Raw genomic sequence first — 72,089 nt, forward strand, 5'->3', positions numbered from 1 at the left:
TGTTGAATTATCAGCTTTTCAGTTATAAACACATAAAAACATATGTGAACTTGTTAGCCCCTGTTGGTTTGCTATGTCAATTTCTAAATATGATGTAGCGTTTTCCTAGCGTTTCTTTCCATGTTTCCATCTGCCAGGTCTCATATGATCCTGCTAATTAGAATCATCAAGTTGTCATGCAAATTTGGTATCATTATATTGAGGGAACTCCCAATTAGTTAAAATATTTATACCACATTTATCTCCAATTTAAAATGACTATTATAGTGTTGAGTTCGCCCATATTTAGTCAACATAAGGCTCAAACACAGCAAGAAGGGCTTTGTGTTACAAGATAGCAAATTTCAATCACAATTCTCATCAGTATACAGAACGTCACCTCATAAAAACAACCAGGTGTTCTGCTTTGTTTCTCTTTATTAGACATGGTATATATACGAGGAGGGAAAAGGAAGACAGTGCTGATAGAGTCTGTTTTATTTATCAAATTGAAGTTGAGGCTCTATGTGAAACACACAAGTTCCAAGTTGTTCATTGTGACATATGAGATAAAAGATAATACATTTGAGCTGCTCTTTTATCAGTGGCTGCAGCCTGAAAAAAAAATTACCATGTACATTAGTGTACATACAAGAGTAATTAAACATTGCAAATTGTATGAGGCATGCAGTGTATGGTCTTGTATGGTCATTGAAACATTACAAATTAGACATGGTTGGATACCTTGATACTGATATCTTCTGCAACATAGAACAAGTTTGCAAAAATTCTAATCATAATAATGCATTGGTTATTGAATCTTCCCAATTGTAACAATCAGTCCTCCTCTCAAGGTCTCTGCTACACCCAAAATCCACCTGCCTACACTAAACCTCAAGTGAAATGTGTTACATTTCTTGCCTGTACACCAGTACCTCAGAGCAACTGTCCAGGTTCTGTGTTGCCATATGGTGGGGTATATAGGGTATAGTTATTTCACTGTTATTTAGTTTTTCAGCCTCGAATGTCTGACATGACTCACCACTAATCAGTGTCATCAGTACCACCTGCACACTGGGGTAGAAATACCTAAGATGTAACATGGCTTGTCTACAATGAAGAAATCATCTATAATGAAACATCTGTCTCTGCAGTGACCCACAGAGAGCGACCGAAAGTAATTAATCAATCAATCAATCTTTATTTATATAGTGCCAAATCACAACAAAATCATCTCAAGGCACTTTACACATAGAGCAGGTTCTAACCCGTACTCTTCAGGTTTTAATTTTAAAGAGACCCAACATTCCCACATGAGCAGCACTTGGCAACAGTGGCAAGAAAAAACTCCCTTTTAACAGGAAGAAACCTAAGGGAGATGGGTGGCCATCTGTCTCGAACGGTTGGGGTAGAAGGGTTAGCTAACCCTCATCCAACTCTTTCCCTGCAGATGTTAACCAACCCTCAGCTCAGACAGTTACCTAAGTACTTGAGTCTACTACCTGGATAGAACAACCACTGGTCTTCCTTGAAAATCAGCAAAGTTAAACAAAGGAAATTGTATAGTATAGTTTTGGATGATGGATATGAACCTCCCAACAAGAGAGCTACAACTGAATGGAGAGCAAGAAAACTTACCAATGAGAGCAGCAGCAGGCAACTCTGCTCATCCATACCTTCACGCATAATGGATTCACACTCTCTGAAAACTCCCATCCAGTAGCTACTCTCACACTGCCATCTTGTGAACTTCCTCACCCTCTCCAGCTCTTGGGGGCAGATAATACACACACACCTCCAGAATGTTGAGAGACTGTGGCAGCTAGATCTCCATTGCAAATGTAGTCATCACAGGGACACAACAAGATCAGGAGGCTGTTTCCCATATAGTCACAAAGACCTACCAGGAAGTCATGATGACATGACTGTGCAGCACAGAGACAAAAGGTCAAATCCATAAAAGGATTGCATGGCTTTTGCAGCTGCTAAACCTGTGCAAATGAAACAAAAAATAGGTTCTAACCATAGTCTGTATAGAAGAAGTGGACGTAACATCCATGACGTCACAAATTGGTTTGTGGACTGCTGCTCGGAAGCCAATAGTTTCAAATCTGGGCAGCGCCATCTTGAAAATTTCAGGTGCATGCTGGGAAAAATAAAAACACGATTCTACTTATATGGGCATGAGGCGAGGCCATGGGCGGAGCAGGGAGGTTGTGAGGGCTGGAACTTGAGGACATTGTACAATCAACCTGTCAATCACGACGTAGCCACGCCCTAATGCATACCCTGCTTTATCGTCAAATATAAAATCAGGGAGGCCAAAATTTCACAAATGAACATCATACTGCATTGAAGAAGGCTTTAAACTAGCGATTCAGACCATAAACACATTTTGAAAACGTTTACTGAGGTTACAAATCAAGTGAGAAGTTGGTCTCTCCATTGACTTGTATAGAGACGGAAGTCCTTTTGACACCAAAACGGTCGCTCCCTGGTGGCCTTTTGCTAGAATGCAGTTCTAAGTTACCTCCGCGTTGGCTTCATTTCAGAGGACCGGAACTCCCCGCCTGGTTCTAACTAACAAAGTACCAACAGAGGGTGAGATGTGAGTACAAACTGTGATGCCAAGAAAACAGCGTCTTAGTGCACCTGAAAACAATGGCACTTTGGTGAGTACAACTCTGATAAAATGCACATTAACAGAATGAGAAAGAGAAAGAGATGGCGTTTGTTAAAAGTTTGTTTGCATAACTTAGCTAATGTTATCCAAGCAAGATTTATTGTCGATGAGGCAATGATTATGATCTGACTGACAAAGAGACAATAAACAAGAGACTGACAGTACATTTAACAGTTTGGCAGGCAAGTCACTAGATGTATCAATCAATCAATCAATCAATCAATCTTTATTCGTATAGTGCCAAATCACAACAAAAAGAAAGCACAGACAACTCCGGGGAAGAAGTTATTGAATGCATTAATAGTAGATGAATGTCAATGGATATAGATGGATGGATAGAGAGAGAGAGAGAGAGAGAGGGGGAGAGAGAGAGAGAGAGAGAGAGAGAGAGAGAGAGAGAGAGAGAGAGAGAGAGAGAGAGAGAGAGAGAGAGAGAGAGAGAGAGAGGAGGAGAGAGGAGCTCAGTGCATCGTGGGAGGCCCCCGGCAGTCTATGCCTATAGCAGCATAAGCTAAGAGCTCTAACTATAAGCTTTATCAAAAAGGAAAGTTTTAAGCCTACTCTTAAATGTAGAGAGAGTGTCTGTCCCTCTGACCAAATCTGGAAGATGGTTCCACAGGAGAAGCCTGATAACTGAAGGCTCTGCCTCCCATTCCACTTTTAGAGATACTAGGAACCACAAGTAAGCCTGCATGCTGGGAGCGAAGAGTTCTGGTAGGTACATACGGTTCTATAAGCTCTTTAAGATATGATGGAGCCTGATCATTAAGAGCTTTGAAAGTGAGGAGAAGGATTTTAAATTCTATTCTAAATTTTACAGGAAGCCAATACAGCGAAGCCAATCACTTTATCCAAAATAATTTTAAGAAAGTCCATAGGGTGTCTGCCAGAGTAGTTGTTTGGCCCAACGGAGATTGGGGCTGGAGATGGGTGTAGGATTGGTGCTGAGTTCATTTTCACATATCAGCACCCACATTCATCAAATTAAAAAAACAAAGACTCATCTATAAAATATTAAGTGTTCTATCAACAATGAGTCAGATGAAGGACACTACTATGAATAAACTGAATGTGTCTCTGTTTTGAGGAGGTTTTGAAGAAGATTTTGGATGTTGGCTCTGCGGCTGAAATGCACATGAAAGCTTGTGTGTTTGTTTATGTTAATGTCCTGTTTTTAACGTGGCATCACTGTGGTAAAACTGGCAAAACTGCTGTAAATTGGGATCTTTGCTGCTGATTTTGTGGCTTATCCAATAGGTGAGTCACACGTTGCCTATGGGATGGAGGAGCTGCTCCAGCTGGCTCAGCGAGCACTTGATTGGCCATGGAGTTGACATCTGACTTCCCGCTGGAATGCCTACAGGCAATCAATTGACCCAGGCTGCCCACATGCACAAGGAGGTGGGGTGTAGGAGGTGGAGTCCAGTGTCACATTCGGGTGAAAGGAACAAAATCTCTTCTTCCAACAATAATATTATCCAATGTAAGATCTCTGAGAAATACGTATGGAGACCGTTGCCTTACATTTTTTTCCAAGATGGCTGAACCCCTCAATCTACATTGACACTCTTGCTCTACCTGGTTTTGGGACTCCGACAGGCCAAGGCAGAAACCCACAGGCCATAGGGATTACGACATAAACAGCAAATGGTGCAAACACTTTCACTGAGGCCCACATATTTGCCACAGGACTTTGGTCAGATTTTTGTGACCCTGGTTAACATACCCCCAGACGTTAAAGACAGTGTAAAGTGAATTCAGACATTTTCTTCTAAACACATTAGATAGGTTATAAATGTATTTCTAAAAAAGATGTAAAAAGCATTTCAACCATTTAGATTTGAATTGTGGATCTAGGCTTCACAAACTGTGTTTCAACATTTCTGTGTTCAGGATTTAGTGGGCGGGTCTGAATCACTGCCACGTTACCCGCCCCTGCTGTGTAGAGGTATAAATACTACTACAGTCTACAGTAAGCTGAATTAGCCGCCGAGCTACCAGCTGAGCTACCAGCCAAGTTAACCACCGAGCCGCAGAGCTAGCAGCTGAGCTAGCTGCCGAACTAGCAGCCGAGCTAAGAGCTGAGTTAAAGCTCTCAGACATAGTGTCCATGTTTCGGGTAGAGGTGGTGACTTTGATTGACATGTGACACTTGGTAGGGGGCGGGGTTTCAGCGAACTCGACGGGCACTCCCACAGCATTTGGTAGCAGAGAAAAAGTTTTACACAACTTTGAAGCCTAATTTCATATATTTGACAATTTTTTTAATCATTCAAATTTGGCAGGGTGGTTAACAACACACTTTTCTGTGGTATGTCAAACTCAGAACACATATTTATTTTTACTTTACACAGACTTTAACTATAAAGTGGCCACAGAGACCAACACGTCCCGGATATGTAAGTTATCTCCCCAGATGCACCAAAGATAATATTGGATGATTTCAATGGCTCCTATTTAGTACTGCCTCACTATTATCAATACGTCAAATGTTACACTGGAGAATCAAAATGTATTGATCTGTGCTATGGCAATACTAAGACCAGTTACAAGGCAAGGAAACCACGGATGAGAGTATTTGACCATGACACTGTGTTTGTACTACCATCCTACAGACAAAAATCAAAACTAAAAAACCCAAACTAAGATCAGTGGAAGTGTGTAATGAGGACAGTGTATTGACCTTACAAGGTTGCTTCAAATGTAGTCTGAGACTGGGAGGTGTTTGAATGCCCAGATATAGACGAATATACTTAAATAGTCACATCCGATATCCTATATTAACTTCTGTGTCAATAACGAGATCCCCACCAAACAAACAAAAACATATGCAAATACTAAACATTAGGTCACAGCTAGTACAAAAAATAATTGATTAATTGAAAAAGAACACAAATTTAAAATAGATGGCAGACACACAGGAAAATTAATATAGATGCAAATAAATCAAGCAAAGAAAATAAATATAAAGTAGAGCTGCTACCCAAGGGCAATAAAGCAAGGGAGGCATAGCACAGAATAAATACAATAGTTGGCCTTACCTCACAACGGACCAGCTCTGTACAAACTGTAGAGCTTTCCAATAACTTCAATTGCTTTTTTGCACGTTATGAGACTAATAGATCATCCCAATATGTTTCCCTGGGGGACTGAAGACATCTATACACGTAACATTGGAGGAAGGGTGGTGAACCTCTCATAGATAGATGGGAATATGTTACAGAAGTGTTGTGAACAGTTAAGCCCCATATTCACTAAACTCTTTCAAGCATCACTGGACTCACAGATAATTCAGAGGTCAGGTAAAATGTCAAAAATAATCCCACAACCAAAACAGACAAATCCCTTTGAATTCAATGATTTCAGACTGATATCCTTAACTTCAATGGTCATGAAATGTTTTGAGTGAATTATTTTATCACACTTAAAGCCTGAAAAGACTGGTCACATGGACCCTTTACAATTTGCACATGGAACAAATTGGGGTGTGGAGGAGGCAACTAAGACACTTTTGAACCAAGTATACAAACACCTAGAGCTGGATGTACAATTTCCTTACTGAGAGGCAACAGTACAGTATGTCATTGTCCATGGAGGACAACCATCTGTGATCAGCACTCAGACTGGAGTACCACAAGGTTGCATCCTCTCACTCTTGCTCTTAACACTGTATACCAATGACTGTGTTAGTAACCAGAATAATTGTACAGTGATAGCATTTGTTGGTGAGATTAACTGGTGCTCAGAAAATTCATAGATTTTAAACACAAAGAAAATGATCATTGATTTAAAAAGAAACTCTTCTGTTCCTTCTGTAATTATGAACAAGACAATTATTGAAATTGTACAGTATAGTATTAGTACCTGGGCATTATTATTTATAACAAGCTGACATGGAATGCAAGGTCTGCAAAAGCTTAACAGCATTTCTAACTTAGAAGTTTTAATGTTGACAGGTCTATAATGGCACTGTTTTACATGACCTGCATTCAGACTATATTGACCTTTTGTATTCAGTGTTGAGGGCGCACTGTCTGTACAAAACAAAGACATACTGAACATGGTTGTTAAATTTGGTGGAAAGATAAGTGGGGAACCAGTAGTATCAATAATGTAACAGCTCTTAGCAGACCCATAGCCCTATTGGTCCAAATATGCACTTTTACCCTCAGGCTGAAGGTATAGCATGTCCAGGATGCGGAATAAAAGAGGAATCAAAGTCTTTGTCCAATGCAATATTAGTAGCTGTTTAAAAAGCTTTGATCACATGACACTTCATTGAATTTGCACTTCATGTTTTTTTAAATTTTTGAAATATTTTTTATCTAGTATTTTCAATGTAAAGGAAAAACAGATTGACAACAGGCTGTCAAGGGAAAAACAAACAAACAAAAAAACAAAAAACAAACAGTCAAAAGCATAGGGGCTCCTCAGTTGATAATATTATTATATATAATGTCCATTGTCCTTAATTGTTAATGTGTAGCCTCCTCAATTGTTTTGATGAAGGTAGTCCATTTCTCCCATTTCCTGGGAAAGGTCGGTCCTCTAGTTCTGAGAGAAAAAGTCATCTTTTCCATTAAACATATTTCCTTCACTCTGTCCATCCACTGGTTAAGGCTTGGAGACTCAGTTTTATACCAGCACTTTGTTATAGCTTTTTTACAAGCCACCAACAGTATTTTACATAGATACCAGTCTTTTTTAATAATCACGTTCTCGCTTAAGACACAAAAATAGAGGATCATCACATTGCTAGGAATTCTGTATCCCAGAATCTTTCCCACAGTCATACATACATCACCCCAAAAGGTTTGAATTTTTGGGCATAACCAAAAGATATGGGAGTGGTCTGCGTTCATGTTACCGCACTGCCTCCAGCACTGTTCTTGTGATTGAGAGAATTAGCTTTTTATAAGAGGTGTTCCGAAAAACCTAATCAAATTTTTCCAGACAAATATTCTCCACTTTTTGGAACTTGTAGATGAATGCTGTGCACTCCACATGGAACACCAATCCTCCATAGTCCAAGACTATGTCTCTCCGCTGGCCTGGGAATTCCCCGGGATCCCCTGGGAAGAGCTAGACGAAGTGGCTGGGGAGAGGGAAGTCTGGGCTTCTCTACTCAGGCTGCTGCCCCCTCGACCCGACCCCGGATAAAGCGGAAGAAGACGGTATGGTACGGTACAGTCAGGATATCTATCACTGTATTGCCCTCTCCAGACAATGTTCAGGTATCGGAAGACATCTTTGTTTGCTAGTCCGAATTCCTTTTGTAACTCCCTGAAACTTTTAAAGAGCCCCTTATGGGTTAGTGTGCACACTGCTGTAATGCCCCTGTCCCACCATCATCTGAATCCAGCATCACTGATTCCTGGTTTAAATCTAGGATCAGAGCAGGCCAAATTAACAATTTGATGTCTCCCTCCATATTGTATTCTTTTACCATCTTGTTCCAGATAACCAGTGTTTGTTTAATCATTTCATTTTTGCTTTGTTGAGCCAATTTATTTCTATGTCCCCTAGTGTTGCCTGGATTTGGAAAGTTTCCATCTTGGCCTCTATGTCTTTCCATCTTGCCTGATATAGAGGGCAGCATGTACAAACCAGGAATTTTACTTGAGCTGCGTAAAAGTATTGTTTCAGATTAGGCAAGGACAACCCTCCCTCTTCTTTTTGTAGTTGAAGTGTCCTATACCTCACTCTCGGTCTCTTTCCAGCCCAGATAAATCTAGATATAAGTTTGTCCCAGTGTCTGAATTGTGTTTCTGGAATCATCTGTGGAATGGATTGAAAAAGGTATAACAGCCTTGGTAACACATTCATTTGTATTACCTCAATTTGTGTCTCAAAGTCCATGTTAAAGGTTGACCACCGCCCAATATCCGTCTTAATATTATTATTAATGTTATTATAATTTGTTTCAAATGTTTTAGTGAGATCTTTTGTCAGTTCCACACCTAGATATTTAATTACTTTAGAATTCCACTTGATTTTATATTTTTCTCTAATTTCTCAGCCTGGGGAATAATTCAGTGTAAGAATGTGTTTTTGCTATGTTTAATTTATAGCCAGAGTATTTACTATAGTCTTCTAATATCGACATCAGATTAGGAAAGGTCCTATCTGGGTCTTGGAGAGCCACAATGACATCGTCAGCGAAGAGCCCTATGAGATGCTCCTGCTTTTCTATATGGATTCCTTTTAAGTTGTTACTTTGCCTGATCATTTGTGCCAGCGGTTCAATAAATATAGCAAACAAGGTAGGGCTGAGACAACATCCTTGATGAGTTACTCACTGTAAGATAAATCAGTTAGGTGTCCATTAATTTTTATCCTCGCTGTAGGTTCTTGGTAGAGGCCCTGGATACATTGTATTAACTGTTCTTGGATCCCTAGTTTCCCCAAGACCTGGTACAGAAATCTCCAATTGACACAGTCAAAGGCCTTTTCTGCATTGAGGCTCACTAGTACTGCTCTCAGGCCCTGTCTTTGGATCTGATCTATTATGTGAAGGATATGTCTAATGTTATCCTGAGTCTGCCTGCCTGTTCTAAAACCTGATTGATCTTCATCTATCAAGTCAGACATAACATTTTCGAATCTTTTGGAAATTATTGAAGTAAAGATCTTATAGTCAACGTTTAGAATTGAAATGGGTCTATAGGATTTTGGTGAACTGAAATTATGGCCTCTTTCCATGAGGGGGGCAATTTGCCTTCTGTCAGAGTCAGATTGAAAGAATTCAGGAGTACTGGGATTAATTCCTCCCGAAATGTTTGTCACTAACTGGTGTTTCGTTTGATTTTAATCTACTAATTGCAGCATCTAGTTCCTCTTTAGTGATGCTGGAAATTAGTTTTCTATTTTGCACCTCGCCAATAGTTGGTAAGTCCAATGAGTCAAGGAATTCTTTCATTTCACACTATCCTTTTGCCGTGGGTTGGGTTTTCATAGTAATCTTTAAAAACCCTTTCTATTTCTTCAGGTTCAAATAGTAGTTGTTTCGTTAGGGCGTCTCTAATCTTATATATTGTGTGAGAGGTTTGGTGGACCTTAAGTCTTCTTGCCAAATATTTAGTTGCTTTAGCCTGATTCATAGTATGTTTGTTTAGTGAATCTTAGTTTTTTCTCAACCTATTGGCTTAGGATGACATCTATCTGCCGTCTCACATTGATTATTTGTTGTAAAGCTGGTTCATCTTTATTATTTTTATGTTGCTGTTCCAGTGTTATTAATTGTTTAACCAAATTCGTATAATCTTCCTCTGTAGTCTTTTCTGAGTAAGCTGCCCTCACTATTAACCTCCCTCTCATTACAGCTTTAACCGTGTCCCCATAGTATGGTAGAATCCATTGAGCTGTCCCTGTTCTACGGTGGCCCTGAAGGGCAAACGACACCAACAAAAAGGAAAACACAACGACATTAACAAAAACACAACGACAAAAAGAAAAACACAATGACATTAACAAAAACACAACGACAAAAAGAAAAACACAACGACATTAACAAAAACACAACGACATTAACAAAAACACAACGACAAAAAGGAAAACACAACGACAAAAAGGAAAACACAACGACATTAACAAAAACACAACGACATTAACAAAAACACAACGACAAGAAGGAAAACACAACGACATTAACAAAAACACAACGACATTAACAAAAACACAACGACAAGAAGAAAAAGAAAAACACGACATTAACAAAAACACAACGACAAGAAGAAAAAGAAAAACACGACATTAACAAAAACACAACGACAAAAAGGAAAACACAACGACATTAACAAAAACACAACGACAAAAAGAAAAACACAATGACATTAACAAAAACACAACGACAAAAAGGAAAACACAACGACAAAAAGGAAAACACAACGACATTAACAAAAACACAACGACATTAACAAAAACACAACGACAAGAAGGAAAACACAACGACATTAACAAAAACACAACGACATTAACAAAAACACAACGACAAGAAGAAAAAGAAAAACACGACATTAACAAAAACACAACGACAAGAAGAAAAAGAAAAACACGACATTAACAAAAACACAACGACAAAAAGGAAAACACAACGACATTAACAAAAACACAACGACATTAACAAAAACACAACGACATTAACAAAAACACAACGACATTAACAAAAACACAACGACATTAACAAAAACACAACGACATTAACAAAAACACAACGACATTAACAAAAACACAACGACAAAAAGAAAAACACAACGACATTAACAAAAACACAACGACATTAACAAAAACACAACGACATTAACAAAAACACAATGACATTAACAAAAACACAACGACATTAACAAAAACACAACGACATTAACAAAAACACAACGACATTAACAAAAACACAACGACAAAAAGAAAAACACAACGACATTAACAAAAACACAACGACATTAACAAAAACACAACGACATTAACAAAAACACAACGACATTAACAAAAACACAACGACATTAACAAAAACACAACGACATTAACAAAAACACAACAACATTAACAAAAACACAACGACATTAACAAAAACACAACAACATTAACAAAAACACAACGACATTAACAAAAACACAACGACATTAACAAAAACACAACGACATTAACAAAAACACAACGACATTAACAAAAACACAACGACAAGAAGAAAAACACAACGACATTAACTCCTAACGGAAAGGGTAGGTACCTGCTATGACAAGGATAATTGCTGATTGGACAAAAGCACGTCCGTCTTTTTAACAGGTGGGAAAGGCTGCTTTACGCCATACCAGGTAATCAATTTCATATTTGGTCATATTGCTTTCCTCACTCCACTACCCACTATCCATTCAGTCTAAACTTCTTCATATCAACAAGTGATGTGATGAATGATTTGATAACTGAGTATGCCAATATGTGTGGATATCCTATATGCCACACGTTACTCCGCTCGACTTCAAATTGTTTTATTTTACACACTGTTGCTCCAACATGATTTACAACACACGGACTGATGGACATAAACGTGTCTAAAACATCAAATGCGTGATTTTCCTAGACCATCTTTACCAGACGTGATCTTTGATCATCGTGAAATGTTTTTCAGAGGTGCAACAAGCTGGACCTGTAAGGTGTTAGAGTGTTATCATTGCAATAACAGTGGTCACAAGTTAATTTGGCCGTGGTGTGTTGACAGTCGTGGCTATGCAAACGTGATTTTTAATTCAACAGTAATTATATCACTTTATGACAAATACTTGTTGTATAGCTACGTGGCCTAATGGTAAATCATTAGGCTGGGAATTTTTTGCAGTTGGTTCAAATCCCGTGTCGGGTGACTTTTTATTTATTTATTTTTATTTGAACATGTATACAGAATATGGTGTCCAGTATTTCGGATCCCACAATTGTACTTCACAACATGAGGCATCATGCTTGGATTAAGCAGGTGGAGATCATCAGATATATATATATGGACGTGCATTCACTAAACTACCTGGTATGGCGTAAAGCAGCCTTTCCCACCTGTTAAAAAGACGGACGTGCTTTTGTCCAATCAGCAATTATCCTTGTCATAGCAGGTACCTACCCTTTCCGTTAGGAGTTAATGTCGTTGTGTTTTTCTTCTTGTCGTTGTGTTTTTCTTCTTGTCGTTGTGTTTTTCTTTTTGTCGTTGTGTTTTTGTTAATGTCGTTGTGTTTTTGTTAATGTCGTTGTGTTTTCCTTTTTGTCGTTGTGTTTTCCTTCTTGTCGTTGTGTTTTCCTTTTTGTCGTTGTGTTTTCCTTTTTGTCGTTGTGTTTTTGTTAATGTCGTTGTGTTTTCCTTTTTGTTGGTGTCGTTTGCCCTTCAGGGCCACCGTACTGTTCTCCTCTATGCAGCGTTCAATCTCTTTCTTAACCTCCTCCTGTATTATCCGGTTATTCAGCATACCCACATTTAATCTCCATAGTGTATTTTTATTTCTCCTATTTAGATGGATATTGAGGTAAGTAATACTGTGATCGGACAGATCGGTTACCCCTATTTCACATTTCTCTATTCTATATCTGTCTATTGTTCAAAAATAGTCTATTCTGGAGTAAACTGAGTGTAGAGCAGAATAATGTGTGTAGTCCCTCTCTAATGGATGGAGTTCTCTCCAAACATCAAACATCCCCAATTCAGTTAGAGATGTGCTGACAAGTTTAGACAGATAAGACTTACTTCTTTTGTTGTTGGTTGTGTCCAATTTAGCATTCAAAATCATGTTGAAGTCCCCTGCACATATTAGAATTCCTTCATTTTCCAGGGCTATGATCTCAAACAGCAATTTCAAAAATGTTCGATCAGAATTAGGAGGCACATAGACATTGACTAAAGTAACTACATTATTATCAATTTTCCCTTTTACTATGACATATCTCCCTTCTTTGTCGTTTATTTCTTTAATGACTTCAAAAAAGGCATTTTTAAATCCAAATTTCTTCAGCTTATTATGTTCTTGCTGAGGTAGATGCGTTTCCTGTAAATATATCACTTGAATTTTTTCTTTTCTCATTTTTGCCATTACTTTTCCTCTTTTAATTGAATTAAAACATTAGAGGATCTTTCCATCCTCCAACAATCTGATCTTAATAAAAAAATCTTTGGTACTCTTGCAGCTTTTCCTTGGCTCGTACCGCTGCTGATGTGTAGCTCCTCCGGGGTACCTCCTTGCGCTGCCACTCCATCACTGTGCGGAGCCGTGACTCCAGCCTGCCCATCGCCGTCGTCGCCTGTGTCTTCTCTGCAAGTCCGCGTCTCTCCAATTCCTCCTTCACCACCTCTGCGCTGTCGTAGGTTCGAGTCCCCGTCTCCCAATGGATCCTCATCCTGGTGAATGGCGTCTGAAACCGGACGCCTTTCTCCTTCAAGATTCTTTTAGCAGCGTTGTACTCCTTTCTCTTTTGAACAACCCCTGTCGCGTAGTCATGATCGAATGACAGGACTTTATTTCCCAGTTGTATTTTCTTTCTCCATACCTCTCTCAGGACTCTCTCTTTGGTAGTGAATTGCAGAAAGTTCACGATAATGGGTCTCAGCTGGGCTCCGGTTGCAGGCTTCGGTGCAAGTGACCGATGCGCTCTTTGAATTTGGAAGTTGAAATCCTTCGGGAGGTGAAGTTCACGCCTGAGCAGGTCTTGAATAAACTTGGCAGACTCACCCTCTTCCCCCTATGTAACTCCGTAGATACAGAGGTTATTTCTCCTCGATCTGGACTCCAAATCGGTTAACTTATCCTGAAGAGCTTTTTGTTCTCTCAGTGAGATAATAAGAGTGTTGTTAGCCTCCTGTACCCAATGTTCCAGTTTTTCAATCCGCGACTCAGCCTCATTGATCTTGCCGCTCTGTAGCTGCTGATCAGTGGCAACTTTAGCTAGTTGTTGGTTTATATTTTGTTTGAAATCATCAAAGTCTTTTTTCACATCGCTCCTCAGTGTTTCTCCAAATGCGCGAAGGGCATCTTTTATTTCTGTTTTCAAATCCTGTATCTCCCTGCTGATAGTTTCTAGATCCGAGCCCGTTTCCGTCTCACTTTCATCGGGGTGTTTGGTTTCAACCCATCTCCTTCCATTTCATGGTTAGCGAGCTGCTCCTCCATTTCATCTGTCGCCGTGTCTTTAGTCTGAGTGAGTCAAGTTTTTACCCTTGACTATCGAGAGCTCTGATGCCACACAGCCTACCACTCCATGTCCAAACCGGAAGTCCCCTGGATATCGCACTTCATGTTTTTATTGATGGTCCTTTATTTGTTTTCACTGATGATTTTTGTCATGTATGGCTGTTGACGCTTTGATATTTTTTCTCCTTATGCAAAGAAAATTCCCCTAGGGGCAATAAATAAATTCATTCATTTATATGCTAAGCACCTCACGCTAATGTAAGCCCACTGACTGAGACTCCATAGAGTGAATCAAACCTTTATTCCTTTAAGCGCTGGTAACATTCTCTCCTAACACAGTACCACAATTTGTATTCATGGATTTTTTTTTCCTTTAGGACTGGATTTTTATTTTGACATGTGGCGTAACCAAGCTATCCTATTATTATTAAGGTTAAATCTAAGGATTCATGCAGTGTGATGAACATTATTTCTGATTTCAAGAATAAGCGTAGACACTCTTATGGAACTTTACAAATCTTCAGGTAGGCCAACCTAAATGTGTGTGTTAGTAAATGTAAATGTAAATGTACTTTATTTATACAGCCCTTTATAACAGTCCTTTCGGTGTACCAAAGTGCTTTACAGCAGGTAATAAATAAAGAGAGGAATTGTAAAAACAATTAAAAACAATAGAATAACAGTGAAAGCAATAAAATACAACAAAATCGATAGATGTTAGTGATGCTCATTCATACAACATTATGCAACCAAATAAAACTTTAAAAGGTTCTCTTCAAACTCATCTCTGTACACTAATTATTAAACCTATCTATGTTGAATTTAAGACATTTTGTGAACATTTATGTTATGTGTCCCACATGTCTGACTGCAAATCAGCAACTACAAACCAACGGTTTAATTGTAATCATTGCATTTGTAGAAGTCAGGTAAAAAAATTGACTTCTTGTTTTGTCTGCAAGACTCATTAAGGTAACTTTCAGTCTGGACTGTAGTCAGAAAAGAAGATAGTTGCTTTGATGTAACTTCTAGATATAATACACCTAAAAACTGAAAAAAAGAATGCAATCTAATTTCCCTCTGCAGTGTTCTCAACAGGAGAAAAATCTAGCAGAAAAGGCTCCTGAGGACACTAGCTATACAGGCAGGACCCTGAAGGTCGTGGTGGTAACGATCTATTCATAGCCCCAGTTCACAAAGAACTCAGCACAAATCCCCTACAATTAATCCCCTGCAGCTCCTGACAGAGCACATCAAGTCTTGTGCTGTCCTTGATGTTAGCAGTGATGATAACCCTTCTAATGTGAATAGCAGTGAGCTTAATTCTTCAATTAAGCTTTTGTTAGCATATTACATAGTATCAAACATCAGAATAAATTAAGAAATAGTACGTTTGAAAAAAACAGTTGCTCTTGTTTACTGTACCTACGGAGCAATGTCCTGTCTGCTCTGTCTAAGTTTTTTTATCTCATTCCACCATTCAGAACTTCTGTAACAGCTACAGATGGTAGGTGCTGCTCAGGTTTAGAAATGGTGTAGTAAAGATAAGGAGGGTAAACTGTCAACTCTCACGCAACCAGAGTGAGAATCACGCAAATTACCATTTTTACACGCACTCACACCATCACGCTGTCAAAAAATTATACTGAACTATCTTTTTAAAATCATTAGTTTGGTTGGACCCCTGTACTTATACCATGTCTGTAATCAGTACATGAGTCTATCCACTCTGCGTTTTTTTCATTATTAGATCTGTTCCGCCTGTTTATTGAGAGAAAACCCAAATCAATGAAACTAATGCTACGTTAGTAATAGTGAAAAGATGAGGAGGTGGTTAGTTTTCATTTGCTTGTTACTGTAGAGAGGACTGGACTGTTTCTGGTTGTTACTGTAGAGAGGCCTGGACTGTTTCTGGACTGTTTCTGGTTGGACTGGTGTGTTTCTGGTTGTTACTGTAGAGAGGACTGGTCTGTTTCTGGTTGTTACTGTAGACAGGACTGGTGTGTTTTTGCTTGTTACTGTAGAGAGGACTGGTCTGTTTCTGGTTGTTACTGTAGAGAGGACTGGTCTGTTGCTGGTTGTTACTGTAGAGAGGACTGGTCTGTTTCTGGCTGTTACTGTAGAGAGGACTGGTCTGTTGCTGGTTGTTACTGTAGAGAGGACTGGTCTGTTGCTGGTTGTTACTGTAGAGAGGACTGGTCTGTTTCTGGTTGTTACTGTAGAGAGGACTGGTCTGTTTCTGGTTGTTACTGTAGAGAGGACTGGTCTGTTTCTGGTTGTTACTGTAGAGAGGACTAGTCTGTTTCTGGTTGTTACTGTAGAGAGGACTGGTCTGTTGCTGGTTGTTACTGTTGTGAGGACTAGTCTGTTGCTGGTTGTTACTGTAGAGAGGACTGGTGTGTTTCTGGTTGTTACTGTAGAGAGGACTGGTCTGTTTCTGGTTGTTACTGTAGAGAGGACTGGTCTGTTTCTGGTTGTTACTGTAGAGAGGACTAGTCTGTTTCTGGTTGTTACTGTAGAGAGGACTGGTCTGTTTCTGGTTGTTACTGTAGAGAGGACTGGTGTGTTTCTGGTTGTTACTGTAGAGAGGACTGGTCTGTTTCTGGTTGTTACTGTAGAGAGGACTGGTCTGTTTCTGGTTGTTACTGTAGAGAGGACTGGTCTGTTGCTGGTTGTTACTGTAGAGAGGACTGGTCTGTTTCTGGTTGTTACTGTAGAGAGGACTGGTCTGTTTCTGGTTGTTACTGTAGAGAGGACTGGTGTGTTTCTGGTTGTTACTGTAGAGAGGACTGGTCTGTTTCTGGTTGTTACTGTAGAGAGGACTGGTCTGTTTCTGGTTGTTACTGTAGAGAGGACTGGTCTGTTTCTGGTTGTTACTGTAGAGAGGACTGGTCTGTTTCTGGTTGTTACTGTAGAGAGGACTGGTGTGTTTTTGCTTGTTACTGTAGAGAGGACTGGTGTGTTTCTGGTTGTTACTGTACACTGAAAAAAATTAAACATTGGCTCAAATTTAAAAAATTGAGGTAATCGATCACACCTAATATTGTAGTTTCATACAATATAAATAATTCATTTGATTTGACCTGAAATATTTAACTTCATGTAAACCCGTTTCTGAAGGTTGAACCAAAGCAATTATTTCAGATTTTACTAAATTAAAATTAATACATTGGTTTTATTACTGAATGTAAATAATATACTTGGTTCAACCTGAATATTTTAAATTCATTTAAACAACTTTTGAGTATGGGAGCAAACTATTTTTTTTTAAGTTGTCTCAAATAAAAATTTAAAGTCATCATAATTTAATATTTATAGACCTGAATTTTAAAAAATAACAATTTTAATACCTTTTGATTTACACTCAGAAGCCATTCCTTTTCAACACAAAATTTTATTGTTGAATTAAGATTTTTTTTCAACATCTCAACCATAACGGTTACAAACAGCATTCGGGCATTTTTTTTCCCCACTGAACATTTTTTTCTCACTGAACAGTGACCATTCCATCAAGGAATAATTCCTTGAAATAAAAAGTGTAATAAACAAATCAGTGCTCTCCAGGTTTTCATCACAATGCCCACTAGTTCAAACTAAACATGGTGAAGCAGCTTTTAGCTGTTATGCTGCACACAACTGGAACAAACTACCAGCAGAACTGAAATCAGCCCCAACAGTGAACATTTTTAAATCCAGGTTAAAAACATTTCTCTTCTCCTGTGCTTATGATTGAGCTCTTCTAAAGCACTTTACATTTTAATCTTTCATTTGCACACTTTCATTTGCACTCTATGTCCTTTTAATGATTTTAAAGCTAATTTATTATTTTATGCTGCAATCATTTTATTTATGTCTTTCAATTTTTCTGTACTTTGTTTTTATTATGGGGGGGGTGGGGTGGGGGTTAATTGTATGTTTTAAGTTTCTCAAATGACATGTTTTTCTGTTTTATGTAAAGCACATTGAATTGCCATTGTGTATGAAATGCGCTATATAAATAAAACTGCCTTGCCTTGCCTTGCCTAGTGCCTGTGAAAACTTAGGCAGATTCTTTTGTCAATAATGCAGCAGAAATGCAGTTATGCTAGTGTAAGTTTCAAACAACAACCTCAGATAAAAAAGGTACAAAGTCTTGGTTGTAGAAATGCCATTAAATCAGGCCAGACAGTGGAACTCAACTGTGCCTACTCTTGGCTGTAAAGCTGGGTATTCAGCCTATGAATTTTTGGGGACATCTTTTTCCCACCAAGCTCCATCAGGACTTTTTGCACAAACTCAAGGGTGTACTGCAGATTTTTTGGATATTTTATGTTGAGAGTGTAGGTGAGCCCGAAGAACATAGCAACAGCCGTTGCTATTGTGGGCACCTCTCTGAGGACCTCTGCTCCGTCAATGACGATTTTAATGTCCTCGTTTCCACTGATGATTGCCATGGCTGCTTCGTTTTCCTGCATATCCTGCACACACAAAAAAATCAACAAATGAGGACAATTAGAAAGAGCATTTCCTGAAGACAATGCATGTCAATGCTGAACACCATTGTTGAAGCAATGCTGAATCAACTGAAGATACTGCTGAAGCAATGCTGATAAGGCTGACGCAACAGCTGAAAAGTAGAACTTGTAAGCTACAGTAAAGGATGAATGGTGAAGAATAGGGAGTTGAAATGTTAAAAATGCATGTTTAAGTGTAATAGTTGAGTAGTTTGAATAATTGTTTCCAGTGTATAACAGTGGATTTAGATTCTTCAATCATATTTGCTGGAACTGTCACTATATTTTGATTAATTAAATGGGCAATTTAGGACAAAATCTGACTCCTCTGGCTCCACCTACATCCAATCACAGTTCTCCACCTTCACCCTCTTCCTTCAATCAGTCTTAAGATGTCATACGTTGTCATACGTTCTCTCTCTCTACCCTCATCCAGTACACAACATTTCTCGACCCACCTCCATCCCTTCACCCCCCCAATCAAGATATAGACCATCTCTATCTTCAACCAGAGGTTTCCATATCAGGAGGCATCATCCCTACCACCACCAGTGTCTAGGCCCGGCGGATATTTTCTCAGAAAGAAGCTTCACATCTTTTGTTTTCTAAGCTGATCTACTCCCCAGGGTCTAAGCACCAAAGTTTATTTGTGCACAATAAATGTCTATCTGCCTCACAACCTGTCTTATTTATTCTTATATACAGTGCTATGTTGCATCTTAAAACAAAAGTTGGTATATAGGTATTGTCTGTGTTGTGTGTGTGAGAGATTCCCTTACCTGGCATTCTTTAATGAGGTGATCACCCAGGTAGATCATCAAAGATTTGAAGATGCACTCTCTTCTAATTGTGATGTCCACAGTCTGAGGAAGAATAGGTATTATTAAAAGCACATACACCCCAACTATTCAACTATGGATCCCACTGAGAACCAACTCATACATAGATACCTCATCTAAAACTAGGGATGTAAAAAAAATCGATTTTGCATCAATGTATCGATCCAACAGCCGACGATACGATGTATCGACACGTCCGCAAGAGTATCGATTCATATTTAAAATAAATAAATAAAAATATCTGGTCTATTTTATCCATTTGCTCCTGGACGTAATTCAGACTCCCGTCCCGTGCTGCGGGTGGCGCTAAACCTATTTTGTCCTCCTACCTCGCTTCCTTTAGGCTACCCTCTTTCCGCATGCACACACACACGCAAACAGTAGGCAAAACAGTCATGGCTGACATAGCAGAGGAAAAAGAAGAGGTAGGCAAAACAGACGTGGCGAAGGAAAAAGATGACATACACACCCCTCACGGTTCCAAGTCGTTTGTGTGGAAGTATTTCGGGTTCCGTAAAGATGGAGGAAAACTGATTAAGGATATGGCTATATGCAGAAAATGTCGTTGGGAAGCGCGCTACTGTGGCAACACATCCAATCTGATATCCTCGGCGAAGAAAAAGCACAACCCTCTACAACATTGACGACACTTTTCCCTCAGAAGTTTTCAAACAGCTCTAAGAGGGCGAAGAATATATCCAAGGCAATCGCGTTCTTCATATGTAGAGACATACGCCCCTATTGCGTGGTGGAGAACGAAGGCTTCCGTTACCTGCTCGACACTCTGGAGCCGAGGTATTGCATTCCCTCGCGACAGCACTTCAGCGAATCAGTGATTCCAAAGTTGTATGCCAAAGTTCGTGATGGTGTCATTCAAGAGTTGCAGAAGGCACAGCGCGTAGCTGTAACATGTGACGGATGGACCTCCTGCACTACAGAGTCATTCATCACAGTAACATGCCACTTCATTGACCACGAATGGGAGATGCACAATTACGTGTTACAGACGCGTGTGCTGGCGGAGACACATTCAGGAGTTAACCTCGGACACGTCCTGCGAGCTGCGTGTGAAGAGTGGGGTCTGAGTGACAAAGCGCCAGCCCTCATCACGGATAATGCATCCAATATGAAGAGGGCTGGGGAAGAGGCCGGGATGTCACCCCACATCATGTGCTTCGCGCACACACTCAATCTGTCCACTCAAGATGGCCTCAAAATTGCAGCCACGGACAGGCTGTTGGGTCGAGTTAGGAGAATTGTGAGTTTTTTCCATCGCAGCGCAGTTGCCACAGCAGTATACAAGGAAAAACAAAAACTGCTTGACCTCCCGTGCCACAAGCTTAAATCGGACGTGAAGACAAGGTGGAACAGTTCATTCGAGATGTTAGAGCGATTCCTGGAACAACAGCCTGCAGTGACGGCAACACTCCTGGACAAGAAGCTGAGGAAAGGCGCAAGCGACATTCACACTCTCACGGAAAGTGACCTAACCGCAGCAGAGCAAATGGTTAGCTTGTTGGCCCCACTGAAAGCTGCCACCACGCTCATGTGCGAAGAAAAGCAACCCACAGTATCAATCATCGCACCCCTCAGAACGAAATTGCTGACGCATTTCGAATGTGCACCGGACGACACTCCCTTGATCAGAGACATGAAACGAGCCATGGCCGAGGATCTCCAAGAACGGTACGAAGACGAGGAACCATTCTTACACCGTGCAGCTGCGTTGGACCCGAGGTTTAAAAAGCTCCCGTTCCTGATGAAAAAAGAAACCAAACCTTTGAATGCATTGCGGAGGAAGCAGTACAACTGAAGGAACAGAGGGTAGGTTGTTTCTCATCATATACTTTAAAAAAATATAAAGCATAACGTTTGTTTATTTATTTATTTATCTATCATTAGTTGGTGTTATTAGTTGTAGTCGTTAGTGCTGTTATGGTAGGCCTAATACTTTGACCGGTTGGGTGTCGATCTGATGTAACTTAGTAGTAAGTTGGTGTTCATGAGTGTATGTGTCTGTGACAGTTACAGAATGAAGCAGAGGCCCAGGCCCAGAAAACACCTCCTCGTGCCCAGACGTGTGATGATGAATGGGAAACTGAGACTGAAGGTAGCCTACTGTTCATACATTCTACACTTAAGCTTATTCAGATACATCATAAAGATCCTACTTTAACCTACTCATATTACATATACACATAAATATTATACAGATATTACATTATACATGTACATTTTATATATTTTACACTACACAAACAAACACATACACACACACTTATGGGCGGGCTGTGGGCAGGAGGTAGAGCGGTCGTCCTCCAATTGGAAGATTGGTGGTTCGATTCCCGGCTCCTCCAGTCCACATGTCGATGTGTCCTTGGGCAAGACACTTAACCCCAAATTGCTCCCGTTGCTGTGCCAACGGTGTGTGAATGTGAATGAATGGTTAGATCCTCCTGATGAGCAGGTTGGCGCCCTGCGTGGTAGCCCCTGCCATCAGTGTATGAATGTGTGTGAAAGGGTGAATGACGTGTCATGTAAAGCGCTTTGAGTGGTCGCACAGACTAGAAAGGCGCTATATAAGTACAGTCCATTTACCATTTACCATGTATGTAGGCCTATATTATATACTAAAACTACTATGACTAAAGCCTACTGCCATATTATACTTTGACTATAACTATACTCCTTCTGTTGTCTTATTTTTGTTGAATTTAGAAGCACCCCCAGCTTCCAAGAAAACAAAAGTATTGGATGACTTGTTTGGTGACTCCTTCAGCACTGAGGACCTAAGTGTCAGGAAGAAAACATCCAAGGAGCTAGTCAATGATGAAATTAGGAAGTACAGAGACATTGCATCTCTGAGCCTGGGTGGTAAGGTGCTAGAATGGTGGAAAGCTCACCAGGCTGAGTTTCCTCTCTTGGCCGACCTGGCCAAGACCTACTTGTGCATACCTGGTACAAGTGTACCATCAGAACGTGTCTTTAGTACAGCAGGGGACATTGTGCGTTCAGAACGTAGTCTTTTATCCTCTGAGCATGTGGACCAGCTGATTTTTCTAAAGAAAAATCTGTCCATAAGCACAATTGAAATTATTGAACTGTAACAATGCTGTAGTTTAATGGTTCAGTTTTACTGTTCTCTTTTCCACACCCCTTCTGTATAGAACAGAGGCATTATTGTGAATTAAGTAAATGCCTACTTTTTTGATGCTAGTGCACATTTTGACTGATTTTGCTGGCCCTGTGGAGTATGGCCTATGTTTTTGTTTCTTTTTGTTGCTAGTGCACTTTGAATATTGTCATTTTATATTGAATGGCGTACAGGCCTATTTTTTGTTACCATTTGCTGCTAGTGCACTTTTGCACTCATTGCACTGATTCTGTTGAGTATTATTTTATACTGAATGTGGTATAGGCCTATTTTTTGTTACCATTTTCTGCTAGTGCACTTTTGCACTCAATGCACTGATTCTGTTGAGTATTATTTTATAGTGAATGTTGTATAGGCCTGTTTTTGTTACTTAACACGTTGTACTTTGTACAGTACTTTTTGATGCAAGGCCTTTCAGAAACTAAAACAGACATTATTATTTTTCAGTGAATGAGGTTGTCATAGCATAGGCCTAGGTGAAGTACAACTTTGCTGTTTCTCAAATAAAATGTATAACGGTATTACAGCTTTCATTGATTTATTTCAAATTTGAAACATTGTCTAGCCTGTAAGATAAAAAAAATAGAAATCGAATCGAATCGAATCGCTGGGTCAGGAAATCGATACTGAATCGAATCGCCAAGATGGGTGTGATTTACACCCCTATCTAAAACCTGCAAAGTTGCCTTGGTCTGCTCTTTCACACGTCCTCCCTTGCTCCTGATGACCTCCAGCAGTTTCGACGCGTGCTTGTCCAACTGCGCTAAGAACTTTGTCTCCAAGGGAACTGTTGTCACCCGCATGAACTCAGCATTAATCTGGAGAAACAAAAACAGAGCATGCAGAAAGGAAAGTGTATTAAATACATTCTCTTCTGTAAAGACCTATGTTTTGAAGGTTCAAAAATCATATTTCATGAATGTCTAATTAATGGCATTAATAAATATATTAAGTACCTCTCCTCTCAAAAATAGGTCTAAGGTGCTTTATATCTAAAAACATACCTCTTCCATCTGAAAAAGTGCTGGCCATCTTTCCAACATGTCTTCAATGCTCGGCTGCTTATGCACTATTTCTTGTCTACGGTATCCAAACGTCTTCGCCATCTTTTCTTTTATTGTTTGACGGTTGTTTTTTTTCTGTAGTTCAGTCAAAAGAGAAACCCTCTCTTGTTCCAGGCTTCCTGTAGTCTCGCCACTTGGCAAAGATGGAAAATGATTGGCCTCAGCTCGTCTAGGTCTCTTGACATTCTTTGCTGGGTAGGAGTCCCCTTGAGACTTGGATTTCAAATAATTCACTGTGACCTCAGCAGATGTACCGTGTGTCTTAAGTTGGGTCCTGTAGTTGGCCATTTTCATCTTCATCCTGCGCTTCCAACCATAACTCTCATTGTAAGACCCTGGTTCTTTCAGGCAGGGGTGCTTCTTTGTCAGTGCTTCAGCAACATCACTGAAGTCAGAATCTTCAGGGTATGGTGTGTATGCATAGATACTTTCAGCTACTTTCTCCAGTATGTCTGACAGCATTTTTGAGCTAGGTGTCAGTCTAGTTTGGCTTCTCAAGTACTCTGCATTCCCCCTCTGCAGTTGACATTCTGTGTCATAGGAGAAGCGTGGGATTGGGAACTGTCGTGGCCACTGTTGGGTCCTTAGTGAGTCTGAGGAAGGGCTGCTAAGCAGTATTGTGTCGTCTGTATGTGCAGACACTGAGGAGCCATCACTGTCCAGTCCAACCAAAGGGATGCTACTCCCTGGGGGATCAAGTGCGTACAAGACAACAGTTGAATCAGGGTCTAACTGGATTACTTTGAGAACTGCAAGATCCTTAATTACAGTTGTACAGTAGCACCGCTTTCAAAAGATTCTTCAACAGCAGAACTACCAACAGGTCCATCAACTATTCCTGGCTTAAAATCATGAATTGTGTGGGGGTTATGTCTTCGCCACTTGTGAGTATTAAAAGCACCGTAAATATTTGTTTTATATGAACAATCATTAAAAACGCATTCAACAGATTCACGATTTCTTAAGTGTGTCCCAATGTGTTTAAAATAATCAGTCTCTGTAGAAAGTTGATTGTTCTTGCAGATGTGGCACTTGAATGCTGAAAAGCTATCTTCCTGTGGGGATTTTTGAGTAGGATGGCATTTGCTTAGATGAGTCAGCAGAGCTTTCCATGTTTTGCAAGTGCATGGGCAATTCTCATAAGTACAGGGGTAAGCACGGCCCCGCCCATAATGATGATGATCAAGTTTATAATGTTTCAGAAGTTCTGATCTTCTTGAATATGAATTCTCACAGTCTTTACATTTCCACATACATGGACAACTGAGGAAAAATAAAAAGGCAGAGGAGAGGACGGTTTTAGGAGAGTGATCTAATTATCACAAATGCCCTCATGATATTGAACTTACCACTACAATAAGACGAGGGACTTCCAAATTGGTGGTTGCACAGCAGAACACAGTGGATCTGGTGGCTGCTCTCCTTAAATTAAAAGAGAAAAAAACATTTTAATGTTGGATATTCTCAATGTCCCATGAACATGAATCTAATACAGTTTAAAATTGACAAAACATTATTATGCCTTCTGTTCTTTTTAAATCGGATTTACTATGCCTATGAAATAAAATATCTGACAAAACATAACTTATGTTGCTTCATTACTACACAGTTCAGTTTAGCTTTACCAAAAAGAGAAAATACAGCACAGTAAGCAATAACACACAAACACAGCACAATAGCACAGCAAGCACCACAGTACCAGTAATATTTATTCCACTCGCCATAAGTCAAACACAAGAACATTTGCTCAAAAATAAAATAGCTTATCTGCCGTGGGTCTGTCTGCGTTAACGTTATGTCTGACTCCAGCTCTCAGTAAAAGTCATACTGTGAGAGAGCGCCGTTCACGGGTTCACAACTGCGTTTATCAAGCGGAAATACAGTAACGTTAGGCTACGTTCAGTTCATGTTCGCCCAAAATATGAGCGAGGTCATGAACGGTATCGGTCATTGAACGCGTACGGGCACAACACAAGTCACACACCTGGCATGGAGAGAACACTTTTTTGCTAGCCCTCAACAGTGGTTGCACTGGACATTTTGAATGATAGTGACCCGAAAATCATGCCACAGTCTAATTTTAAGTTACCCGTTTGTCGTTTTTGAATTATTATTATATTCAACATTTAATTTTAGTTCCTGTTTAATTAATATTCACCGCAAAATATACACAGCAGTTCTTGCTGAGCTCATGAGACCGAGCTCAAGCTTCGCTAATTGCCCACAAAAGCACAAACTCACACAAAAGTAAGACAGACTCTTTGTCTGGGGGCTAAAGTTTACGCCCGGTTATCTTTAAAAATCGTAATGACTTACCTTAACGTTACCACAATGCCGTAGGACCTGATATGTTTCTCTTCGGCACGACGTCTTCTGCGATGGAGGACTGAGGCGGAAGTACAATTGCCGCCAGAACTTTTAAAGATTGCGCATGCGCGAATCGCTCAGTCTAATAAAAATGCTTTGATTAAAATTTAAAAAATCAGTTTGGTGCCTCGCTGTCAGTTTACATTATAGTAAAGTAAAAAAAATAGATTCAACCATAAACATAAATAAGAAAGTTTAGTTTAATTGAGCAAAGTAATTTTTTTTATTCATTGGAATGAAAACAAACACATTAAATGAAAAACAGCTTTGTTTCACTTTTTTCAGTGGAGAGAGGACTGGTGTGTTTTTGCTTGTTACTGTTGTGAGGACTGGTCTGTTTCTGGTTGTTACTGTAGAGAGGACTAGTCTGTTTCTGGTTGTTACTGTAGAGAGGACTAGTCTGTTTCTGGTTGTTACTGTAGAGAGGACTAGTCTGTTTCTGGCTGTTACTGTAGAGAGGACTGGTCTGTTTCTGGTTGTTACTGTAGAGAGGACTGGTGTGTTTCTGGTTGTTACTGTAGAGAGGACTGGTCTGTTTCTGGTTGTTACTGTAGAGAGGACTGGTCTGTTTCTGGTTGTTACTGTAGAGAGGACTGGTCTGTTTCTGGTTGTTACTGTAGAGAGGACTGGTCTGTTTCTGGTTGTTACTGTAGAGAGGACTGGTCTGTTTCTGGTTGTTACTGTAGAGAGGACTGGTCTGTTTCTGGTTGTTACTGTAGAGAGGACTGGTCTGTTTCTGGTTGTTACTGTAGAGAGGACTGGTCTGTTTCTGGTTGTTACTGTAGAGAGGACTGGTCTGTTTCTGGTTGTTACTGTAGAGAGGACTGGTCTGTTTCTGGTTGTTACTGTAGAGAGGACTGGTCTGTTGCTGGTTGTTACTGTAGAGAGGACTGGTCTGTTGCTGGTTGTTACTGTAGAGAGGACTGGTCTGTTTCTGGTTGTTACTGTAGAGAGGACTGGTCTGTTGCTGGTTGTTACTGTAGAGAGGACTGGTCTGTTGCTGGTTGTTACTGTAGAGAGGACTGGTCTGTTTCTGGTTGTTACTGTAGAGAGGACTGGTCTGTTTCTGGTTGTTACTGTAGAGAGGACTGGTCTGTTGCTGGTTGTTACTGTAGAGAGGACTGGTCTGTTGCTGGTTGTTACTGTAGAGAGGACTGGTCTGTTGCTGGTTGTTACTGTAGAGAGGACTGGTCTGTTGCTGGTTGATACTGTAGAGAGGACTGGTCTGTTTCTGGTTGATACTGTAGAGAGGACTGGTCTGTTTCTTACGGTGGCCCTGAAGGGCAAACGACACCAACAAAAAGGAAAACACAACGACATTAACAAAAACACAACGACAAAAACGAAAACACAACGACAAAAAGGAAAACACAACGACATTAACAAAAACACAACGACATTAACAAAAACACAACGACATTAACAAAAACACAACGACATTAACAAAAACACAACGACAAGAAGAAAAACACAACGACATTAACTCCTAACGGAAAGGGTAGGTACCTGCTATAACAAGGATAATTGCTGATTGGACAAAAGCACGTCCGTCTTTTTAACAGGTGGGAAAGGCTGCTGAGTGAGATTCATACACAATCACAGGAGCTACCACACAGTGTGTCAACCTGCTTATCAGATGGAAACTAATACTCACACATTGTTGGTGCAGTCTTCCAGTTAGTGGATGACCTGCTCTACCTCTGAGCCACAGCTATTATTAATAATAACAGGTCATTTACAGAGTCCTTCTGGGGTAACATGGTAGAAAAACGGTATAAATTAATTTGCATGAATTGGGAAATTTTGTGAACATTTGCAATTTGTGTATTATATGTGGTCGCTGAAGGGTTAATACACTGGACTCCCATTTAAACCGTATTACATTAAAGAAGCCAACATAACCTCTGATACTTTGACTTTGATAATTATTTAATGGCAGATTTAACATGTGGCCACTGCAGTCCATCCAAGGTCCATTCAATGAAGACCAGAAGAGAGGACATAAACTGTGCGTACAGATTGTGAATCTGAGGGCACAATTTACAAATCCACTCACACAGATTTATACATTGCTTAAATGAAGCTAATGCTGCCGTGCTACTCGTGTAAATGCACACAGCCTCTTTCTCAGTTTGAAGACGCACTTTTCATTTCAGTTACTGCAGCCAGCTGTGACACACAGCCAGCTGTGGACAAGAAACAGAACATCAGTACTGATGTTTCTGTGAAATCCCAGATACATTCAGTGACCCTTGATCAACATATAGTCTGCATGAGAACAGAAATAGCTATATTTTTTTCAGTAGATTATATTGTAGTAAAAGAAACCATGCATGAAGGCTGGTGTGTGATTGAGCTCTGCGTGTGCGTATCTTTGCTAATTAAAGGCAGATATTAGCAAGCCCAATCCATTCTTTTTTCCATACAAAGCAGAAATCCAGAACTTGGAGACATCTGGGCCTGGAGGAGGAGGAGGCAAAAGAAACCTGGAGCAAAAACAAGTGTGTTACCGCTGATTGATTTCCATAGAGTGATTACTTTACTTTACTATATGGATAATTGTCTGCAACATCTAATGTGTGTTAGCCATTCAATGATCCAATGGGCTTAGCTACATTATCCCTTACACCACCCAGGCAAAGACACTGGTCCAGCCCTGTGGGACAAACAACAATGGTGGGATAATTCAGTACTGCAGATTACTTGCTGCAAGACTGGAAATGTTTGGAGTCAGAGATCCAAGATCTACCCCAGATAACTTTTCCAGATGCTATGGCTGCAGCTGCAACCATTAACTATTAATTCTTAAATGCCCCAGAGCATGCTGATGGACAGTCGCATATGTATACATATCTCTCTGAGGACTGGTTGACACTGAAGGGATCCTTAGCTCAAAACTACTTGACTTTTTCCTCTTATGAAGACGACCCAGATCCAATTACTCCAAACCTGCTCCTGGCCAGGCAGCCAGACCTATCCCTACTCCAAGTTATCTAATGATGGTATTACCTGTCTTTATTGGACTTAATTTGGGGGTGACTGTACAATAGTGTGATCAGGCAGTAGGTAATACATATTCCTGTACTCATAGAGACTGTATAGTCCTGTTGTGTGGGCTATACAAAGAAGGAAGTGAAGGACCTAAAACCAGACAAGAGGTGAGTTTCAAAATAAAACAGGAAGTACGAGACAAAGACCACCAGGAGAAACAAAAAGTTAACTTAACCATGCAGACGGAGCATGACAGTTGGTCGAGGAAGAGGTGATACAGGGTCATACAGAACATTTCACTTTGAGTTTAAAGACCTGCAGGTGTAAACTGTTCCGTTCCTGGTTTCAAGAGTTAGAGGGCAAGATAGTTGTCCCCTCAAACCCTTCTTCTTCCAATTCCTCTTCATCCAGCAGTCCAGTCTATTTACATTCATCCAGGGGCTCAAAGGTCCTTAAATGAATTCTATTAAACACAATTAAGCAGTTATAAATGGGATTTGGGGTCAGCGAGGTAATTTCAGATTTAATTCTGGGTTTTCAGTCCTATAACAGTGGTTCATTTCTTACGAAAGGGAAATCAGTAAATAATTGTCTAGCATGAGACTTGGGGCCTTCCAAATGATGGTACAGGAAGTTTAACAGTGTAACAACAACATAGTCCATACCTCTACCAGGCCTGTTTGCAAATTATAACAGATTGTTCCTAAAACTGTATTAAAATCTCATTCTTGATATGCTTCTCAAATGACTTCTTCAAAGTCAAAGCTGTAGGCTATTACAGTTCTATCATGTAATAGTAAATGCTAGCGAGGCTGTGATCTCTTAATTTGTACAGTAAGATCATGATAATCAAATCTTAGATAAAAAATCAACCAGGTGTTTATCTGAATCAGAACCATTCAGATTCACCCCTCAACTGCCCTTATACAGTGATCCTGTCATAGTTTTCATTTTGTTACAGGCTCCTTTAAGTTATTGCTGAACTCTGTATTGACATCAACTTCATTTAAATCATATAAGACCCTTAATGTCTTTGTCAAAATCAAAATCCATTCTGTTTGTTAAATGACTCTGTATGGAACCATAATGTGTGTCTTTTTTCTACAAAAGTACCACATTTAAATCCTTAAAATTGCATCTACTTCTTCTCCGTCCAGATTCTATAAATATGCAAATATATTCTATTTCAGAACTTCAACTGCAGGACACAAGATCTCTACTACTCCACTGAAAAGTTCATTCGCTGTGTATGTTTCCACATCACACTTGTGTAAGATGAGTATTGGACCATGATTGGCTTCCAAGCCATTTGTGATATCACAAATCATGTTCATAGGCCCACCCCTTAAAATCAGAGTAGATGAGAAGGAGCTCTATCTTCCTCCTGGTGGTCCTCCCTGACCACCTGAGGCTTTCTTTTGTTTTCTTAGTCCTCTTTCATGGCTTTGTTTCTTTCTTTATAATAGATTATGCATTTACTTATAGTTTGTGGGGGGTAGGAATCAGAGTGTTTGGAGGAAGGTTAGTGTAAGGAAATGTAGCTACACCCAATGTCTGTAAGTTCATATCATATCAGAGTAGTCCTCCTGAAACACTGCCCCCCCCCCCCCCCCCTTTGGAGGGTAAGAGAACTGTGCTGCCTGTGCTGCCTTTTATCATCTTCTCCCTCCTCTGCACCACAAACCTTTAATCATGCCTCATACATAAGTCTGTTGTAACCAAGTTCAAGTTCAAGATATCTTTATTGTCCCCAAGGGCCAATTCATGGTGCAGCCAGCAGCAAAATAATAGAAATGATGACAATGACAATGACAGTTAAAAATAAGTAATCCACAAAAATACAATAGAGAATAACAATAAATAGTAGGCTAAAAACAGAAAAAGATGAAGTGACCACAGTGCATGTGTAGCGGAACATCTGGGTCTGATTCAAAGAGACAGAAAGTCCGATCGGACTGCCCGTTATCTGATGAGACTGACACGTCATAAATTGGGATCCACAGGAATGTAAATAACTGCGATCCTCCCAAATACACGTCTCGCTCAGAGACTTAACTACACCAGGAAAAGGTGTAAATTCTAAGGTTTTACATCTCAAATGAACTTTCCACCCGGAATAAAGACAATTATAGTCTTATTGCGAAACTCTCCAGACATTGTGAACGACATGCTAAGTCCTTTCTGTCATTGTGTGAAGCAAAACATGGACACTTGTTGGCAAAAACACATTCCTTTGTCTTTACCTCCAAATGAACTCTTATTTCTGCTGTAATGCAGTGGACAATCAAAATACCTCTTTGAATAAGTAATAAGCCACTTGATAAATGTAGTAATGTGCTTTAACTCACTGCAAATTTCCTTGATGTTTGTTTTGATTGTGTGATTTCATATTAATGGAACAATGCTTAAGACTATCATCTTCTGTAAGTGCAAACGTAATATCATGACCTGAGTCAGAAAGACTAAGGTAAACATGGTATAATCTTGTTTATTGAGAACAGAAGACCTTCAATAACTATTACTGAAATATTCCCTGTGTACCAATTGATTGTAAGTTTGTGACCTCAGAACATTTCTAATAGGATGTCAATTCATGTCTGTTATGCCTGTGCCAAAATGAAGGATGCATTTTGTTTAACGCGTACAAATGTGACAGCAGTGATGAGACATTAAAGAATTAGGTTTTACCTTTTTAATTAATTGAACCTTCTACCCCCTTTTTCTCACTTCTGCTGGGAGGGGAAAAACTCAGACAAAACCCTAATGGGTGTGTCTCTCCGCCCCTCTGGACGAAAAGCGGCAGCGTTCAAACTCTCAGGCAGAGTTTTATTAGAGTTATATAGAGTATTACAGAGTTTTATAAGAGCTTTGCAGAGTATTATAGTGTATTATAGAGTATTATTCAGTTCTTTTCAGTATCAGTATTATTTTGCATTTATCAGTTCTTTTTAGTATTCGTTAAGTATTTGTTTTAGTTTGCTTTGTTTCATTCAGTCAGTTATACTTCAGTTACGCTTTTGTTACCTTTTTGCCCTGTCTTCCTTCCTTTAGTTTTTCATTTTTCGACTTATTTTATCTTATTTTATTTTTACTTTATCCAAGCCTTACAAGTTACTAGTCTTGATTCAGTTCAGTACCGTGATTCAAAGACTCATCACGGTCTCAAAGATCTTTTCTTCTTGATAATTCAAGCCGAATTCAATTTTTTTTATCAAATTAGTTACGTTTGATTAGCTTCGTCTTCGCCCGGCCAGCTGAACCGAAGTTATTAAACAATAACTAATTGAACCAGCAACAGCTCATCATCACCGCCTGGGTACAACGCCTCCAGAAGAACCTTCAGAACCAGCAGCCACGCCGGCCAGCTGGACCGAGCCGTATAGCGACCGACCGAGATCCAGAGACGGAGTCCAACGAGAACCGAATCCCGTTGAACTCCGCCGAAAGGGCCCCACACCGAGACGCTGACGGTCAATCTTCTGCAACAGTAGGAACAAAAATATCTCATTATATCAGGCTAGTGATAGATGTAAAAGCTTATTGCTGACCAAGGCCCAAACTCCACGTTTCCATTTTTTAAATTCCCAATAGTATAATCTAAATACCATTTAGACATATAGAACATCTCATTTATCACTGCTGTGACATGAGTAAAAGCTTGTTATTACCCTTTCTTTGTGAATATTTACATCCTATGCTTTAATAAATAATCTGTTAGTATTATTGACAAGTGTGTGCGTGTGCAATTTATTTCTGGTGTGAATACATTTTTGGTTCCCTGATGTCTAGAATTCATAACTTTAGATATTTGACTGATTCAGTAATTTGACTTTAGCCAAGTCTATTAAATTGAATTACGGTATTTGATTGTGTCCAATTAAATAATCGTAACTTCTGGATCTCGCTTCCGGTGGAGCCCTGATAACGAGTATTTATTTAAATGACGATCCAAATCCGCTACACATGCAATCCACCTTAAAATGACTTAAAATGGTTAAGATCCCACATTATTTAAAAGGCCAATCTGCCTGTCCTACATCTGGGCATACAAAATCTGCATCCAGATGGAGGCAGTTTGAATTCGGATGCCAGGGGATGACTGGTTTGCTTTCCTCAGGGACTTTGTTTTGTGCAAAAGGGAAATAAATGTCTGTCAGTGGAGTATCAGCTATTTTACCACACACATTGACAATGCGCTGAAGTCTGTTGTAGTTTTTCAAGTTGATTGACTCGAACCAGCAGATAAAATCAAATGTAAGGACAGATTCTATAAAACAGGAATAAAACATTCTCATGAACCTAGTGTCAGTGTTCATGTTCCAGAGCTTGCGAAAAAAGCACATGCACTGGTTGGCTTTTTGCACACGGCATCAACCTCATGTTCAAAGGACAGCCAAGGCAATATTTTACAGTTCACATACAAACAATAAATTAACGTGTGTGAAATGCAGTTGAAATAAACGTATATATAATATACAATAAAACAGGTCTACTGCATGGACAAGCACTTTGTTTTGCTGTGACGGTACTGCCTTTTCTATTTAGTGACTTCCATTTGCTTGAATGTAGAGCCTTTGATGTGGGATCTACAACAAAAGATTTTTAAATCATTGACAAGGTCCTGCTCATTAGTAAATGAGATGAATTGTCCTTTGGGTTTCTATCCTGTAATAGTCAGTAAACCCTCCCAGGCTTACTCTGCGTCCTTCTTGAAGAGAGACTCTGTATCATCCCTGTAGGCTTCCTCCGATTCCTTTATTTCGGTTTTGATCTTGTACTCATCTCAGTTCTTCTTTACTTACAACTGTGTTCAATAGGCATTTTTCTTCTTTATCAGTGCTTTACAGTACTTTCTGTTGTCATCCATGGTTTATTATTTGGGTATACTTTAAATGTTTTTTAAATCTATTTGTCCCTACAACAGCTGGGTGCCATGCATCAAAGAGGTCTGACCTCATTTTCTCTTCACGTCGAAAATGTATTTTTTTTAAACTATATTTTTCCAGGCTTTTTTGCCTTTAATGTACAGGACAGTGGAGATAGACAGGAAACAGGAGGCAGAGAGAGGGGGAATGACACGCAGGATAAGACTGCTCGGGAACACATGGGGCGGGCGCTGTACCCGCTGAGCTATACTCAACCCTGAAAATGTATTTTTGAATATAATATATCATGTATTACATGCATACTTACATGAGACAATATTTGGTTAATCACTAGCATATGCACCAATCACCTAGGTGTTTTGGAGCTTAATTGTTAATATATATGTTTTATGTAGCCCAGCAGTCCCCCTTTAGATTTCAATCAAATGTTTCATACAAAGCTTGTCATCTTGCATCACTATGTGAACCTGCCACTTGACCTAATTGGCTCCAGGCCAAGCACTGGAGCATTTTGACTCATCAAACCAAAGCTGCTGAAAAGAATTTGCCAGTATAACACATTGTGTAACATTCAGACCTTCTGAAACATGGATTATTTTGTGATAAAACAGAAAAACACAGAAAGAAGCTTAAACTCCTTCTCTATGACTTGTGTGTAAAACAGCAAGAAATAAAAAATAGAACCATGAAAAATGAACATAAACCTTAATATTAGGAAAAACTAAATGTGCAAAAGAGGAACAAACAGTCACAATGAACCATCTTTCATCACTGAAACACAATGTGTGAGGTTACTGCCACCAAATTTAAAAAAGATAACTTCAAATAACAATCCAAAGTTCAGTAGACTTCACAAACATCAGGACAACTACACGTGTGGAACTTCAACCATGTGAATCACTCGATGAAATGAAGACAGCAGAAATAAATCATTGCTGCAGGGAGCTGTTTATTTATTGATAAAGGCTTTCTTCTCCAACCTACATCAAAGGCAGAATGACACACTAGGTGTGTGTGTGTGTGTGTGTGTGTGAGCGAGAGAGAGAGATTGACTACATGTGTGCATGTGAATCAGGCTGTGCATATTATGTGTCTGTTTTACAGTGACAGCTGAATCAGGTCATTAAAATTAGATCAAAGTGACATGACACAATATCATCAAGATGACTACAAGCTAAACTTTAAATACAGACATCTCTCCTGTCAAACTGCTGTTGTTGACAGGAGAGTCAAAAATATGTCAGCTTCAAATGAAAACAATAGTAAGTGGCATTGTATACAATATAGCTTTTGTGATGTTACAGAAAATAACTCGCTAAAAGTCAAGAAAGGCACAGAATTTTGTAATTGTTCCAATGGATATATGGGACTTTGTTCTTTTTGAATTTGTCTTGAATGTGTAGTGTATAGAATTTGGTGGCATCTAGAGGTGAGGTTGCAGGTTGCAAGAAACTGAAGGCTAATGGGAAAGTCAGCAGATCACAGTTATTACAATGCATCCTCTGGAGAACATGAATATGTGAACCAAGCAGCAATCCACTCAATAGTTGTCAAGATATAAAGCCAATGCTGTTGACATGTATCCTTTATTGACCTTAAATATCCACTGTAAGTTATTGTGCTTTCATTAGCATCACTAGGATTCATCCCCTGGGGAACATGAATGCCTAATGTACTAAATGACATTACAACAGGTGTCGAGAAATTTCAATCAGTGCTGGACCGACTGTCGCACCAACAGACAGACTGGCTTTGACATCCTTAGAGCCATGCTGCTAGTATGGCTAATAAAGAAAAGAGAATTGAATCATCTAAATCATGATAAATGGTGGAAAAAAGTAAAGTATATTTTAAAGGCCTTGAGCCAAGTTTGCTGGGGATGGTTGAAAATTAGAGAGAGGCGTACAGGAAATATTTTCATAATATTAAAAGTGGAGAAATGTATAACTGGGGCCTTGTGTAGTCCTAAGGCAGACTTATAGACATTCAATTCCAAATGCTCTTACAAGCAACTGTTGTGGTTAGAGTTTTTGAAAATGATGAATTCTTAGCTGCGGTCATTAAGCCAGAATTAGCAAAAAGAATGCAGGATACAGTTTGTGTATTAATGTTTCTCACACATCCAACATTAACTAAATGATTCAGATCAATAGCAGTGGACGCCCAGATGTGATGGGTCAGATATAGAGACTGCCTTATATAAAACATTTTTCACAATATCTGTAGTGCAAGAAATGCATACCATGGTCTAAAAGAAGATTTATGATCTGATCCAAACGCATTTTTATTTGTGTTGCTTGGTTACAGTGCCATAGGTCACACTCATATTATCAGATCTATTCTAGAGTTTGTGGCAGTGCATATGTCTCCTTTCTGTTTAATGATGAAAGTCAGCTTCCAGACTTTTGTCATATTTGAGGAAGCCTGGAGAAAGACTCAAGCAGGTGTGCTGAAATCAGGCTGTGTTTTATAAATGTGGCCACTGTGCAGTTCAGAGTTCAGCTGGTTCAGGAAATTCTTTAACTATTAACACTCTTGTATGTTGCTGGACGCTGTTCTCTTCAGTCTGTATTCGATTTCCCTTTGATTATTTTCTTCTTTCCTGGGAGAAACACAAAAAACAAAATATTACTCATACACATTTATCCACAAAACACTGATGTAATACACTGCCTGGCCACAAAAAAAGTCACCACCAAAAAAAAAAAAGGTCACACACTCTAATATTTCGTTGGATCACCTTTAGCTTTGATTATGTCACACATTCACTGTGGCATTGTTTCCATATGCTTCTGCAATGTCAGAAGATTTATTTCTGTCCAGTGTTGCATTCATTTTTCACCAAGATCTTGTATTGATGATGGGAGAGTCGAACCACTGCGCAAAGCCTTCTCCAGCACATCCCAAAGATTCTCAATGGGGTTAAGGTCTGGACTCTGTGGTGGACAAGCCATGTGTGAAAATGATGTCTCATGCTCCCTGAACCACTCTTTCACTATTTGAGCCCCATGAATCCTGACATTGTCATCTTGGAATATGCTATACACCATCGCCTCCATTGTTTATGTGTTTGTGTCGTGTATCAAACGAAGTCACAGCAGTTTTGCGCTGCCGTGCTATGACAACCCCGCCCACGTTAAGTAGGTACTATAGTAATGGAAAAGGTCATTAAAAACACACCACAGTCTTTTTTATCAAACCTACCAACCACTGACCTTTGCACCTATGTTACATAAGGTGTAAAATAAAACCCACTTAGAAATAAGAAAAATTAGATACGAAAATAAAGTGAAAATAATAAATAAAAATACATAGGATGCATACTTTAGTGGTCATCATTTATATACAGAATAATGAGAGTAACATAATTTGGTGTTTTGTGGTAGATTTACCATAATTTCCAGACTACTTTGTTCCCACATTTTGAACCTCGCGGCTTAAACAATGACGTGGCTAATTTATGGATTTTTATGGACTGCTTAAATTGTAAACATCGTTGAAATATCACGTGACCACACGGTATTTCAGTGATCACGCGATATTTCGACGACGTTTACAGCTTTAGCAGTAGCAGCAGAGTAAAAACCATCAGGTAAGTGTTTATTTTAATAAACTCCTGGTGTACTTACAAACTTTCCAATGCATGGATTTATGAGTAAAGACCTTATTTGTACTACTGTAGAAGTTTTATAACAATCCAGGCATTATTAGTGGGGTCATTTACCAGATACACTGGAGGTCCTGTTAGCGCCTGTACTAAGCCATTCGGCTGATAGCTCTAACTCCACTATTTTATATTAGCTAGACCTCATGGTGCATATGACGCTAGGTCAAAATGACGCCGGACCATCACTTTAAAGCCTGTGTAAAGTTCCTTTGTTTCAATGTAGGCACCTGTGGCTTATAGACATGTGTGGCGTATTTAGAAATGTAGTATATATTATATAGTTTCATCACAGTTGAATAATTTTGTATACACATGAAACTGGTGTGTGCATAACCTCTATCTATGTCAATACAAAAAAATTTTTTTTTAAATCTGGTTGTCACATTAATACCATCCAACCAGTTAAGCCAATTAGAAGCCAATAATTATGACATTATCAATCATTTCTTATTTGAAATGTGCAAGAGGTTGGAAATGTCCTTGGTTGAGGTAGGAAATGATCTTGTCAAGTCACCATAGCACTGAAATATTTCATAGGTCAGAGAACATAGACAAATTTAAAGTCTAGAAAAAAACTGTAAAACAGAAAAATGAAAGAAAATAGCAAACTCAAGTGTTGCTATCAAAGCTTGTGAACTCAAGTCCTTGTGATGTCCTTGTGTGAGCAAAGGAGTATGTGTAACCTTAGCCACCTTAGCTAGTGGTGTCTCCTCAGTTGATGCCTTTAAGTACAACTTCTCAAACAGTGTTGCATTCAGACGATGCCTATGGGGCCGGTTAATCAGTCCAGCAAAGGAAAATAAATGCCCGCCTATGGAGTTAGATTTGTTTCATAATGTTGTGTGTGTGCAGATCGACAATCTGTGTGTAAATGTGTAATCTGTAAATATAAACACCTTCCACAAATACAAAAAAAAGATTTGTATACTCACAAAAATATTTTGCAAATATAAAACGGATCTGCAAATACACAAACAAATTCCACAAATATAAAAATACATTAAATTAATTTACAAATAAATGAAAAGCATTTGTGAACTCAGTTTTTATTTGTGAATCGAAAAAACATTTGTGGATCTCAGTTCTACGCTTGTGGATTTGATTTTTACACACACAGAGTTTTGAAACAAACTTTCCGCCGGTCCGAACGAAAATCCACTCGTATCACTCGGACATTTTCAGATAGCAAGTGATCGCCTACTGGTGACGTCATTTCCGCATATCAAAGTAAGAGCACGCAGTCTTTCTATGAGCTTTTTAAAATGTTTATCAGCGATAAGTGACGTGCATTCATGGTTTCATGTTAATGTCATACAGTGATTATTAGCGTGTGTTTATTTGTTCTATGTATCTAGCACACACTTTCATATACATTTCTGTTTGAGTATGAAAGGCACCAGGATCCCTACCTTTCTTTGACATGATCCTCAAACTTTTATGAACATTTAATTTCACAATTTGGTGATCTTTTCTCCTTGGCAGCCTCCTCTCGCCACATTAGGGAGGCATGCAGGCACGTGCACACATAAGGCCCTAGGGGTGCTTGAGCCCCTGCCCTTTTTGCCTCGTATTTAAAAGTGCCCTGTGTGTGTGTGTGTGTGTTTTTTTTGTTTTTGTTTTTTAAATATCATAATAAATTCCTGTTATGGATGTAAAAAAAAAACGGGTATGGTATTCTACCATACCCATTTTCTTGTAATACGGGGTTGTTGTGTGTGTTGAGCCGCTGCTTCTCTGTCCGTTGCAGCTCCGCTCGGTCACAGAGCCGCCAGAGAGAGAGAGAGAGAGAGAGAGAGAGAGTGGGCAAGTGAGTGAGTGAGGGAGAGAAGCAGCTGCCCCATGGATAACCCTAACCCTATCCCTTTCACCTACACAAGACACACAGCTAAGTAGTTAGCTTTCTATGAGCACTTTATTTTTTAATTTTACATTAATTTCCATATTGTGTAAAGGACCGGAAAAAATATTTGGCGCGCGCTGCCCTTTTCTGAGTTTGAGCCCCTGCTCCTCTATAATCATGTGCACGTCCCTGGAGGCATGGGTTAAAGACATTGGTGTGGTGATTTCAGACGAGTTATGGATGAAAAGTTTGGACAGGATTAAAACGTGCTATTTAGTTCAAAGTCATCCATCAGCTTCATTTTTCCAAAACAGAATCTTTCCTTCTATCTCTGCTACCTGTGATAAATGTAAGTCAGGTGATTGAACCCTAGACCATCTTTTTTGGTCTAGCTTTTGGTATGACATTTTTAAACTGTATAGTGACATATTCAACAGATCAGCAGAGGTCTTTTTGTGATATTCGGTTACTCTGAATTAGTTCTCTAATTAAAACTCTAATTCACAACCCAAGTTTCTTAAGGTCTGGGGACCCTTTATTGATCATATTAGTGTTCATCACAGTTTGTTCTTCTATGTTGAGATGAAGAAAAGCCCAGCAGTGAACTTGTAAGTCTCACCTTTGGTTTTTGTCTTGGTTTTTCCGAGGCAGGGTTTAGAGACAAAAATAGTCAGTCGACACTGAGCACCAAACAGAGCCCTTTTCAATGTCCCTGTTCTGGTCCGCGAGCCAGAGGTTGGATCACACTCTCCCCAACTATCAAAGCGATACTTGCAGTAGGCTAGAATGGAAAGAAAATGTGTGAAATGTCATTTTATGTACTAGAAATGGTTACAGCCTTTAAATCTAATCACATGCTTTAGCCCTGGTTAGATGTTTGTTGAAACAATGTTAAAGAAGTGTGACTGAACTCTATTGTTAGGTGCTATTACTAATACCATCCTGTGGACAAGATGCAAAACAACCCACACATTCATTTATTAAATCTTAATTTGCTGCATGCAGTATGGTCCAGTGGGAGTTAACTGCTAATAACTGTTGAGGCAATAAAATCACACCTTTAAAAAATAACATCTGGTGTATCTCAAGGTTGCATGTTTGGGTCTCCTCTACTCCTTTCTGCTTGCCATTTTGCAATTAAAATACACTGTTTAATACTTACTAGTAATTTTAGTTGCTTAGTTTTAATACTTACTTTTTAATAACAAACAAAGATCAAACAAAAATGTGTATTGTTACACCAGTAAACACTCACATGAGGTTTCTCTGAATATTGACTGACAGGACAATGAAAACCAAGAGAAAAATATATATATAAGTAGTTATACTATTACTGGAAATTAAATCATGGCTCTCACTCAACTTTCTTAAACTCAACGGCAAAAAAACTGAGGTCCTCATCAGCACCAGATCAACCTTAGCAACCCTCAACACTTTCTCCATGTCCATCAACAATTCCACTGTTCCTCCATCTCCTCAAGTAAAGAGCCTGGGTGTCATCTTGGACAGCACACTATCTTTTGAAGCCCACATCAATAACATTACTCCGTCTGCATACCTCCATCTACGTAACATCAATCGTCTCCGTCCCTCACTTTCACCAACCTGCACCGCTATCCTGGTAAACACCCTGATCACATCCCATCTGGACTACTGGAACTCTCTCCTCTTTGGTCTTCTGCGGAAATCTCTCCACAAACTCCAACTGGTACAGAACGCAGCCGCTCGTATCATAACCAGAACTCCCTCTATTGAACACATCACTCCTGCCCTGCAGCAACTTCACTGGCTCCCTATCAAATCCCGCATTGACTTTAAGATTCTACTCCTCACGTTCAAGATCCTTCACAACCTGGCACCATCATATCTCTCTGAACTTATCCACATCTACACACCTTCTTGAACTCTCTGATCCTCCTCTGCCAACCAGCTCTTTGCCCCGTCTGCCAACTTAACCACCATGGGGTCAAGAGCTTTCAGCCGATCTGCCCCCCGCCTATGGAACTCTCTCTCACCAGACATGCACACTTCTGACTCTGTCTCCACCTTTAAATCCAGCCTGAAAACGCACCTATTCAGAGTGGCATACTCTGTCTCTCACTAACTATGCAATCTTCATTCTTGTTTATTTATTGTATTAATGCACTTTGTAGTCACATTCATATTTATTCTTTATCTTTGCACTAAATGTCACCTGATTTGTATTGTTTGATGTACTGTTGTTGTGTTATATGTACCTTGTAAGGTGACCTTGAGTGCTTTGAAAGGCGCCTTTAAATAAAATGCATTATTATTATTAATATTATTATTATTATTCATTGTCATTTTTGATAGGCCTCATGCAAGAACATTTTCGTATTTTTATCCTAAACCTCTCACTTTTTTCTGAGAGGTTTGCTCGTATGTGTTTTCTGTCAGATTTAACAAAATCTCGTAACTTGTTATAAATGGTTTGTTTCAGTCTGATGAATGTCACCTGTTCAGGAGAAGGTGCCCATTTGTGAGATCTGTTCATTAACATTAGTAACAGGCTCCATGTTCTGCTCCATTTGTGGGCAAGTTTCATTCACAAAAATGTTACAAAAGTGTAAAAATAAGAATCTTACACTGTGGCGGTTCAAACAGTGTCAGCAGTAGGGGAACCAAAAATATGAACAAAGCGACGTGTCATCAGAGTAGCACTTAGACAAACATAAAGTTAGATGCTACAAAACATCTTTCTAATGGTACATGCTCATCATGTGACTGTCACAGAGATATTAGAAGACTGTGGGTAATGTTACACTGTCAGCTGCAGCACAACATGATGCTGGACAGAGAGCTGCAGAGAGACACCAAGTCAGCTGTTAAAGTGAGAGAAGTTACCTAGCAACTGAAAGGTAGATCAGTATGATGATGGTGAACAGAACATTGCTTTTGCATGAACTTTGCTTTTTTGCAAGTATCTTAGTTGATTTTAGCATCTTATTTAAACTCCAATTCATTCAGATTAAGACATTATTATGAAACAAGTGTTGATATGATCTAATCATGACTCACATGTCAAGTCTGAACCACTTGTAAAGTTCTACAGTGTGTGTACGAGAAAACTGATGAATACTACACATTTTCTAAAATCACTCAACCATGCGAAAGAATCTTTAGGAGTGGTTCTTGTATAAGACCCATTGTGTGTTCAGACACTCTCATGCATGCACTTTAGATCAATATTTCCTTGACTACATTCACTTTGCTCAGATTTAGGGTTCACTAATCCGGTTTGATCCATATGATCAGAATAACTTTTACTGAGCTCAGAGAACTCCAAGATCAAGCTAATCTTGAGTTCAGTTGCCCTGTGCTGTAGAAGTGATGTAAGACAAATGGCTTTCATAGCTTTCCAGAAGGGCTTTATGAATGTACAGTAACAGGTAACAGTATGTTGTGTCATTGAATGAGACAACTCAACAACACTGACCATGTAAAGTGAATTCAGACATTTTCTTCTAAACACATTAAATAGGTCATAAATGTATGCACACTACTACTACTACAGTCTACAGTTAGCCAGTTAGCTGAATTAGCCGCCGAATTAACTGCCGAGCTAGCAGCTGAGTTAGCAGCAGAAAGCTCTCTTTCTGGCGTCCATGTTTCTGGTAGAAGTGGTGACTTTGATTGACAGGTGACACTTGGTAGGGGGCGGGGTTTCCCGGTGGGCACTCCCACAGTGTTTGGTAGCAGAAAAAGAGGTTGCTTTTTACACAACTTTGAAGCCTAATTTCATATATTTGGCAATTTTTTTAATCATTCAAATTTGGCAGGGTGGTTAACAACACACTTTTCTATGGTATGTCAAACTCAGAACACATATTTATTCTTACTTTACACAGACTTTAACTTTACTTTATTTCAAAGTAACAAACAGCGTAGCTGCCATAGTCGGTAGTTGCAGACAGCAGACATTCTTCTTCTATGCTGGAACATCTTGCGTTCTTCTGATGTTTACTCAAGTTACTACAACTCCTGTACTCATACTGCCACCTAGCGTTCAGGTTGAAACATTGAAATATCACACAGTAACAGGTCTTGTCTAACTAGGAGCACACTCACACAAAGCGATCCATGTCTTGCCCAAGCACGTTTGAGCCCTGAAGCCCAGTTCGTTTTGACTAGTGTGACCACTCCGAACCGTGTCCGGGCCCGGATGAAGAGGTGGGCTCGGGCACGGTTCAGTTGGACTCGGGCACAGAAAGTCGAACATGGCACTGTTCAAGCCAACCAGGACTAGTGTGAGTGTGCCCTAAAAGAGAAGAGATTCACAATGATGCAACACCCATTGTAAACCTCTGAGCATTTTGGTTTAAAAACAGCAACAGCAGTGTTCATGGAGCTTCAGGCATCACACCACAAACTGTGTTGTTATAATTCAGAAGTGAATCAGTTAGAATCGAACCACCTCTGACACAGAGTCAACAAACACTGTATCATCATAGCATCACAAAGATATTTTTACAGGGTTGCTGCACCAGATTGAATCATATGTTATAGGTGCTTTTTTGTCGATTCCATCGCCTTTTTGTCCTCATTCTGTGTAATCAGTGTCAAGGGTTTGTCTAGTGAAGGTTTTAGAAAATAAAGCAAAAGTTCACAATTACTATTTCCAGTTTTATGTGGCAATGCACAAAACACTTTACCTTTACCTCCCCACTCCATTCATCCATCAGACCTCTAACGTAATGGGCACTGGAGCACTACCATTATATGTGTATGTGTGTGAGCATGTGTGTGTGTGTACCAGATACTTCATCATGTTATGGGGACTTAAATCTGTTTACACAGTCACATGTGGGGGATTCGCCTCCCTTTTTGGGCCAAAAAGCAAGTTTCCATAAATTAAATCATTGATTTATAGGTTGCAGACTTTAAGGTTAAGGAATGGTTAGGGCTAGAATACGTCTCCAGGTAATGAATGTAAGCCGATATAATGTTCTTTTTGTGTGTGTGTGTGTGTGTGTGTGTGTGTGTGTGCATGCGTGCGTACGTTACCTCCAGAGTTTTTTTTCCAGTTGCATGGTACTTTACATTTCATCTTCTTGGTCTGCTGGTCACATGATCCCTCTCTAAATCCTGCCCCACATTCTCCACTGCTAGGGACACAGTTGCCATAGCGCCAGTCACTGCATTCTGACCTGGACTGGGAGAGTTTATTTTTCTCTGAGGATAAAATAAAGATGCATTAACTGGATATGACATGGATAGGCCTAATGACCTGTGCCCAGTTCTGCTGGTCACTGCCAGTATGACCAAAGCAAAATAAGCCATTAGGTGTTTTTGTGCCTTGAGCAGCAGCAGCAGAGTAGCATTTACAAAGCAGGTACAAATATAAAAGTTAGACTCCTTATAATTCATAATATTTTCATGTTAGAGTGTAACACTTTTTACTTCTGTTGGCGAGTGGTGTAAAGGCCAGTTTAGACCAATGATTCACAACGAGACGAAACTGTTACCGTTACTGGGAAGAGTTGCAGCAATGTAAACTCAGCTGGACTCAAACCAGCAAGTGGCATCACCTGCAATTGACCTATGGCTAAGTCCCGCCCTCAAACGCGATGAGCCAATCACAGTGCATATAGCCATTCCCATACACTCCCACATTCTCTGCGTGCACATCCATTGAAATGCATTGCAGACAGTCAGTTTTCGTTCGGTTTTATGAGGTTTTTCTGAGATTTTAAGTTTAAAAATAGTCAAACGGTGTTCATGGGGTACATGCCACTCTGACACCTTAACTTCAGTGGCTCTTTGATGTCAATAATGTTGTCTGAGATGGTGATGGCAATGAGATGCAGTTTATCACATTTGCACTGGGACCTGTACATTTTGGCTTGTAACTGAAGCTTTTTATCGACCTTCTCAACAATACAATGATTAATATATCCCTCCAATGCGTAGTTTAGGCCCTTTTGGTGACTTCTAGATGATATCTGATCTTTCGGTCTCCAAAAATCATCAATGGCCTCCTGAGAAATGTCTCCTACTGTGACAACTGCCATAGCGCCTGTCACTGAATGGTGATTGTTTGTCCGAGTGAGTGGAGGGGGGCGTGGCTTAGGCATAGGTCAATTCAGCTTGTCAAGTCACCATTGGCTACTTTAGGAACATAGAGCCCATCGCCTGTTTCAACAGTCATACAGCTTGTAGCAGAGTCAGCTGGTCATGTCAGTTACAAAGTGTAATGGCAGTGTTTTTGGCGGAGCATCATCAATGCTAGAATGGTAGCTGTAGCAACTAACTCACTATCACTAGCCATATTCATATTTTAAGATGCTACAAATTATCCAGCCTTAAGAGCTGGTAGTTAGAGTACAGAGAGTTGCTGCTATGGAAACGATACTTCCATTTAGTCACATTATTGTAAACTACTAGGTTTTATAATGTTGCAGACCAGCGCATTGCAAGTTGTTGAAAGTTTCAACTCTTGTCATTGTGAAACTTTGGTCTAAACTGGACTTAAGGCAATGGATGCATGAACCTCCAATGGGCCCATGTCACATTGACTTAAACAAAACATACTTGATTTAATTAGTCTGGAAATGCAACTATTATCAACACTCAGACTGGTTTAAGGCAGCTGTTTTGGTAAATATGCCTACTGACTTTCTTTCACGAAGTGCATTGAGAAGCTTATGTTTGTATGTCAAATGGAATGGAATGACAACCACCTTACTTTGGTCTTTATTTGTTACTGTTTGTTGATGAAAATGGTTTATCTACTGCTGCAAACTTAAAAATATATATTTTGTAAAACAGTATCAAATAGCTACTTTAAAGATGTATTTGGAACTTTTTAGCCATTTTTGAAAAGTCAAATGCTTAACATGCATTCATACAAAAACAATTTGCTGTGTCACATGTTCAGAAGTGCATGAGTGCAAGAGATGAGAGGGGACACTTTCTCCAACAATCGCTTAGAAGTGCACAAATGTGACAAGTAGTGACAGTTACTCTGTCAGACACTGACAAGTGCATGAAAGTGATGAGAAGTGATAGTTTCTCTGTCAGACACTGACAAGTGCACAAATGTGACAAGTAGTGACAGTTTCTCTGTCAGACACACGAGAAGTGCATAAAAGTGATGAGAAGTGACAGTTTTTCTGTCAGACACTCACAACACACAGTCTGTTGGCCTGGCTGTAAAAGTGCATAGAGGGTTTTTATTTGAAACAACAGATAGAGGGAGTGGCAACATGTTGAGGCAAGTGTCTGCTTATATATCTGCTGGTTACTGTACCTTAGCAGTTAGCAATGACACTCCTCAATTCCTATTTCTCACATCTTACACAGATCATTGATTGGCAATGAAATAACATAATTGCCATGCAATATGTTTTTTTTCCTATGCTATCTCAATGCAAAGACCTTGGAATTTGCATTTACTGCCAGTCAAATTACAGGGACTGTTTGACCCAAAAAGGGGCAGGGGCATGATGGGGGCATGTGCCACGTGTGCTGTTTCATCCATTTGAGTAACATCCTAGCCTTGCAGCCAATTTTTCCCAGTGGCCACTCGCAGTATTGCTGCAAAAAATTTCCCTGCAGCCCAAAAAGCATTGTCCCCATACACCAACATTGTAAAAGAAACATCTGTAAAAGTGGGGGCGCGGCGCTCCACTGGAGCTAATTTCGTCCGAGCGACTCCCAATGACACCAAAGTTGTCTGGGTGAGTAAATGATCGTATTTTATGCTATAAATAAGGTCCAGGTTGTAAAAAACGGTAATTGTCCTTTAATATCTGGTGACATTTTAGGGCCATTTTATGATTACTTGGAATATATTTGTTACATACAGCTACTTTATCATTATTTATTTAAACAGTTTTAACAACAATGTTAGGCAACAGGGTTAAGCTTTTACATTTACATAATGAAGTTTTAGATTTGGTGGCAAATCAGTGGCAGAATCTAAAACACCAGATGCAAGAGATGGTTATGTTTTGTTTTTAATTCTCAATAAAACTAAGCTGCTGATTGAATAAAATTGTTTAAATGAATAATGTTGATCTAAATATAAATTATATTAGATGTTGCCAGCCATCACATTAAGTTGTGAATCTGCCACCATACAGCTATCTGGACCTTTATAGCAGCTCTGTGAAGAAAGTGACATTAGCTGAGAGTTCACCTGGCAGTGAAATCCTCACTCAGTGACATTACACATTACTTTATTAGTGGTGTCTATGGGTCTTCACATGTAAGTTGCAAACATGACATCTAAAAATGTTCATGGTCCTAAATCTGAATCTGGTGTAACATTTTTGGTGTCAGTATATAATGATGATGGTGAAAATGAACGTCTGTGTACAGAACGAGTTTAACAGTCAATATTTGAAATTTGGTACATAAGGCTTATTAAAACAGGAACAAATATTCAAAGAGAGAGCAAGCAAGACATAGAGAGACAATCTTACCTTTCTTGTTTTTTCCTCCAGCTACAGATGTGATGGTGATGAGAGTGACTAACAGCAGCAGAAGCAACGCAGCCCTCATCCTGTAAAAGCACACAGCAGTGAAGAAACCAACATTGAAAAGTTTTACATTACAACCAGTAAACCATTCTTTACAAAGTGTTGACCCTAAACCTAAGGTTATTTCATGAGAAATCATTATGTGCTCCTTTCACCAGCACCATCACAACCCAACAGGCTGTCTTTACACAAGAAAACATGTGAAGAATAGAATACATTCTAAGTCTCAAGTGAAAATGGTCATGTTCATGTCAGGGTAATACAGCTGGTTATGTTGCCGGCTTTAATTCAAGGGACAGGTTTATTAAAAAAAGCCATGACACTAAAATAAAGAATAACATTTGATTTTGCAGTCAACAATTACAGTCAAAGCTGACTTTGCAGTCATAATAATATAGATTTTTTTTCTTTAACACTTTCTTTTTCATTGTAATTTTAATGAAGTCAGGCTATATTCACTGATAATAGCTGTATTTTATACTGCTGGACTTTGTTGGTATAATGTCTAACAACAGTTTGCTTTTATGCTGTTATACTGATGGTTACTGTTCCCTTTAGGTGAACCTGTCAGACCATGTAACCCAAATTATCTACAGTTGGCCAAACCATAGCAGAGGGAAACACCCATTCCCCAAAGCCAACAGTGGACCAGTGGATGCCACTGGGCTTGTTGTTGCTGTTTAGCTGGTTGCTGTCTGATTTCACCTTCATTCTCTCCTTCCACAAGCAAAATACTGGCTGACAGCACCAGCACAAAGCAAAGCAAACCTACACATTGACAGTAGTTTTTATTAGACATGTTCTCAATTTCTCTACCTGAGAAAATGCCACGGCAGTTTAAACAAATTCATATTGGCAAAAAAGTAGTGGCTTTGTTAGTGATTAATCTGTGATGTCTTTTGTAAAGAAATCCACATCACTAATGATTGAAGATTGGGCAGGTAGCTAGATGCCTGAGGAAGGAGCTGGGGCCTGAGCTGGGGCCTGAAATGGGGCCTGAGCTGGGGCCTGAGCTGGGGCCTGAGCTGGGGCCTGATGTGCAATGTGACCGTTGATCATAGGCTTTGAAGAATGAATGAATAATACAGCCAGTACTGATGTTAGCTGCATACTGTTACATGTCTTGCTCATTTTTAATCTACTGTTTTTCAAGGGTTGTAAAGGGTAAAACATACTGACAACAGTGTCTTCAATTTGGGGGTTTCTTCTTTCCATTGCACTCTACTTTTTAAAAGTTGAAGTTACATTTAACTCTCTCTCAGAAGTTTCAGGATTTTCCCCAACAGAATCCCACTCTTTTCTGCTTATGATGCACTAATGTATGCCCTGTATAATAGACTGTGCATGCACAGCATGGGAGAGTGATCATGAAGGCACATCAAATATTATATTAAAATGTATTGTCTATAAATTAAACCCCCACATTGGCACATCCAACAGTCATCTTCAAGTTCAACAGATTGAGACGCTGCAACTGCAGCAAAGATGACCAGTCAATAACTAATAAGGAGCTTAAAATTGTAGTGCACTTCTGTAGAGTTTTGGTTTCACTTCTATAAAACTTTCAGTCTTGCTGCATAACATAATTCTAGAAGTGATTCTTTATTTAAACATGAGATAAAAAAGAGCAGAAGATGGATGCCAAACACGTTTCTCAATCCATAAAACTCTTTTATCTTCATACTATCATTCGCTTTGCTTCATGAGCCAGCAGGATCAAACATCTACTGATTCCCCCCAAGCCCTCAGTGCTGAGGTAATCTGATCATATTCCACATGTTTAAAAAATGAGTTGTAAACTCATTTTGAAATTATTTGGATAGAGTGAGGACTACATTTATTAAAACATTTTCTTAATGATATACTGTTGACAGTGAAACTGAAAAACACATGAAAGCTGTTTTATTAAACAGCTGGGTGATGTCACAGAGATAAGACAAACAAAACCATATGCATAATTTAATAATTTGTGTTCTCTCATCACAAATGTATGCTTTTGATTTAATATCGCATTATGTTTGCTTCTTATAGAGGACAGCTAACACCTTTGGAGCAGTCATTAAGCTGGAAAGATATTTCTCAGGGTTTTTTAACGCTTTTGGCTTGGCTCTCACTCTCAAGCTGCCCAAGCAAATCTCACACCAAATTAGAGGATGCCACATAGTGATTCAGTTCTAAGTTAACTAGTCTTCCTCTGCCTACAGGACATCTGGACATCAGGATATTTTTATATTTCAGCTTTGAGATTGGTCCATAATTCCAATGTCCAAGATTGGTCCTTGAAGGCCACAATTGGCATGACTTCAGTTGGAGGAGAATAAATAATGTGGGTTTTTGAAGAAATGTCAGTACTGATGTTCTGTTTGTTGCCTACAGCTGTTTGTATGTACCATTCCATGAGTTTAACATTTTGCATTTAGATTCTGTCAACTGGCAGATGCTTTAATCCACAGCGAATCACAAGCAATGCAAGAACTGTGGTACAAACTCAAGTAAACGATCAGGTACAAGTACCAACTGAGTGCTAAATAAAAGTTGGCTTTGTCTGGAGTCTGGATTGTGATTCTATAGTATTTTTTCATATTAAATAAATATGAATAATAAATTAAATGTGTCCATCACATAGCAGCAGGAACAGCGGACCTCTCCAAATTAAAAACAGGGCATTACACATTCTTATGCACATGATTAACTTCATTAATTATCTATAAACATTAATAATAAATAAGTTAAAATGTCTTGATAGATTTGATGTCTCGCTTTATTCCAAACATGAATGGAAACTGACTGTGACAGTCCAGTTAAAAAAAAAAATCATAATTAATTCATCCATTCTTGTTTTTCAGATGCTCATATTTTTACAGGTATTTGATAAACTCAAATTTGATACTATTTGTAATGTTTATGGCCCAGAGCTGCAATGTGCAAAAAGCCTGGTGCCTGAGTGGCTTTGTGGCCTGCTTTTATGTGGCATGAGATTACTTAAGGTGGAATGAGCACAAAAAACAGATCCTGAAAGTGGGCTTCCCATGCTGGGAGGCAAAATATATGACATAATATTAACCTGGGCTATTCTTGCACACAGATGATCAAATTGTGCACACTAACTTGATTTACTAATGTATCTGTAAAAGTCTGTAAAAACATACAATTATACACTGCCTGGCCACAAAAAAAGGTGCCACCTAAAAACAAGGTCACACACTCAAATTTTTCGTTGGACCGTCTTTAGCTTTGATTATGTCACACATTCACTGTGGCATTGTTTCCATATGCTTTGCAAAGTCACAAGATTTATTTCTGTCCAGTGTTGCATTAATTTTTCACCAAGATCTTGTATTGATAATGGGAGAGTTCTTCTCCAGCACATCCCAAAGATTCTCAATGGGGTTAAGGTCTGGACTCTGTGGTGGACAAGCCATGTGTGAAAATGATGTCTCATGCTCCCTGAACCACTCTTTCACTATTTGAGCCCCATGAATCCTGACATGGTCATCTTGGAATATGCCCATGCATGCCCGTATTAAACATAGCTATGAGTTTTACTGTTGTTTTTCGACAATTTAAATGTCACCAAACTTAAGGGTTTGGTAGAAAAACAACAGTAGAACTCAGGGCTATGTTTAATAGTGAGAGTAAGAGCATTTCCACACGCACAATGCCAAGGGAACTCAAGGGATTGGGACTGAACAGCTGTGTAGCCTTAAGAAAACCACTAATCAGTGAGGCTGATCAGAAAAAAGGCTTCAATTTGCTAGGGAGCATAAAGATTGGCTTGTCCACCACAGAGTCCAGACCTTAACCCCATTGAGAATCTTTGGGATGTGCTGTAGAAGGCTTTGCACAGTGGTTCGACTCTCCCATCATATTGATGATCTTGGTGAAAAATGAATGTAACACTGGACAGAAATAAATCTTCTGACATTGCAGAAGCATATGGAAACAATGCCACATCAAATGCGTACTGTAATCAAAGCTAAAGGTGATCCGACGAAATATTGGAGTGTGTGACCTTTTTTTTGGTGGCAACTTCTTTTTTGGCCAGGCAGTGTATAATAAAACCACCTGGATCTGACAAGAATGTGTTTTCTACTAATTCCAAAGTCAAGAATAACCCTCCAATCTCAAATAATACTTTATTCAATACATTGTGAAAGTGGACTGTGATCATAAGGCATACACGTTCAAAATGATGTTATAATTCCAAACAGTGCATGTAACATGTCAGTGTCTGTCAGACAAAACATTTTAGAGGTTTTCTCAGCTTCTCTCTTAAGTCAGTAATACAGAGTGTAAGCAAAATTGGCAGAGCATGCTGGAATGTATGTTTCACACACCAACCAGGCTGCAATTATACACTGCTGCTCTAATAACCTGTCCAGGGACTGGAGTTGAAAAGCAGCACAGAAGCATCCCATGAGGAAACCACTTCAATTTTTTTTCCCAGGATCAAGTGTAGTAAGCAGCAAGGGGAATCAAAATTATATATGGCAATAAAGCTAAAATCATCATAAAGACTTCACCCAGAATTTTACTTCTATATAATCAGATGGATTTCTGTTGCTGCTGATTATGATACAATGAAGCAATGATATGAGACAAAAAGACAGAGTATTTTTCTAAATGCATTATTATTACTTACTTTTGTAAATGACAAAAAAAACATGAAATAATAATGATAAGTCTGTCAGTTTCCTCAGCCCTGGCTTCTGTTTTCACTACCTCATTAAGGCTCAGAGTGAAGGTCAAAGGTCAACATCGTTTAGTCAGTGTTAAGAAATGACCAGAGTTAAGGTTAGAGGTTAACAGCCATCCTCATAATGAAGCAACCACATGAGCTGTTTGTAGGAATGCACTCCCGAACGACCCATAGGGGCTTTTTCTGAAATGCCACCTCTATCAGAGCTTTTCAAAACTGCACAAATCACTGTTCAGTGTTCCCGCAGAAAATGCAATGTTGTCAAAAGTAGGCTATAAGACAGTCACATGTAAACGGTAAACGCAACTAGCCACGACAATAAAACATTACACCATCATCATAATCATTTCATATATCCTACTACTAACGCAGATTGTATTTTGTCACTTTCCTTCAATTTAAGGTATTCTCTGAACTATATTATAGTAATTAGTTATTTAGTATATACTTTAGTAGTTTTATTCTCTGAACTACAGACACCTGCAACTTCATTAGGAACACGTGAATACAGTATAATTCAATCCAATACAACAGCTCTGCTATAAATTCAGCTTTTTTTAAGTTTTTGTTGACATTATCAAAAAAGTGATAATTCTACTTTGTTTATTACTGAGGTTGTACTAATTGGTGGTGGTGTACTTGGGTGCATTATATTGAATGGTGTTCCTAATATTTTTCTCCTCTCATGTATGTTAATGGAGTGGACAAAATATTAGGAATGCTATCCAATATAATTCACCCTAATACACCACAATTACTCAATAATGATCATAAAGCAGAATTTTCACCTTCTTGTCAAAAAATGTATAAGCTTCATAAATGTAGAATTTATAGCTGAGCTGCTGTATTGGATTAAATTAGATTGCACAGGTTAAGCCATTGAGTCAATTTCATATAGTTAACTTATTCTCTGAACTACAGTGGGTAAAATAAGTATTGAACACGTCGCCATTTTTCTCAGTAAATATATTTCTAAAGGTGCTATTGACATGAAATCTTCACCAGACGTCGGTAACAACCCATGCAATCCACTCATGCACAGAAATCAAACCATAGATGGCCATGAATTAAGTTATGTGTAATAATGTGAAATGACACAGGGAAAAAGTATTGAACACATGAAGAAAGGGAGGTGCAAAAAGACAGACCACCAGCTAGTAATAGAACAGAAAAGACAGCAATCCTGCCACTTGCAAATCAATATCAACTGGTTCAGTCCCAACTGATGGCCAATAAAAAGGTGTCTCATTACCAAGGTGTCACACAAGAAACATCTCATGATGGGTAAAAGCAAAGAGCTCTCTCAAGACCTTCGCAACCTTGTTGCAAAACATGCTGATGGCATTTATTACAGAAAGATTTCTAAGCTTCTGAATGTTCCAGTGAGCACTGTTGGGGCCATAATCTGGAAGTGGAAAGAACATAATTTCATCATAAACCATCCATGACCAGGTGCTCCTCACAAGATTTTTGACAGGAGTGAAAATAATTATCAGAAGAGTTGTCCAAGAGGCAAGGACTATTTGTGGAGACCTTCAGAAAGACCTGGAATTAGCAGGTACAATTGTTTCAAAGAAAACAATAAGTAGACACTCAACCACCATGGCCTGTATGCACGCTCACCACGCAACACTCCATTGCTGAAGAAAAAGCATGTTGAAGCACGTTTAAGGTTTGCTGCACAACATTTAGACAAGCCTGTGAAATACTGGGAGAATATAGTCTGGTCAGATGAGACCAAAACTGAACTGTTTGGATGCCATAATACCACCATGTTTGGAGGTCAAATGGCACTGCACATCATCCTAAAAACATCATACCAACAGTGAAGTTTGGAGGTGGGAACATCATGGTGTGAGGCTGTTTTTCAGCATACAGCATTGGCAAACTTCATAAAATTGAAGGAAGGATGAATGGAAAAATGTACCGAGACATTCTTGATAAAAATCATCTTCCAGGATGATGAAAATGAAGCAAGGGTGGACATTTCAGCAAGACAATGACGCCAAACACACAGCCAAGGAAACTCTCAATTGGTTTCAGAGAAAGAAAATAAGGCTGCTACAATGGCTCAGCCAATCATCTGACTTGAATGCAATAGACAATCTATGGAATGAACTAAAGATCAGAGTTCATAGAAGAGACCCACAGAACCTCCAAGATTTGAAGACTGTTTGTGTGGAACTATGGGCCAAAATCACAACTGAGCAATGCATGAGACTAGTTTCTCCATACAGGAGGCGTCTTGAAGCTGTCATTACCAACAAAGGCTTTTGTATGAAGTATTTAATACATTTCACTAAGTACGGTGGCCCTGAAGGGCAAACGACACCAACAAAAAGGAAAACACAACGACATTAACAAAAACACAACGACAAGAAAGAAAACACAACGACATTAACAAAAACACAACGACATTAACAAAAACACAACGACATTAACAAAAACACAACGACATTAACAAAAACACAACGACATTAACAAAAACACAACGACATTAACAAAAACACAACGACATTAACAAAAACACAACGACATTAACTAAAACACAACGACATTAACAAAAACACAACGACAAGAAAGAAAACACAACGACATTAACAAAAACACAACGACATTAACAAAAACACAACGACATTAACAAAAACACAACGACAAAAAGGAAAACACAACGACAAAAAGGAAAACACAACGACATTAACAAAAACACAACGACATTAACAAAAATACAAGGGTAAATGTTGAAATTTGGTAAGTGGCCATTATGAAAGTCATTATAAGGCAAATATACTGTATAAGGGCAAACCCTAACCCTAACATGTGCAGAATAGAGAATCTAGATCTCATTCTTAGTGAGGCCAGTGACCGAGAAACACAGTGACCACACTGCAGGGCTTGTGTGTTTGTGCAAAACAACAAAAACCAAGAGCGTAGTGGCCTATTAAGTGATGGTAGCTTGTGTCTCCTTTTTAGAGGATTTCATTTGTGCCTGTTTTTGTTGGAGATCCTGCATATTTTACATATCTTAAATATTACAATTAGTTAAGGATGTCACAGTGGTGCAGTATTAATGAGCTACTCATTAACTTGTAATGACCCAACTATATTACAGCATGTGATTGCTTTCAAGAAAGAACTTTCAGCTTCAATTTCAATAAATATCAATTCAGTTGATAAAACTCATGCTTGGAAGGGGAGGGGGAAGGTGAGGGGAGGGCTTATTCAGTTGGTTGCAATTGCCACCTCAACACTAGATGCCACTAAATCCTACACACTGGTCCTTCAAGAAGGAAGCGTGATTGTTTGCTGTACATCATTTCTTTAACCATAATCTAGGTTTTTAATTGCTTAACTTTTACCATAATTAATCTTTATAAGCCCAATTTTTCACTTTTTCTGTTGTTGCCATTTGCAGATATTGTAGAAAGTTATCAGAAGAGTTATACAGAGTTATATAGAGATTATACATTTTAGAAATGTATAATCTGGGGTTTTGCTGTCATTTAATTACTTCATATAAGTGGCGTTTGTATTGATAATGCTGTTTGCTGGAAGTTAGATGGGAGGGTTTGTATCTGTATATTCAGTGGACAGATGGTTCAGGACTTATCTAAGTAGCCTGAGTAAGCAGCTGGTTAATTTGGCTATAGCATAAAGACTGGAAACATTTGGAAACAGACTAGCTTGGCTGTGTTCAAAGGTAACATGCTGCCATCTCTAAAGCTCCACTAATTACCATATGTTATATCTCTTTCATTCAATCTGCTTCAAAATCAAAGTGTAAAAATGACAATTTGCTATTTTACACAGGCTATGTACTGGACTCATTTTTGGCAGGGAGGGGGATAAACCAAAAAGTTACTGATTGTACGTGAGAGTGTGAGGGCTGGCACACTGGAATGGTCAGAGCTTATGATTGATGTTAACAGATAAAGAGAAGCAACTTTTCTTATCATCTTGTACAATTATCCTGCAGTGTACTGTCTAGGGCATTTTCAGAACTACGGTTGGTTTGTGTCACAGTCTGTTCTGCTCTTCTCCTGCTGCTGGTATCAGTTAACTTTGTTCACCTAGGCTTCATCAGTAATCACCTGGACTCTCAGCTGGACCTCATCTGTAATCAAGCCAGCATATACGTATACTCTTGTGGTCCACTAACTCTTTGCCAGATCGTCATTTCGCATTTGTTTTATACCAGACCTTCCAGCACTAATTCACGGACTGTTTTCCTGGTTTCGATCCTGGTTGTTTTTGACCTCCTCTCCTTGTGTCTTCCTCGGTAAACGCACCAGAGGCCTGTACTACAAAGCTGGATTAACATACCCAGGATATCTCTCCGTTACCTGGGTTGACTTATCCAGACATTCGCAGTCTAGGATAAGCGGTACTACGAAGCTGGTTATCAACTCGGTAATTGAACCCAGGGTTTTCAAATCTGGTTCACTGTGCTCACATAAAGGTGAGGTGTTTGCAGCGTCTGACCAATCACAAACATGGAGAAACCCAGCAGAGCAGACTACTTTACCATGGAGGAGCAGACAATTATTCTACAACAATATGAAGAATTCAAACACATCATCCAGGCCAAAAGCAACACTGATGCAGCAAAAGCCAGGAAGGAATGCTGGCAGAAAATTGCCGACTCTAATGTGTAAATTTATGAGATCATACAATATTAATTTATCAGACAATTTTAACGGACAGCACTCTGATCACACAACGTCACTTTATTACAGCAGACGTTTGGGGCAGATCGCTTCCTCAGTGCCCTTCCTATAAGAGACATTAAGTTAGTTTAATATTCAAAATACAAACCTATTATGCGCTTCAACCATTTGAGTGAATGATGTCAAACCAACTGTATAACATACAGACTAATATCTCTCATGTGCCACAAGGCTTATTTTACAAATATATATTTTGGTCAATTAAAAAATTGCATCTATCCCTAAAAGCTCATTCTCTCCTAAGCGCTCCTCTCACGATCCGCGCACCAATGTCGACAGGATCTTTTAAGAATGGGCAGGTCATTTTCTAAGAGAACTGATTGGTCAGGAGGTCGTGCTTTTGTACTCATTGATCTCTTATCCAGAACATAACCTGCTCCGGAGCAGGTTAGCTGTTCAGCATAAGTTACCATGGTAATTTACCCCGGTAAGAAGTGAACCAGCTTCGTAGTACGGAAAACCCAGGGTTAACCCTGAAGTTACCTCGATAAGAGAAAATCCAGTTTCGTAGTACAGGCCTCAGCCTTCTGTCCCTGACCTTGAGTATTGCCTGTTCCTGTTTGCCTGTGGCTGTGTGGCATCCTCCGGCTTCGATCCTGTCAAGAGAGCACAGAACTTCCAACTTGATCAACCTCATGTCTGAGTGCTACTGGCATAGTCTTACCTGTTGCCAACTCTGTCTTTGATGACCCTGAGCCCTGCCTGTTGCCCTACACATTCTGTCTGTACCTGTTCAGTTACCTTGCGGACTACAATAAAGAAAACTGCTCACTGGTGTTGTGTGCTGCAACTGGGTTCTACCACCTCCACCCATTACAGTTTGCTACGGTCCACATTAATGGAGTGGAGTCGGTAAACTTGGCGCGTCTTCCCTCCTTGGTTTGGTTTCTTTTCACACAGAAAAAGCCAAGTGAACCAAAATCCATCACTACAAGCCACAGAAAACATTCACTTGACTCATGGTCAGATGTAACTGGGGCATGAGCCAAAACTTAACAAATGTTTATTTTGTTCACTTTGCAAAGCACAGCAATTTTGCTTAAAAGAATATGCCTAGTAGTTGGACTGGATCAAGATCACATCACATTCCCACCACAAGTGAACTGCTCCAGAGTTTGTTTAGGACCAAGACCACTTCCAATGAAGGGTCATGGTGCAATTGTTTTGGTCCACACCCAAGAACAATTGCTGTGTTCAGGTCTACCCAAATGAATTGCAGGGGGAATATGAACCAAAGTCCACTTCAACCAGACTAAACAATGCAGGTGTCAAAATGCCCTTAGAAAGTTACTTGTGAAGACATTCATATGACTTTTCCCCCTTTACACAATCAAGGCTGTAAGGATAGAGGGTGTTCCATGCAGTGTTGACTGTAAATCTGTGACAATACTTCTGAACACATGAAGCCCAAGTGACTGATCAGAGAGATAAAATATGTGAAAGTGTCTATGTATTAGGCTATTCGTATGCTTAATGTGACATACTGCAGCCACCGGGGGAAAAAAATAAACTGGTCAACAGATAGAAAAACTAAACTCCCTCGAGTGACTTTCTCCTCTCTGCTCTGATTATCTTTGTCAGAGCCTAGAGGTCCATCTGCCATAAGACACAATCAGAAAAAACACAGGAAAATCAGCCTAAAACCACATTCTGAACATGAAAGCAGACGGAAAAAAGATTTTTGAGGTCACAATGTTATTAGAAGTTATTTCCAGTGCAATGAATTTTTGAGAGAAAGGAAATGTCTTCCCTTCTTCAGTGACTGTTGTGTTTTATTTTGCAGGACATAGAGTCCTCCCAATGAACAATATTAAATTAGGAAATAACAAATGGCCATTTCAAATTATCAGTCAGTCAGTTATACGCTTCAGAGTTACTGTAACTGAGAACAGTACATCAGAAATAGCTTTATAATTCTGGCAGCTGTTAACATTCTGTATTTTTATTAGTTACTACAGAAGATCATAAACATCAATGTCTCTTTTTCCTTAATTTCGATGCTTCGCCATGAAATTTCAAACCCTCATAACTTGACTCCACATGGTCTGAGCTTTTCCAAATTTAATATGCTTGTTCAGTGTCCTGGTCTGAACACATGTACAGTCTCATATTTAGTGACAGTCATAGCGCCATCTACTGGTAACAGTAAGTAACTTGCTTCATTCGTTGACTAATTACTCCCATAATCTTAAGTATTTACACCTGAAATTTACTCAGCTGAGACATAAGACCTTGGTGATGCTACATTCTGCGACCGAGCCGCAGCCCGACATGCGTGGGGGCGCGAGGGCCCGTTCATCACTGCTTGCAGTTTTAATTAGAAATTATATTGTTAGCCAGCCTTAGCATGTTGTTGTGATAGGCTGTTTCATAAAGTTTTTTGAGAGGTTGGCCCACAATCCTGTTTAATTGCTGTGACAATTTAGCTCTTAAGGGTGTAGACAGACTCCTGAACCATACAATGTTGCAGTATTGTAGATGCTCATTATGACTGAGGTGAAGAAAAGGAGAAGAATTTGTCTGCTCACCCCTAAAGGATCTGAGGCGACGAAGAAAGTATATGCTCTGCTTCTTTTGCAGACATAATCGATATGACCTTTCCAGCTTAACAGGTTATCTATCCATACTTGTCAGTGTGAATTAAAGAGTTCTGTGGGAGTCGGGTGGTGACCCAAACACAATTTCCTGTGTTTTCTGTTTGTTGATCTCAAGTGCATTAATGTCACTCCACTGTACCACTTTGTTCACCCCCTGCTGGTGTATCTCGGTAGTGCTTAATTGATTTAAAAGAGACGGAAGGACTGTATCATCAGAGTACTTTATAATGTACTGATTAGGTGTTTCTATACAACTTCGTCGGTGTACATTAGTTGTGATGGCAGATGAGAGGGTTTTATTAACCTTAACAAAACTGGGTTCTGTTAATGAGAGAAGAGGCATACCAGTAAACTGCAGGCAACCCCGGTTCGAATCCCACGCCGACTATCACAGTTATGCAGATGACACACAGATATACCTAGCACTGTCCCCAGATGACTACAGTCCAATACAGTCACTGTGTCACTGTTTAGAGCAAGTAACTAATTGGATGAACCAAAAATTCCTTCAATTAAATCAGGACAAAACTGAGGTCATTGTTTTTGGCAATAAAGAGAAGAGGATTGCTGTCAGTAAACATCTCGAGTCACTCTCTCTAAAAACTAGGGACCAAGTCCGAAACCTTGGTGTGTGATAGACTCAGATTTGACTTTCAGCAGTCACATCAAATCAGTCACCAAAACAGCCTTCTATCAGCTTAAGAACATATCCAGAGTGAAGGGTTTTATGTCTCAAACAGACCAGGAGAAGTTGATTCATGCTTTCATCTCAAGTAGACTTGACTACTATAACGGTCTTCTGACTGGACTCCCACAAAAAGGCATTAAACAGCTGCAGCTCATTCAGAACGCTGCAGCTTGAGTTTTAACCAGAACAAAGAGATCAGAGCACATTACTCCAGTTCTAAAGTCTTTACACTGGCTCCCAGTCAGTTCTAAAGTCTTTACACTGGCTCCCAGTCAGTTCTAAAGTCTTTACACTGGCTCCCAGTCAGTTCTAAAGTCTTTACACTGGCTCCCAGTCAGCTCTAAAGTCTTTACACTGGCTCCCAGTCAGTTCTAAAGTCTTTACACTGGCTCCCAGTCAGTTCTGAAGTCTTTACACTGGTTCCCAGTCAGTTCTAAAGTCTTTACATTGGCTCCCAGTCAGTTCTAAAGTCTTTACACTGACTCCCAGTCAGTTCTAAAGTCTTTACACTGGCTCCCAGTCAGTTCTAAAGTCTTTACACTGGCTCCCAGTCAGTTCTAAAGTCTTTACATTGGCTCCCAGTCAGTTCTAAAGTCTTTACACTGGCTCCCAGTCAGTTCTAAAGTCTTTACATTGGCTCCCAGTCAGTTCTAAAGTCTTTACATTGGCTCCCAGTCAGCTCTAAAGTCTTTACATTGGCTCCCAGTCAGCTATAGAATATATTTTAAAGTTCTGCTACTGGTCTACAAATCACTGAATGGTTTAGGTCCAGAATACATAAATGACATGTTAGTAGAATATAAACCCAGTAGAGCTCTGAGATCTACTGACTCAGGTCAGATAGTTGAGCCCAGAGTTCAAACTAAACATGATGAAGCAGCTTTTAGCTGTTATGCTGCACACAACTGGAACAAACTACCAGCAGAACTGAAATCAGCCCCAACAGTGAACACTTTTAAATCCAGGTTGAAAACATTTCTCTTCTCCCGAGCTTATGATTGAGCTCTTTTAAATCACTTTACATTTTAATCTTTCATTTGCACTCTATGTCCTTTTAATGATTTTAAAGCTAATTTATTATTTTATGCTGCAATCATTTTATTTATGTCTTGCTATTTTTCTGTACTTTGTTTTTATTATGGGGGGTGGGGGTGGGGGTGGGGGTTAATTGTATGTTTTAAGTTTCTCAAATTACATGTTTTTCTGTTTTATGTAAAGCACATTGAGTTGCCATTGTGTATGAAATGCGCTATATAAATAAAACTGCCTTGCCTTGCCACGCGTGCATGTCATTCCCCCCTCTCTGCCTCCACGTTCCTGTCTTAAAGGCAAAAAGCCCCAAAACATATATACTAAAGTAAAAAAAAAATATATATATATATATATATATATATATATATACATATATATATAGTATACTAAATATATATCTATCTAGCGTATGTCTTGGCTTTAGATATTAGATGGACCAGTGTGGTGACAGCATTCTGTGTTCCACAGCCCTGTTTATAGGCAAATTGGTCTTCCATACCAGACCAAATATTGTTTCAAGTGATTTCATGATCACTGAGGTCAAAGCTATTGGCCTAAAGTCCTTGTTTTCTTTTGGACATAGGGTCTTTGGTATTGGACTAATATAGGAGTCTTTCCATAGTCAAGGAACAGTATGTGTATCAATGGATGCCTGAAAGATTGGTTGCCACACTGGTGCCAGTTCAGAGGCAAAGTTCTTAAGAAGAAAAGAGCTGCATTCATCAGGCCCTGCAGCTTTCTCTGGGTTTGTATGTTGAAAAGTTTTTCTTACATCCTCAGTTGTGATGATAATTCTGTCTGTCTGTTCTGCCAGTTTAACAGAGGATGTCTATGCACTTGAGTGAGTTATCGCTTGATTCAAATCTAGCAAAGAATTTATTTAAGTCATTAGCAAAGGAAGCTTCATTTTCAGTAACAATGGCCAGGCTAGACATGCCACTCATGGATTTAATGATATCCCATACTCTCTTAGGGTTGTTTGCCTTAAAAGCATCCTCTAAATGCTGTCTGTGTATTAATTTTGCATTTTTCAGTTTGGATCTTAGCTCTTTTTCTGTTTCTTCAAGTGCTGTGGATTCCTTGTTTTTGAATGCAACTTTCCTTTTTATTGTGTTTTTAATGTACTTTGTCACATATGATTTGTTATTGGGGTACATTTGAATCTCCTTATTAGGGGCAACTAGTTGGACACATAAGTTAATGTAATCATTTATTACTACTGTACGGTTTTCTCATCAAGTGATTTACCTGTCTGTCAAATCCAAGCAGGCCTTCAGCTGTTCCCTACTTTCATTTGTCCATGTCCTGATCATCTTTCTTACTGGTTTGTTACTCTTGAGTTTAGTTTTGTAGACTGGAATCATATACACAACATTATTATCAGAGTTTAGTATGGGTGACTCACACTATGACACATATGCATCCTTTACATTTGTCCAAAATATAATTTTTCCTGTCTGATCGTTCACATACTGCTCAAACTCAGGTAGAACAGTCTTGGGGTAGCACTGGTTTAAATATCCAAGCATGATTGCCGACGCCTCTGGGTACTGGAGTTGAATGTCATGTACACAGTCTGCTATAGTGTGTGCTGCTTGTGACGCTTTACCGCTGGGAGGCGAATATACAACAAACAGCAGAATACCCCCAAATTCCCTTGGCAAGTAAAAAGGTCTCAACATCATGCCAAGAATTTCTACATTGGGATTGCAGATTTTACATTTGAATGTGTACTATCAGCACCATATATTGTTAATGTATACACAGATTCCACCTCCTTTCATTTTCCCTGAGTTGGCGTCCCTGTCTGCTTGAACAAGTGTAAATCCAAATATGTCAAAAAGAGTGTCAGGCATTATTGGTTGAAGCCACCTTTCTGTGAAGCAAAGCACGGATGCCTCCTGGTATTTATTACAATACCTTGTATATGTCCGTAGCACGACCACTTTGTTGCTCATGAGCGCAGATTTCTCAAAATAATGAGCATGACGGAATGGGTGGCCGGTTAAATCTCTTAAATCTCTGCAGTTATTGGTTCCGGATGCCTCCTCTCCTTCCCATGTTTCATTCTCCATACAGTCTTAATCAGCTCCTTCGGTCCAGGATAGCACGGTCGTAGCTGGAAGTCAACTCTGTGGTCAGGCTGGATTGTATGCCGGCACAGGGAGTCCTCCAGCATACCCATGTTGTTGCAGCTCAGGTGTATCGATGAGCAAGGCCCACAAAGTGCCGTAATCCACAGAATCGGTAGGACGGTTTCCAGGACATTCATGTTGCGTTTTGCAATTTTTTACAGACATGATGAGTTGTCTAAAGACAACTTTAGACAAGACGTAAACAATACAAAGGTAGCATAATGAGACACGGTGAGCAGCCGTGTAGCATCACCGGAATGACTGAACAAAGGAGTGACTTCACACCCAGCCATTGTGTTACCTCTGAATGCTCCTTTTCTGCCTTTTCTCAATGAAGTGAGTAGAGTCATTGCTGAGATCATTTGTACCACTTCATCGTCCTTACAGAATTTTAGGGACGGCATAGTTTGGTTTTAGAGGTCTTTCTCTGCTGTGTAGAATGAGGATTACAACAAATCACCTCAAATTTTAACTTCTGCAGAGCTGGCATTAGCAGACACAACCAATCTGACAGGACCTAGAGTCACAGTTGATCATTGAAGCAATAAAAGGCTGACAGTATGAATTTCTGTGGCGTGTTCATTTTTTAATCTGAAAAGCCAAGTGTGTTGTGGAAAATTTTGCTCCCCAGCAACCAAAGTTTGGGGTTTGGATTCTGACCAAATCATCAGAAGCGAGGGAGGTTGGGGATAAGGGCTTGAGAGTTAGCAAATGTGTGTGTATGTGTATGTGCGTGTGTGCTGTAATTAGGGATTTTGAAAAGCAGCTGAGCAGAAATTACTTATTGGTTGCTGTATGACCTACTAACTATACCAGAGAGCCAGACAGAGTAGGGAGAGACACACACACACATCTCAGCATCATCCTTAAGTAACACCCTGTCTACACAGGACCTGTTTCAGCTGCCCAGCTGTCATCTGTCTCATGTCCAACGGATAGAACAAATGTGCTTCGGTTTTAATCACTACAGCTGTCTAGCAGCTGGAAGCCAAAGCTTAAGCTTATGTACATACAGTAACTACTTACATTAATTTTGGGATTTCTGCTGAGTGCTTTGTTGCGGTTTGGTTTTCACAACAGATACTGTAAGAATGCTGCGTACTTTGTCAGATTCCACATGTTGGCATAGTCTTAAAGATGCAGTGTGTAGAATTTACTAGCTACCTCCCCTTCCTCTTCCAAGCATGTTAGAAAACTCATGTCGGCTGTGAAACGTGACAAATGCAAAAGGCTGTTTCTATAAATATGGCAGTAAAACATGGTGGCTTCTGTAGAAGGGGGCCACTGCTCGACAGATATAAAGGGCTGATTTTTAAGATAGCACAAGCATAATAATTGTTAGTTTCCGGTGATTATGAACTAATTAAAACATATTTGTGAATATTATATTCCATTCCTATCACGAGGGTCAGTGCCTTGCTGATCCAGAGTCTGCACCAACAGCTGGGACAACTCGTGCATTATACAGTATGCTTGATATTCACAACAAGACTGGAATGAGGTCTGGCCAATTAGATTGTCCAAGAATATATCAGTGGGTCTATACAGTCATGTGTCACTTCCAGTACAGTCAGTAGTGATTCCAGAATCACTTTCCACCTTCTCCACACAGACATTGTGAATGCTGGAAGAAAACCAGGAGTCACTTCCTGTAGATATTTCATGTTAAAATCCTACCAGGAAAGAAAGGAATTATATCAAATGAGTTTATGATCTTTTTAATGTGAAACAGACATTTTGAGCTCCATTGACCGTAATTTAACATAGAATGAAAAAACAACAAAGTAAAACCAACTGGAATTAATGAGTGCAGTGGAGTGGAAAGTACAAAATTTCCCTCTAAAATGCAGTGGAGTGGAAGTATAAAGTAGCATCACATGTAAATACTTAAGTGCAGTTCAAATACCTAAAATTTGTACTTAAGTGAATAAAGTGCAATACTCAAGTAAATGTACTTGTACTTCAATGTTAATGTACTTAATGACTTTACACCACCTGCAATACACTTTACTAAAACATACCTCCTTGAGGCACCTTGATAAGGAGCTTAAGGTGCCTCTGTGTTATCTGCTGAATCTAAGACAACATGGAGAAAGCTTTACAGTTTGCATTAACTGTAAAAATGCTGACGGCAAATCAAAATATGATAGATTATACAAAAAAAGACTACTATACTTGTAGTTGTGAATAAACCCATCACTATACTGTAAACCTGATTCAAATAAAGACCTAGTTTGTTGTCATATAGGCATGATCTGAAAGTTTACAATCATGCATTTGAATTCATGGCTGACTTTGTCATAACATTTATTATAATGATTTGTACAGTTACATTTTATTGAACTGCACCAGTCTTCCTGTCCCTTTGGCTCACAACTCTATTCTGTTGTCCAATTTGTCAGCAAAAAAGCAAAGCTAATAATATGTCATTCTCTGAACCATGTTAATATCTGCCTGTCCTCTCTACCTCTCTTTCTCTTTTCTCTTTCACAAACCCACGAACAAGTGCGTGCACACACACAAACTGGAAATGTGCCAAAAACTTGCAGCTCAATAACAACAAGGCCACTTGCATCAGCGGGAAGCAAAAACATGCATTTCCAACAGTTTTATCAAACCGTGAAAATATGTCACAATTGCTTAACTCCTTCACCTCCCCACACACACGCGCGCACACACACACACACACACACACACACACACTGACTGGAAATGTGCCAAAAATGTACAAAAGTTTCACTACTTTTCTCCAGCGCACACAAACACACAAAAACACCATATTAAATTAAGTCTGTTTACTTGCAATATTTTAAAGTTGAGATGCTGGAAAGTGCTGGGATGTGGCACAGGAAATGGGACAATTACATAAAGGCTAGTTAAACCCAGCAGGCATACGATTAGCACAAACCAGACAAAAGGTTAGAGAAGCAGAGGATTGTAAAGTACAGAGTTTGATATAAAAGTGACTTTCACATTTTTAAATAAATAAATAATCTAAATGTATAGAATAATAATTCAATACACCAGTACCAAAAACACAAATAATTATGCATCACAAACCACAATTTATATGCTGAAACAGCTTACAGAGCTATTAGCAAACCTTTTATTATAATAGTTTAGCACCATAAAATCACAGTGAACTACGGAGTAGAATAAATTAAATGTATCCTTAAAATGTGAATTTTAAGTAATGTAATTCATAAAACTTAGCTGAAATGTAGCGAGCACTTACTTGTTTACCAGGTTTGAGTTGTAGAAAGACTAAGCGAAAAAGTTCTCTCACTCTGGTTTCCCATCTCTCCCTCTCTAGCCCCTGCTATTGTCTCCTAAACCAGTTAATTCTGGTTGCATTAGCCCCATTCACCCCACACCGTCTAAACACTATCAGTACACACACAAACACACACACACACACACACACACACACACACATCACTTAGACAGAAGAACTGACTCTTGTTCCTGCACAGATTTTCCAGTCTTAGAATGAGAGGATAATCACACTGGTGTTTCAGTCGTCTTATCTGAAATAAAACATTCTGTCTACTATGACAGTATCTACATTTTCTGATATAAAATTTTCTGATATAAACTCAGGGCTCTGTTCTTGGCCTTATTTGTTCATATATATTTCACCTCGTGACCAAATGATACACAGCCAAGGAATTAATTCATTACTACGTGGATGATACTCAGCTGACACGCAAATTACTAAATAAAAGGCCTTCTTGGCTGCTGTGAAAAACGCCATGTCATATAATTTCCTACTTGTAAATTCAGATAAAACTGAAATGCTGGCCTCACTTGACATAGACACCAGTTTGAGTACCTGCCAGTAACTCTAAATTCTGATTGGCTGCTTTGTCTCCAGTCAGGGGGTGCTCGAGAGGAGGGTCCGTCGGATAGTCGAATCTCGGATTCAGGAGGAGCAGTGTGGTGCTCATCCGGGTCGTGGAACAGTGGACCAGCTCTACACCCTCTACAGGATCCTTGAGGGTGCATGGGAGTTTGCCCAACCAGTCCACATGTGTTTTGTGGACTTGGAGAAGGCATTCGACCGTGTCCCTCGGGGAGTTCTGTGGGGGGTTCTCCGGGAGTACGGGGTATCGGACCCCCTGATACGGGCGTCCATTCCCTGTATGACTGGTGTCAGAGCTTGGTCCGCATGGTTATTGTGTTGTATATGTTTTTTTTTCCTTGTTTCAGTGTTTTGGGGGCTAGATTTATTATCCAAATTGAGGATAGAGAGTGCTGTGTGATGTACAGATTGTAAAGCCGCCTGAGGCAAATGTGGGATGTGTGATATTTGGGCTATACAAATATAATTAACTTAGTGTCATGAGACAAAGCATTCTATGGGCCATCAGGTCAGAAGCTATACTAGGTCTTTCTGTCATTGCTATGGTATTTGGTGTTTGTTTACACATCCACATCAGTAAATGATAAAAGCAGCACTCGTACCACAGCTGTAGCAGAGAGAATCCTTTCCAGCTTTTGTTGTTTCTTTGATCATTGTGTATCTTGTCTTATCAGACAAGACTGAATCAGTTCATGTCTCTGCTTTCATCTTATACCCATAATTTGGAGTTTATCTACATCAATGGAGAAAAAGCAAGAGAAAATGAAACTATAATGTGTCAGTGAAGCTTTGATGGTATTTAAACAGGCCAAAAGGCATAGTGGTAGACTTTTTTTTATTAGCATTACAAAACACAACAGCTGAATGACTCAACAACAAAAAGAAACTTGAACAAAATGAAAGAATATGTGTAAAAGTTCTGTAAACAACTCCCAGCAAATCATGTTGTTGGTCCATGCCCTGCAGGAACACATACACTGTAAGTTTGTATGTATGTAGTATGTTTTCAGTGATCCTGTAAGTTACAGCTTGGTAATGAAATAATAATTGACCTTTAATTTCTCTATGACTAAAATGTAATAGCATCAATCAGTTAGTGCCAAAAACCTAAAGATTGATAGGGAAAATGTACATAAAACCAATAATTACCCAGTCATTTCTCCTAAATGTAAGCAAATACCTAGTCACAAACAGGATGAACACTGTCTTTCCTCCAATGCTGTATATATCTGAACATTTTAATTACTTTTTTAAGATAAACTGAAGTCACAAGTGTATCTGATGAATCCCCATTGTGGGTCTACAATGTCAAATTAAACCATAGAATGGTAAATGGACTGTCCTGGACTTATATAGCACTTTTCTTCTTGACTAGAGCAGGAAATCAAAGTGCCAATCTTCTGATTGGAGGACGACCACTCTACATCCTGAGCCACACCCGCCCCAGGTAGTGGCTTTATATCATAGACTGTATAGAAGAAATGGACGTAACATCAGTGACGTCACCCATTGGTTTGCTCGGAAGCCAATAGTTTCGAATCTGGGTAGCGCCATCTGAAAATTTCAGGTGCATGCTGGGAAAAATAAAACGTATCATAACTAAATATTGGTTAAATGAACCAGTTTCGTGGCAGATAATGTGTTATATAGAGGCTGTGCTTCGGTGCTCCGTGTACTCGCATTATACGGATATACGCGGCGCAACACAAGCTAATTTCGTCCGAACGACTCCAAATGACACCAAAGTTGTCTGGGTGAGTAAATGATCGTATTTTATGCTAGAAATAAGGTCCAGGTTGTAAAAAAACGGTAATTATACTTTAAACGATTGAGACCATAAACACATTTTGAAAACGTTTACTGAGGTTAGAAATCAAGTGAGAAGTTGGTGAATTCTTCATTGACTTGTATAGAGACAGAAGTCCTTTTGACACCACCCCTGGTGGTGGTAAGTTACCTCCATGTTGGCCGGAACTCTCCCGCCTGCTTTATATGAAAAAACATACTGCAAGTGAAATGTTTTGGGTTAAGATAACTACTTTTTTAATGTCAGGGAAACATTGTGATTTGGGTTACATTTTGTAGCTCATTATGATTAGAAGGCATTTGTTGCCCTGGTTACAGTAATGAACACTTAGTTACGGCTAGGGAACTATCACAGTCATGGTTAAAAGAAACCAGCACTGACTGTTGACAGCAGAAAGTCTATCTCCTCCTCCCTGACCCCGTTCCTCTGTGGACCCTCTATGGCTCTATAATAATGTCACACTATTCTTGCTTTGCTCTGTCAGAGGCAAAGCCACTTGAGGGCTTTGTCATTTCAACATAAATGTTTTATAGGATTTTTTTTACACGTTTTTGGGCATTTGTGGAAAAGACTGATGATCTTGTTTTTCTTGGCAGGAGAGTCTCTAGATGTTCCATGTTGCACAGGAGATAATGCAGTTTGATTAAGCTTTGTAAACGAGTGTGAGAGAAGTTGGCAATGTGTCATACTCCTGATCAAAGACACCAAAATAACCTCGGAACTAAGTCTTTCATTATTCATGAGAAATTAGCTTGCACTTGTCAATGGGAAAATGAATAGAGATTTCACAGGAATGAATCTAGCAGCATACATTATTTTGCTTCTTCTTCAGTCCCACCACTGAACCTCAAACCAAGGCATTTTAAACCATGTCAACTTTTGTGCATCATTCCATTAGTAATGTCTGCATATTTGATCAAATCTGTGTTCAAAGCTCTATGTTCTCGGCTGTTTGGCATATGCTCTACTGCTCTGCATTTTCTTCTCATTGTATAATTGGCATTTAAAGAAAAGATTTGAAAAATGAAGACAAACATAGACACACTCATCATGATGTTTCACAAAAAAGCAAAGTGTTTTCCCTTATTTATTGTTATTTCTGCAATGGAAGAAACTAAAGAATTATTGCATATAAAAGAATCTTTATTCTATCACTGTAAAAACACTGTAAAAAACAAAAATTGAAATTACTCACCTTACACCGATTTTTAAATAAACTGAACAAAAAATCTTTGTAAACTATATCGTAGTATTTGCTCCAACTGACTTCAGCTGACTTAAGTTTCTTGTGTAAAGGTAGCCTAAATAGATAATATATGGTGCAAAACACAAAATTGTACTTTGGACAAGAGATGCCCCTTGTTGAGGCCAGTTCAAGGTCTTTACGCATTCTTGGTGCAAGAACAAGGAACAGGTTTTTTTTTCTTTTTTAGAAATTGAAACAATAATAGAATACACAATCAGGTCACATGACACATACAGTCTATACAGATCAGAAATCACTTACACATACGAAGAAATAAAGAATATGGTATAATACATTATATATAAAGATAATATACATTAAGTTCAAATAAAAGTAAAAACAACATACATAATTAAATACCTAAAAAAATGCAACGCTCATATATAATTTAGTCAGATTTCAGGAATAGTGTTTCATAGTAGTTTATGCATTTATTGCGCTTAATATTATTTATTAACTTGAGCAATTTTAATAAAGAGTTCAATTCTAGGAGGGAAGGTGCAATTTTAGTTCATATTTTTGAAAATGTCTGTTTATTAATAAAACATTTAGCATAAAGAAGGACAAAATGAATCAGATATTCTACAGCAGGGGTTTACAACTACATTTTTTTGCCAATATATATACTATCTATTTAGTATATATGAAACTTTAAGTGAGTAAGTGATGTTTCAGCTGTATATGTTCTAACAGACAGGTTGAAAATACAGCTATGGCGCTGTAGAGCGCATTGCCATGTGCACAGCGGAGTCCTGGCCGGAGGACCTTTGCTGCATTTCACCCCCCCCCCCCCCCCCCCCCTCCCCTCCTCCCATGATTTCCTGTCTCTCTACTGCTAATAAAGGTGTCTATGCCAGAAAAAGATGACATTTCAGTAGATCATGTTGCAGACGTGAAATACCAGAGAAGTAAAAGAAGCAAAATACATGCTTAGTGCTTCTGGAGAGCTCTGTGTGTGCACCTCTGTTAATTAAAGACACACAATTTGGAGGCTTTTGTGCTCTCTGCAGTTGTCATTATAAACCAATCTTTGGGCTGATATGTGGAGAAAAGCCAGAAACAGTGGAAACAGTAACTTTACTGGCTGTGATACATTATGTTAAGCATTACATGAAATTCTGGGCTCGGCTCAAAACATTTGGGGCTGAAGCAGTGGCAGCCCTCAGGAC

At 39.2% G+C, this 72,089-nt stretch overlaps 2 protein-coding genes across 2 annotated transcripts; one reads left to right on the top strand and one right to left on the bottom strand.

The window, feature by feature from the left end:
• The first annotated feature begins 20,213 nt into the window (after window positions 1-20,213).
• On the top strand, window positions 20,214-22,761 carry LOC128354231 (E3 SUMO-protein ligase ZBED1-like). Its single transcript, XM_053314493.1, has 3 exons — window positions 20,214-21,440; window positions 21,680-21,764; window positions 22,373-22,761. The coding sequence occupies exons 1-3, from the start codon at window positions 20,214-20,216 to the stop codon at window positions 22,759-22,761; spliced, it is 1,701 nt and encodes a 566-aa protein (XP_053170468.1).
• Window positions 22,762-36,614: 13,853 nt separating this feature from the next.
• Window positions 36,615-48,149, bottom strand: LOC128354054 (midkine-B-like). Its single transcript, XM_053314296.1, has 4 exons — window positions 48,071-48,149; window positions 44,649-44,816; window positions 40,243-40,404; window positions 36,615-36,718 (listed from the first exon to the last, which is right to left on the bottom strand). The coding sequence occupies exons 1-4, from the start codon at window positions 48,147-48,149 to the stop codon at window positions 36,678-36,680; spliced, it is 450 nt and encodes a 149-aa protein (XP_053170271.1). The 3' UTR covers window positions 36,615-36,677.
• Window positions 48,150-72,089: the final 23,940 nt, after the last annotated feature.

The sequence above is a fragment of the Scomber japonicus genome, chromosome 24 (genome assembly GCF_027409825.1).
Source record: "Scomber japonicus isolate fScoJap1 chromosome 24, fScoJap1.pri, whole genome shotgun sequence".
Taxonomy (NCBI): Eukaryota; Metazoa; Chordata; class Actinopteri; order Scombriformes; family Scombridae; genus Scomber; species Scomber japonicus.

Excerpts from the sequence above, each read along its gene's own strand:
- LOC128354231 (XM_053314493.1), top strand. The coding sequence starts at position 20,214 with ATGTCGTTGGGAAGCGCGCTACTGTGGCAACACATCCAATCTGATATC. Across the intron at positions 21,441-21,679 it reads AAGAAACCAAACCTTTGAAT|TTACAGAATGAAGCAGAGGC; the intron begins GCATTGCGGAGG and ends TGTCTGTGACAG. Across the intron at positions 21,765-22,372 it reads ATGGGAAACTGAGACTGAAG|AAGCACCCCCAGCTTCCAAG; the intron begins GTAGCCTACTGT and ends TGTTGAATTTAG.
- LOC128354054 (XM_053314296.1), bottom strand. The coding sequence starts at position 48,149 with ATGAGGGCTGCGTTGCTTCTGCTGCTGTTAGTCACTCTCATCACCATC. Across the intron at positions 40,405-44,648 it reads CTGGAAAAAAAACTCTGGAG|CCTACTGCAAGTATCGCTTT; the intron begins GTAACGTACGCA and ends TTTCCATTCTAG. Across the intron at positions 36,719-40,242 it reads AACCAAGACAAAAACCAAAG|GAAAGAAGAAAATAATCAAA; the intron begins GTGAGACTTACA and ends TGTTTCTCCCAG.